The sequence below is a fragment of the Vulpes vulpes genome, chromosome 2, assembly GCF_048418805.1.
Source record: "Vulpes vulpes isolate BD-2025 chromosome 2, VulVul3, whole genome shotgun sequence".
NCBI lineage: Eukaryota > Metazoa > Chordata > Mammalia > Carnivora > Canidae > Vulpes > Vulpes vulpes.
This window is the reverse complement of record NC_132781.1, coordinates 37,543,186-37,614,491: the sequence shown is the minus strand read 5'-3', so window position 1 is coordinate 37,614,491 and position 71,306 is coordinate 37,543,186. Positions and strand designations below refer to the sequence as shown.

The 71,306-nt window shown below is 42.6% G+C and overlaps 3 protein-coding genes across 4 annotated transcripts; 1 reads left to right on the top strand and 2 right to left on the bottom strand.

Moving 5' to 3' along the window:
* Positions 1-8,671: 8,671 nt before the first annotated feature.
* LOC112918096 (C-C motif chemokine 23-like) lies at positions 8,672-13,252 on the bottom strand. 2 transcript variants are annotated; one of them, XM_025996255.2, is made up of 4 exons: positions 13,036-13,252; positions 10,781-10,828; positions 10,273-10,387; positions 8,672-9,891 (listed from the first exon to the last, which is right to left on the bottom strand). In XM_025996255.2, the coding sequence occupies exons 1-4, from the start codon at positions 13,106-13,108 to the stop codon at positions 9,771-9,773; spliced, it is 357 nt and encodes a 118-aa protein (XP_025852040.1). In that variant the 5' UTR covers positions 13,109-13,252; the 3' UTR covers positions 8,672-9,770. The 2 variants fall into 2 exon arrangements, with proteins under 2 accessions (XP_025852040.1, XP_025852041.1); XM_025996256.2 differs by having other exon boundaries at positions 10,273-10,384; positions 13,036-13,194.
* A 22,695-nt stretch (positions 13,253-35,947) lies between these two features.
* Positions 35,948-41,061, bottom strand: LOC112918094 (regakine-1-like). Its single transcript, XM_025996254.2, has 3 exons — positions 40,906-41,061; positions 36,725-36,845; positions 35,948-36,339 (listed from the first exon to the last, which is right to left on the bottom strand). The coding sequence occupies exons 1-3, from the start codon at positions 40,973-40,975 to the stop codon at positions 36,246-36,248; spliced, it is 285 nt and encodes a 94-aa protein (XP_025852039.1). The 5' UTR covers positions 40,976-41,061; the 3' UTR covers positions 35,948-36,245.
* A 24,192-nt stretch (positions 41,062-65,253) lies between these two features.
* On the top strand, positions 65,254-66,705 carry LOC112918093 (C-C motif chemokine 3-like). The gene is made up of 3 exons (XM_025996253.2): positions 65,254-65,361; positions 65,996-66,110; positions 66,496-66,705. Exons 1-3 carry the CDS (start codon positions 65,286-65,288, stop codon positions 66,584-66,586), a joined length of 282 nt encoding a protein of 93 aa, XP_025852038.1. The 5' UTR covers positions 65,254-65,285; the 3' UTR covers positions 66,587-66,705.
* Positions 66,706-71,306: the final 4,601 nt, after the last annotated feature.

Genomic DNA, 71,306 nt, shown 5'->3' with positions numbered 1-71,306 from the left:
CCGCTGCGCCACTGGGGCTGCCCAGGACCTCCAGTTTGAATTGCATCTCATTTAATTGATTTTTAATTTCGGCCTGATTAGATCTAAATTCTGCAGTCATGAAGTCTCTTGAATCCTTTATGCTTTTTTCTAGAGCCACCAGTAGCTTTATAATTGTGCTTCTGAATTGGCTTTCTGACATTGAATTGTAATCCAAATTTTGTAACTCTGTGGGAGAGAGGACTGTTTTTGATTCTTTCTTTTGTGGTGAGTTTTTCCTTCTAGTCATTTTGCTCAGTGCAGAGTGGCCAAAAACAAGTTGTACTGGAAAAAGGAGAAAATAGAGAAAAAAAAAAAAAAAAAAAAAAGGAAAAAAAAAAGGGGGGGAGGGGGAAACAAACAGAAAACAAAAAAGGGGGAGTATCCTCTGATTCTATATACTGTAAATCCCTCCACTTCCCCTGGAACTTTCCAGTGATGCTTGGTCAATAACTTGCTTTTCCCCTGTCCTTCTAGATGGTCTTCTGGGGGGAGGGGCCTGCTGTGCTGATTCTCAGGTGTGTGCACCTGGGGGAGCTGCCCAGCCCCCTGCCAGGTGCACGGCTCAGTGGGAGCTGTTTATCCTGTGAGGCCCCTGCTCAGTCCCAGGTACAAGGTGACACCAGGAGGAACAACAACAGTGGCGGCGGCCGGCTCTCCAGCTCTACAGTCAGCTCCCGCAGTAACTACTGCAGCTCTCAGTCCGCAGGGGCTTGGATGCTCCGGGGGCAGGGGCCGCCCTTCTGCACAGCTCGGGGCTGCCCAGCGGTAGGAGCGTCCTTGCTGTTCTGTGTCCCCCGGCGCCTGCACCGCTGGAATCACAGCCCCGGCCAGCGTAGCCCCCTCTGCACAGAGCTGCCATCTGAGCCGCCACCTGAGCTGCTCCCGGGCCCCGTGGGGCGCGTGCTGCAGCCCTTTAGGGAGCTCCGTCATGGTGTGTGGCGTGCTCTCCGCCCCCGCGGGGTGCAGGTCCTCTGTTAGTGCCCCTGGGAGCCTGAGGGCATCCCTGCCCCTCCTGGGATCCTGCCTGAGCTCCCTGCCAGCGCCTTTCCATCCAGGAAGACTGGTAAAGCTCCTGCTTCTCCGGGACTGGGCTTTCCTGTCCTGGGGGCACTCGCCACGCAGCCTTAGCCCGGCTCCTTGCTGGGGCCCCTCCCCCTTGGATGCTTTTTTATTTCTTTATCCCCCCCACCCCCGTCTTCCTACCTTGATAAAATTGCAAACTCTTTTCACTATAGCATTCCAGCTGTTCTCTCTTTATTTTTATTTTTTTTAAATTTTTATTTATTTATGATAGTCACACACACAGAGAGAGAGAGAGAGAGAGAGAGGCAGAGACTCAGGCAGAGGGAGAAGCAGGCTCCATGCACCGGGAGCCCGATGTGGGATTCGATTCCGGGTCTCCAGGATGGCGCCCTGGGCCAAAGGCAGGCGCCAAACCGCTGCGCCACCCAGGGATCCCCAGCTGTTCTCTCTTTAAATCTCAGACCGAATTCACTGGTTTTTAGGATGATTTGAAAGTTACCTAGGTAAGTTGATGGGGACAGGTGACTTGGGGACCCTACTCTTCCGTCATCTTGCCTGCCACCTACACCATACCTTCTTTATTCATTCATCGATTGATGGACACTTGGGCTGTTTCCATCATTTGGCTATTGTAGATAATGCTGCTGTAAAAATAGGGGTACATCTACCTCTTTGAATTTGTATTTTTACATTCTTAGGTATAAACCTAGTAGAATGATTGATAGGTCATAGGGTAGTTCTATTTTTTAACTTTTTGTGGAACTGCTATCCTGTTTTCCACAGTGGTCGCACAAATTTGCATTCCCACCAACAGTGCAGGAGGGCTCCCCTTTCTCCACATCCTTGCCAACACTTCTTCCTTGTGTTTTCATTTTAGCCATCTGCCAGGCATTAAGTGATATCTCATCGTAGCTTTGATTTGCTTTTCCCTGATGAGAAGTTAATTGAGCATCTTTCCATGTGTCTGGTAGCCATTTGATTGTCTTCGTTGGAAAAATATCTATTCATGTCTTCTGCCCATTTTTTAACTGGATTATTTGTTTTTTTGGGCATTGAGTTTGATAAGTTCCTTATAGATTTTATATAAGATATGTCATTTGCAAATTATTTTCTCCCATTCCATAGATTGTCTTTTTTTGGGGGGGGGGGAATATTTTCTTATTGGAGTTCAATTTGCCAACATGGAGTATAACACCCAGTGCTCATCCCATCAAGTGCCCCCCTCAGTGCCTGTCACCCAGTCACCCCATTTCCCCCCACCCGCCTCCCCTTCCACTACCCCTGTTTGTTTCCCAGTGTTAGGAGTCTCTCATGTTTTGTCATCCTCTGATTTTTCCTATCATTATCTCTCCTTTCCCCTATAATCCCTTTCACTATTTTTTTATATTCCCCATATGAATAAAGCCATATAATGATTGTCCTTCTTTGATTGACTTACTTCACTCAGCATAATATCCTCCAAAGCAAATGCTAGGTATTCATTGTTTCTAATGGCTAAATAATACACGTGTTTTAGAAGAAGCATGAATAAATGAGCTGGTCTAAGCATGCATATCTCACAGGAAACATGCTGCGGTGCCAAGATAGCTATTTATTAGACATATTCTATATTTGTTATCAATAACAATACTATTTAAACTCTTCAAATCAAGTAACAATTGCCATTAGGAAGAATATAATGAAATAAAATGTTTCTGGGGAGAATATGAGTTGGAAGGGAATGGTGTTTACTTTGTTTTTCTGGAGACTTAGCCTATCTACTAAGTTGTTGCTAGGAGCCTTATAAGAAATCCCTTTATTTTCCAAGAAATTATTAAGTTCCTATCTACATTAGTCTCTATATTGCTAATTGCTATGATAAACAACCCCTAAATCTCAGGATTAATTACATGAAGGTTTATTTCTTGCTCATGTCACAGTCCAATGTGTGAGAGCAGTGGGACGAGGGTATGTGTGTGTATTGGGGAGGGCTGTGCATGCACCTTTTCAGGGACTAAGGCTTCTATCTGTGATTCCTCCAGTTTCAACCCCAAACCACCAAGTTTGCTACAAAGGAGAGACAGAAGAGAACAGGGAGATTTTAAGTACCAGTCCTGGAAATGATATAAATGACTTTCAGTTAAACTCCATGTCCAGAATGAAGTCACCTGCTCCAATTTAATGATGGAAGTACAGAAAATATAGATCATCTGTGTGCCCAGGAGGAGAATGGAATGGGTTTAACAAATACATCACTTCTTGGCCACAATATCAAATGCCAGTTACTGGGCTATATTTGGAGGGTGGAAATGAAGATGACCCTGCTGTCAGAGGATTCCTAATTTAAAGAGGGACTCAAAAAAGTAAATTAAAGTTGCAATACAGTGGGATGGATGGAATTTGGTAGCAATTAGAAGAACTTAAATGTTCTGTTGCCTGCTGATAAGTATGCAGTGCAGCCACTCTGGAAAACTGTGTGGAGGTTCCTCAAAGAGTTAAAAATAGATCTGCCCTATGACCCAGCAATTGCACTGTTGGGGATTTACCCCAAAGATACAGATGCAATGAAACTCCGGGACACCTGCACCCTGATGTTTATAGCAGCAATGTCCACAAGAGCCAAACTGTGGAAGGAGCCTCGGTGTCCATCAAAAGATGAATGGATAAAGAAGATGTGGTCTATGTATACAATGGAATATTACTCAGCCATTAGGAACGACAAATACCCACCATTTGCTTCGACGTGGATGGAACTGGAGGGTAGTACGCTGAGTGAAATAAGTCAATCGGAGAAGGACAAACATTATATGGTCTCATTCATTTGGGGAATATAAAAAATAGTGAAAGGGAATAAAGGGGAAAGGAGAAAAATGTGTGGGAAATATCAGAAAGGGAGACAGAACATGAGAAACTCGTAACTCTGGGAAACGAACTGGGGGGGGGGTGGAAGGGGCGGTGGGCGGGGGGTGGGGGGTGGGGGTGACTGGGTGATGGGCACTGAGGGGGGCGCTGATGGGATGAACACTGGGTATTATTCTATATGTTGGCAAATTGAACACCAATAAAAAATAAATTTATATAAAAAATATTAGAGGGGATCCCTGGGTGGCTCAGCGGTTTAGTGCCTGCCTTTGGCCCAGGGCATGATCCTGGAGTCCTGGGATCGAGTCCCGTACCGGGCTCCCGGCATGGAGCCTGCTTCTCCCTCCTCCTGTGTCTCTGCCTCTCTCTCTCTCTATCATAAATAAATAAATAAATCTTAAGAAAAAAATATTAGAAATGTTTTCCAAAACAACACATACATATTTATTTTTAAAAATCAAATAATACAGAAGGAGTGTGTAGGACATACATTTTTCTGAGTTCCTGCTTGTCTGCAGAAGTCATTGCTCATCCCTCATACTTTTTTTTTCTGTTTTTTTTTTTAATTGGAGTTCAATTTGCCAACATATAGCATAACACCCAGTGCTCATCCCATCAAGTGCCCCCCTCAGTGCCTGTCACTCAGTCACCCCCCCCACTCACCTCCCTTTCCACCACCCCTTGTTCGTTTCCCAGAGTTAGGAGTCTCTTATGTTTTGTCTCCCTCTCTGATATTTCCCACTCATTTTTTCTCCTTTCCTCTTTATTCCCTTTCACTATTTTTTATATTCCCCATACGTTTTTTATTTTTTAAAAAATATTTTATTTATTTATTCATCAGATTCACAGAGAGAAAGAGAGAGGCAGAGACACAGGCAGAGGGAGAAGCAGGCTCCATGAAGGGAGCCTGATGTGGGACTCGATCCCGGGTCTCTAGGATCAGGCCCTGGGCTGAAGGCGGCACTGAACTGCTGAGCCACCCGAGGTGCCCTGTTTTATTTTTTAAAGATTTATTTATTTATTTTAGAGGGAGTGTGTGTATGTGTGAATGGGAGTGGGAGGGGCAGAGCGAGAGGGAGAGAGAATCTTAAGCAGACTCCCTGCCAAGCTAAGAGCCTAAGGCAGACTCAATCCCAGAACCCTGAGATTATAACCTAAGTGGAAATCAAGAGTTGGCAGCTTAACCGACTGAGACATCTAGTACCCCTGTTTTGTTTTAGAGCTTTAAAGCACCATTTTCTAGCTATTTTGCACAACTCTTAAGGTTTTTACTTAAAAATTTTTTTAAATTAAAAAAAGTTTTAAAGTGATCTCTACACCCGACATGAGGCTTGAACCCACAACCCCAAGATCAAGAGTTGTTCACTCTACTGACTGAGCCAGACAGGTGCCCTCCAGGATTTTTGCTTTCAAAAATTGAACATTGATTATCAGACTTATTTAGCCATGTTTAAACTTTCCCCAATTACATATTTTTTTATAGTTAAGTAGCTCTGATAAACTTCATCACAAAAAAATAAAATATCAACACAAGTCAAGAACTGGCCCATTTTGTTGGTTTTTCTTGAGAAGACCGTAGAGATTTATTTTTTCAATTCATTGAAATTGTTTTTTGGTTACGAAAGAAACATGTGCTTTTTATAAAAGTTGCAGACAATGCTGAAATTATGGAGTCAAAAGTGAGGGTGCCTCTTCAAATTTCCATTCTACTTGTAGCATTGACATTACCTGGGAACTTGTTAGAAACACTGATTTGGGGGCCCCACTCAATCCTACTGAATTAGAATTTCTGGGGATAGGATCCAGCAATCTGTGTTTTAACAAGCCCTCCAAATGATTCTTGTGCATGCTGAATTTTCACATCTATAGTATAGCTTCCTAACTGGTGTGCTTCAATATATGGTTGACCTTTGAACAACATGGGCTTGAACTGTCCAGGTCCACTTACGTGTGAATTTTTTTTCAATAAATATGGTAAATACTGTACGTGTATTTCTATGCCTTATGATTTTTAAAAAAGGTTTTATTTATTTATTAATGAGGGAGAGAGAAAGAGAGAGAGAGAGAGGCAGAGACACAGACAGGGATAAGCAGGCTCCATGCTGGGAGCTTGATGTGGGACTCGATTCCGGAACTCCAGGATCACGCCCTGGTCCGAAGGCAGGCGCTAAACCGCTGAGCCACCCAGGGATCCCCTGCCTTATGATTTTTAAAAATAATATTTTCTTTTCTCTAGCTTACTTTGTTATAAGAATACAGTATGTAATACATATAGCATACAAAATGTGTGAATCGACTCTATGTCGACTCTGTATCAGTGAGGTTTGGCAACAGTAGGCTATTGGTAGTTAAGTTTTTGGAGAGTTATACTTGGATTTTCAACTGCATAGAGGTCAGTGCCCCAAACCCTCTGTTGTTCAAAGGGTCAGCTTCAGCCTTTGGGTAGCCCACATGGGACCTGGAGTGGTGTGAGGCCCAGGCTGTTTGCCCCTCATGTAAACAACCTCATCATTTTAATCCAATGTTGCATAATAACTGGGAGATTTAGAGATGAATTATATATATGATTCTTACACACAGAAATCATATTTTATTCTTAGTTTCAATCTTCTCTATATACCGACTATCACAACATATAACATAAAATAGCCACTCAGTAATTGAGTGACAATAAATATCTGTTTCAGGATTCCAGAGAAAGGGAGGTGGGTGCTCTGGTTGGGATAGCAGGGGAAGGTATTATTGAGCATCTAAGTTGAACCTTGAGGGCTGGGTTGAGTTTTTTTGGGAAGAGTTGAGAGGAGGGGAATTTGTGGCAGAGGTGCCACAGAGTACAAACGAGAAAGCAAAAAAGAACATGTGGTTTTTGAAGAACTGTGAAAATAGAGTATGTATTATGTAATTGACCTAGACATAACAATCCATTGTCCGCTCCAAGACCTCAGAGGCCTTCTATGAGTGACCAGATGCTTGGTCAGAAAGGAACGTCTCAGTGTGCATCCCCCATTTCTGCTCAGCTGCCATTGTCATGACCCAAAGCCTTGATGAGGACACACCTGGTCCTCTGCTGTCCATCCTGTTCCAGTGGTTTATGCTCTCCATTTCATTCTATTGAGCTAACAACAACTTGGCCAGCCAGAGAAACCAATGAGACCACACATACTCCCCTTGGGTCTAGCACAGCTTCAACCGAACAACTTTTTGAGATTTTCACCAAGGCTCTAAAACAAAACCTCTACGGAGAAGTCAAAAGTTGTGTTTGCCATCACTCTGTTGTATATTCCAGGGCTCAGTGGGCTGGTGTTAACTCAGAGCTGCTGCATTCGACAGAATATAGTGAAGTGGATGAGAGCAACAGGAGAGATCATAAATGGGCCAAAATATAGGCCAGAACCCTGAGCATCTGTGTTTGCCTCTTTCACTTTCCCCAAATTCCATGGAAATGACAGGAAAAATATGAAAACAAAAATAAATTTGTAGTATCAGAGGGAATCAGAAAAGATGGCATCAGCTGACCGTAAGATGAGAAATTTCTGTTCTGTGTACAGGACATGGGTCAGCTTGATGGCAAAATAAAGAGGCTGAAAAACCTGTTTCCTCATGTAGATGAAGGAGATCATTGAAAAAAATATTTTCTCAGCAGCACACAAAGATCAGAGTCAGTGGTGTTGAGAAAAGAAGCTATGACCTTGTCAGTCCCCATTTCAGGGAAGGTGATTATGGGGTTTGCCCCAGGATAAAGCAACAAGCACAGTTCTCTAAGTAAAGAAGGATATTTGGTGTGGGAGTCCTCCACAGGGGATGATGGACCCAAGAGAGGGCTGGGCAGTGCCCAGGACAACTTCTGGTCAAAGACAAGAAAGAAGTACCACCTCCACACCCTAGAAACAAAGTTTTCTGACAATCTCAGTGAAAGCCTGACTAGTCCCACCTCTTCTTCCTCCTCACTCACTAGAACCAGGGCCCCTATCATCAGAATCTGTATTCATAACCAGGGAACTAGGGATATCCACTTCTGCTGAGAAAAAAGAGAGGCACCCCAAAAGGAGTGAAATTTACCAAGGTACAGTTCCATCAGTTAGCCTGCCTACCTTTTTTACCTGCCCTCCTAAAATGGTTATCTCCAAGTGAGGTCCTTCCTAAGACCACTTGCATAAGAATCACCTGGAGTGCTTGACTAAATTGTGTACATCTATGCCCTACCCAGTCCCAAATGATGGAGTGAAAGAATCTTTTCTATATTGCAAACCTCCAAAGATTAGTTTTAGTAGAGAGAATGAGACATAGTGTGAATGTATATTTAATCCCTTTAGAGTTATAATGATTCCCTGCTTTAATGATTGTCTTAGGTTTCTTCTACTAGTGTTTAATAGTATGAAGGATATTTGGTTACCAATCAGTTTTCCCCCTGTAACTCCTTATGGCAAATTACCCAAAAAGTAAGCATAGGTTTTAAACTTTAAAAAAAAAAAAGATTTTATATATTCATGAGAGAGAGACACACACACAGAGGCAGAGACATAGGCAGAGGGAGAAGCAAGCTCCATGCAGGGGAGCCCAGTGTGGGCTCGATCCCGGGACTCCAGGATCACGCCCTGAGCTGAAGGCAGATGCTTAACCACTGAGCCACCCAGGCATCCCTAAACTTTTTTGAATTAAGAAATATTTTGTTTAGAATTCAGTACTTTCTTAAGAATTTTGAGACAGTTGACTACAATTTACTAATTATAAATGGAAATGTATATGCTTGAATAGATATGAATGTAAAATTGATAATCACTCCAACTTTATTTTAAATATTTATTTATTTGAGAGAGAGAGAATGAAAGAAAGAGAGCACATGCACGTATTCAGGAGGGGAAGGGGAGGGGGAGAGGGAGAAACTTAAGCATACTCCCCACTGAGCATGGAGCTGCATGCAGGGCTCAATCTCACCACCCATATGCAGTCCAACTTTAAATGTTTTTCTTAAAACATTTAAGAAAATAACTTAATAAGAGGAAGTTATATCTGTTGAGAGAAAACATCCAAAATGTAGAAATAAGGCAGAAAGATGATTATAGGGAGATCCTCTGGTATTATTTGGAAGATTGTCCAAAATGCCCACTCCAGGGTTCCTGGGAATGTCCTCTTCAGTGGTGTTCTACTGACTACTGAGGGGCCCCTGACTTTGTGAAATTATGTTAACTTGCAAATTTTTATCTGACATAGATATAAATGATTTTTGTCCAGTAGAGAAGATAATCCTCAGAGCCCCAGTGTGGCTCAGTTGATCAAGCGTTTGACTATTGATTTCAACTCAGGTCAGGATCTCAGGGTCATGAAACAGCCTCATGTCAGGCTCTGCACTGGGCCTGAAGTCTGTTTAAGATTCTCTCCCTCTCCTTCTGCTCTTCCCACCAAAAAAAAGAAAAAAATAAAAACAAAATAAGAAAAAAAAAAAAAGATAATCCCCAGAATTACAGTTTTATTTCCTATAGGATACTAATCTATTTTTCTCTGACTTAACATTTCAGAATGCCATCCTCAATTAACTATGTAAATCTCTGTTCCTCAGGTGATCTTTGACTCAGTTTTATGGTTCCCTTGTTAAATGGGTTAAGTACATTTCAGTCTATGTTTGAATGAGTTTGAATGTTTTTAGCTTTTAAAAAGTCAGTTTCATTTAGAAAAAAACCCCACAGAATCCAAATTTCAGCAATATGTATAGTGTCTTTTTCCTCTTAAAGTTTAAGGAAAGTTATATCAGATACTCTTTATTAATGCATTGCTTTTATAACCAGAACAGAAAGAACAGTAATTGTTACTTTTTGAAAGATAATTCAGGCCAAGAAAATCTCAGGAGGTAGTTGAGACAAGAGAAGTGGAGGTGGGGTGACTGACACCTAGTATCTCCTCTCTTCAAGCAAGGCTTCTTTTCCTGACATCAGCAGAGACCTCATGCAGTTCTGAACTTCCAAATCATAGGGGTTAGCACAGACAAGCCGCCCCTTCTTGGTACGGAAGCTGGGGAGCAAGACAGAGAAAGATTACAAAGGAGCGTTCAGCAAATGGGGATGGAAAGCCCCATCCTCCCTAGCCCTGGTATCTCTCACTTGGACCAGACTGTTCTTTTTTGTCTCTGCTGCAGGGGCTTAGGGCACTTCTTCTCTGAGACCCTGCCTCAGCCACTGATGGGCATTTCCTTGGGCAGCCTTTCTTCTGCTCTCTTCATCTATTCCCCACTTCCCTTTTCACTGGGAGCATCTCCTATCTGATGCCCTGCAGGATCCTACTAAGGACACAAGCCTCCCATGACCTGGCAGGATCCAGAGGGTAGGACTTTTCTAAACATCCGTCCATCAGGTCTTCCCTCCCAAGACCATGGCTGATGAGCTTGGCACTTACATGACACCTGGCCGGGAGCACCCACTGCTTGTTTTGAAAAAATCTTGCATGTTTTCACATCGGATTTTTCGTGGGGTGAGATTGGGGCAGCAGTCAGCGGGACGGTGAATGCCTGCTGCAGGGGGAAAGAGCCATTTCAGGACTGGGAAGGAAGACTAGATCCTTTTCCTCCAAAGTCCTGGGGAGGGCGAGCTCTATGTCTGAGGACACCCGGGCAAGGCCATAACAGGACTATGACTGTTTCTGATAGAAGAGGAAGCATCTGATGCCTGCAGGAGGCATCAGTGAGCACCTCTGCCCCCAGTGAGCCAACTCTAGAGACAGCTGGGTGGAATAGAGGTCCCCTCTAACAGCCCATCCCGATCTCCTTTGGGACATTTACCACCTTCAGGACCCTCTCCACCTTCCCCCTACCCCTGCCCTATAAATGAGGTGTTTTGAAGCCTTTCAGCAGATCTGTGCAGTTGCTGCTTTTAAATATAGTCTATAATTTAGCATATACGTTTACCTTCCAGCTGTATTAAGGGTTCATGCTGTTGTTTCGCCACCATGGATTCTATTTGGGAGAAACAGACGAGGGGAGAGAAATCACTGAGGCAGCATTGACTCAGTATCTCTACCAGTCTCATGCCTCAGTCCCATTCCCTGCTAGGGAGGTGATGATGCTGGACCATTGGACACCTGTCTGGGTTCTAGGTCTGCTCCAGGCCTGTTTTCTCTCTTAGGGCCCTGAGATGTTTCAGGGAACCCTTGAAACTGTTTGAGATATGAAACCATCCTATTGGGTTTGAAATACAAAAAGCGAACTATAAATCTGATATGAATAAATCAGTTGAATAGGTACATAATGTGATACATCCTATAATACTTCCTATACATTTCTGGAATCCACAGGACTCAGGAAACAGAAGAATTTTTCGTTAACTGATTTGGTGGTACAGTGTCACCCAAAGTGAAATGAGGCTCTTCACAATCTTTATTTATCCCAGGAGTATGATTATTTGTGTTTGCTGCAGGAATACTACTGCAGCAAACACAAATGTATGATTGAAGTGCACTTCTTAGACTCTGCCAGCAATAGCAGGTATGTGTTATCTTTTAAAAAAATGTCATTTATTTTATTGAAAAGGTAAAAAATACACAACAATCACAATTTTAAGCATTTTTAAAAGTGTACAGTTCAGTAGCATTAAGCGTGTTCACATATTGCACAACCACCACCACAATCCATCCACAGAACGTTTTTCATCTTGCAAAACTGAAACTCTGTACCCATTAAGCAATAACTCCCATTTTGCCCTCCCCCAACCCCTGGGCCACCACCATTCTTCTTTCTGTCGCTGAATTTGATTACTTTAAGTGCTTCATATTCAGTATTTGTCCTTTTCTACTGGTTTCTCTCAACTAATATAATGTCTTCAACATTCATCATTTTCATAGCATATGTCAGAATTCCTTCCTTTTTAAGGCTGAACAATATATGTATATATCCCACTTAAAAAATCTTTTGGGGCACCTGGGTGCTCAGTTGGTTAAGTGTCTGCCTTCAGCTCAGGTCATGATCCTGGGGTCCTGGGATCGAGGCCTGCATTGGGCTCCTTGCTCAGTGGGGAGTCGGCTTTTCCCTCTGCCTGCTGCTCCCCTGGCTTGTGCTCTCTCTCTCTCTATCTGACAAGTCTTTGAAAATATTTTTAAAGTAACCTATTCATTTGTTGATGGACACTTGGGTTGTTCTCACCTTTTGGCTATTATGAATAATGCTGTGATTAGCATGGGTATACACATATCTCTTCATGTATCTGCTTTCCCTTCTTTTGGGTATATATCCTCAGTGGGACTGTTGGATCATATTATATTACCTTTTAAAAAAAACCTGAATGCTTCTGCATTCCAAAACATATCCAGCCCCAAAGTTTTGGATAAGGGAGTGTGGAACTGCATTATGCTAATTAGGAAAACACAACTTTTAGCTCATTTATTATATAGTTACACATGAATTCTATTTAAGGAGGCATGTGTGCATACTTGATATGCTTGCTATGTTGTGTGCAAGGCTTGCAAAATAAAATCTTAAGTGGCCTTGCCTTTCCATAGCAGCTTCCTAACCATCTCAAACCCTCATTCCACCACTTAATAGCTGTATAATCTCAAGCAAGTTGTCTAAAGCTTACTCATTTATAAAATGAGAATAATAATATAACATGCAGAACTATACAAGTTGTTGATAGTCTACCCCACAGGGTTGTTGGGAGGATCTAATGTATTAAGTCCATAAAACACTTAGAACAGTGCCTGTTTGGCCATAGGAAATACCAGGTATTTATCTGTTAAATAAATAGACAGTTAAATGGACTTGGGTGAGGCACTTTCCTGGCTTATGCCATTTCCTCTCTAAAGTGATAATTTTATACCAAAATTGTAAAATTCTATGCTTCTTTCTGCAAGTTTACAATTTTACTATAGTTCTTTTGATTTAGCACTTAACAGTTCTATGTCAGCTGCAGGAAGGTTGGTCAAATAATTCTGGTCATGAAAAGGGAGAGAGTTACTTCCCCAAGGAGGACCAGTCATTTGTACACAGTTTTCCCCAGGGACCAAAGAGAGAGGTCTATATCCTATTACTGCTTCTTTTCAAACAAGTGCCAAATTCACATTCATGTCTGGGACAGGGAACAATCTCAGGAGGACAGAGGTGTCCTTCTGCATCTCCTCTCCAGAGTTACCATGGACCTTGTCACCAGTGGGAAGGCTTGCTGAACTTACCATGAAGGTCCTGGATCTGGGACCCAAGGGCAGTAGCAAGAAGGAAGGAGAGGGCAGCTACGAAGATCTTCATCTTCCCCGTAGAAGGCAGAGCTGGTCTGAGGAGTCCTGGCTCTCAGCTCGCTGACTCTCTGGGATCCCAGTTCTGCCCTTGTATTTATAAGAGAGGAGGATCAGGAAGTTACAGGGCAGAGGTTCAGAATGCTGTCCTTTGGCTATACAATAGACAACATGCTATTTCTGAAAAAGGGAACAAGGCTGGGAATGCAACAGGAAGTAGAGGGCAAAGGAGACTTCATGCTTTCCCAACTGCCCAATGGATATAGGCAGAGAGAGAGAGAGAGAGAGAGAGTTTCATGAAGAACCCTTCCTCTAGGAGGTTAATTTCATCCTCTAAGTCAGAGTGTTTTCCTCCAGAGCTAAGCACCTTCAAAATGCAGGGATAGCCTGTAAACCAGTCATGTGATTCCTTACACAGACTTCTGATTCTTGACTCTTTGTTTCACACCCCACATCCGATCCATTAATAAATACTGTTGTCTCTACTTGCAAAAACATATCTAGAATCTCATTATTCCTCAGCTCCTCCCCGCTGGGAGTTTTTTTGAAGAGCCTTATGAATATATCTCAGAATATTTTGCCTGAGGGAGGAGATGGGAAGCATTTATCTCCTGGCTTTTATTCCCCGGGGGACTTTTAAAATATGGCAACAGATTTTTACACACTCCTCTCACCCAGGGTGTGTGTGTGGGGGGTCTCTGTTCTCTGCCCTTGAAATGGAGAGGGGCTTGTGGCTGGTTCAATCAATAGCATATGCCATGTGACCTCTGAGACTAGGTTGTAAAGAGCCATGAACTTCAACCCTGGTCACTGGAACACTCACTCTTGGAGTTGTGAGTCACCAGGTAAGAAGACTGACTAGTTTGAGGCACCTGTGCTTTGAGGAAGGCCAAACCACAGGCAGCATTCTGATAGATAACCCCAAATGAGCATAGCCCTCAATCATCCCGGCCTAGGTGCCAGACACAGGCATGAGAATGCCTCCAGATCTACACTGTTCAATGTAGCAGTTACTAGCCACATGTGGCTACTGAGCACTTTAAATGAGGCTACTCCAAATTGAGATGTTCTGAAAGTATAAATTATGTACCAGGTTTTAAAGAGCTAATTATGTACACCCCTCCCCATGTAAGATAGATGCATAAGTTTTTAGGTTGATTATATGTTGACATGAAAATATTTTGGCTATATTATGTCAAAGAAAATATATTAATTTCATCTGTTGCCTTTTGCTTTTTTTTGTTAACATGGCAACTAAAAAATTTAAGATTATGTATGTGACTCAGATGGTATTTCTATTGGATAGCACTGTTTTAGGATTCCCTAGCCATTTGAGTCCTTCCTTGCTTTCTGTGTCTTCTTAGCTGAGGCCTCGGACATCATGGAGCAGAGACAAACCATCCCTGCTCTGCCCTCTCTGAATTTCTGACCCATAGAATTTGTGAGTAGAACAAAATAGTTGTCATTTTATCCCATTAAACTTTGAGTGGTTTGTGACACAGCAATAGATTATGGGGACACCCTTCATCGGCCACCAGTGGATCACAGATGTTTCCTCATAGTCCTTGTTAGCTCTTGCATTGTGTGTTACGTTCTTGCAGAGGCTCCACACCTCAGGATCAGGGAAGCCCCTGGTCAGGAAGCTAGAGTTCTAGAATGCAGGCTGAGGTAAGACACCTGCAGGAAGCTTATCTAAATCTAAGAATAGTGAGAACTGAACAGTGGCTGAGATAAGCAGTGGGATAAAAGGACATGAAGTAGTATGTGATACAGTCCACCCTGTGCTTCCCTCCAATGTGTTTGTCTCTTTATTATGTTGAATCTGTCACAAAGCCTTCAAGATGGTTGTATTAGTTCTTTCAGGATCAGTGGAATCCATCCTATCTACATGTACTAATGCATCTCCTCTGCCTCCATCTATCCCAGGGTTCCTGTGAAGCCGAATCCAATCTAATCCAGCAGAGCTTGATGTTGCAGGGTGGGAACCACAAATAAACCACCAATCACTGTGAATCATGAAGAGAGAGGCTAATCCTACAACAACCCCTTGGTTTCTGTCTGTTCTAGGTGTTAGGGACATAGCATCATCTATAGGCCTTTGGTTCAGTGGATATACTGCATTCTGGAGAGTCTCAACCCTGAGTTTGTTGTCTCCTTAGCAAAATTATTAACTCCTCACCATTCTCTTGGTCTGGCTTCTTCTGCATGATTAAATGTATGCTACTGCCTGTGGATCTTCTATGCCCACTGACTCACATTATTTGCTACAAAATGAGTTCCCTTGGCCTGAGACAATGTTGTATAAACACCCTCTCATCAGGCATTCTGTAAGTCTTTGGATGTCTAAGGCAGGTTGGGTCTGAGGACCCAGAGAGGACCTGCAGGATCAGCAAGAGCATCCTTGGCTTTGCATAGGATAGAAACCAAATGCAAGCCAAGAGGAAGTGAGAGCAGAGTTTATTGAAGACATAGAGAGAGCAGATACAGACAGAGTGTCTGGGAGATTCAGAAAGGAAAGATGAATAGTCTCATTCATCTTGGTGTCTGGGGTTTTTACTCAGTATGGATGGTCTGGTGTATGTGTCCTCTCAGGCATTCAGGAGTTGGTCAACACAAAGAAGAGTGCACAGGTATCCCCATAAGTCCTTAACTCCTTATTTTTTTTCCTTAACTCCTTATACCTTGGAGCCAGGGGTCTTGGTGTCAAGGTGTCTGGAGTCTTGGAAAACACACATGATGACCTTTCCCAGTAATTCTTAGATGTTATCTATCATGCGGAGAGACTCCAAAAAAATCATTAACTCCTTGACCTTTACAAGGACAACATATATTATTTGAACTATAAGGCATGTGTAAAGGGTGGGGGTGTACATCCTAGCAAAAACAGAAGCAGGAAAAGGAGCAAAAAAAGCAGTCATTTATGGGGTTCCTTGTTTCCCTGTTTCAATTGCGCTGGCAAAAGCATTACTGGTACAGAAAGAAAATCCCTATGTGGAATGAGTGACAGTTCTGCTAAGGGTGGATTGTTCTGTCTTGCAGGATGGCAAGGGTCCAAGATAATCAATAGGTTACCAAATGGCTCTATTTTCTCTTTGAGGGTAGATGCTGTGTTGAAACTTGGTATCTAGATGTCAGCAGGATGGTCATGCTGGTCGTGAGGGACTGGTACTCACTGTTGAAGCTCTTCTTGCTCTGTCCTTTGTCCATGTGAGTAATGCATTGTTCCATCTGGTGCTGTGTAAATAGTGTTTTTCATGGCAACCCTGACATCTACAAACCATGTAGTACACATTCTGAAATTACTGCTCCTTGTGGTAAGACGGCAGGTATCACTTGCTAAACACATCTCAGCTTTCAAAGCTCCAAGAGAGGCACTACTTTTTAAGACCCAGGCAGGAGAGGACTTTGCCCTAGATCCCATGCTTTTGAGGACTCCTCATTCACAGATGCACACATAAAACAAATTTGTCAGAGAACACAAAGTTCTCTGTCTCTTGAGAGGTGGTGCTTAGGGCCGGCTCAACATGAGCTGCAACTCTCAACATCCATTCTTGTGACACACACACACACACACACACACTTCATGCCTTAAGGTTAAATGATTCTCTACCTCTCTTTTCCTATGTCCTTTAAATGGGACACACCCAAGTTTCAAGGCTATGAAGGCTTGTGGGTGGTGCCACTGCCAGCCAAGGACGTAGACATTCCTTTAGATCATGGGAAGATTTGAACTGTAGGAGCTGTAAGGTCAGAAGAAAGATAAACCAATTCGCTTGTCAAAATCTTTCCTCTCAGAAGCAATGCCATATTCTTGCATTCCTGGGTTGCTCCCATATAATACTTGGTGTTCGTTTTCTTGCATCTTTTTGTGTTCCAATTTGGCAGATAAACTACCAGATTAGGGCTGTACCTGTAATAATTTCACAAGGTTGCAATATTAAGCAGTTCATTTTACTTTTAAATTTGTTAGCTCATTTATAATATTTAATATTGGCATAGCTGATGTGGGGACCTCCTTATGGATTCTTGCCTTGGGCCCTACAAATGTTAGGGGCAGTCCTGACCAGGACCCACAGGGGCATGGTGGCTGGTGAGAACACTCTCCGGGCTACCCACCTTCCTCACATCTTTACTATAAATTTCTGCAATTGGAAAGAATCTCTGGATGCCTCTTCCTTGTGTACAGTCTCAAACATTCTCACTATTGCATCGGAAAATCTTTCTCCTTAAGTAATAAGGAGAATAACTGATCTTACCAACTTATTTTCTTTCTCCTTTGTTTGTAAGTCTGAACCCAGGCTCTCCTTAGGGAAATAAAAATGTAAACAATATTCCCTTAAAGAACATAGCGAAAGTCTATTCTATGTTGAAAAATTGAAACTGCTCCATCATCATTATTAAGTGGTTTGGTGTCTCTGAGATAGGTATCTTCTGACCATTTCCTATATGCCTTGGTGATATCAAGTCAAGTAAAGAGATTTCAATTGGGGACCAAGCACTTCTATGAACTCTAGCTCAGAGATTAGGTCTTGGTTTAAAAATTTGACTTATTCTTTCTTTAGTAGATTATTTATAAAAATAGCTGTAATAATTCCTCCCACCCAATATGCTTGCACTTGGAGAGTTTCTTCCTATACTGACTCTGATCTTGGCTATGTGACTCATTTTGATAAATGGAATAATAGAAAACGTGATGCAGAGACTTGAAAAGAAGCCAGTCTGAAAAGGCCAGTTTCCTTTCTGAGGGATTGCCCCTTCCCTAGGACCCTAGACAGTGTCTTCCTTAGTGATTCACGTGTCCCTCAACCAGCTCCCCTCTTCATCTTTTCCCTCCTGGACTCAGACCCTCTCTACACACTGGGATAGATACCTCCTGCCCCCATCTCCCTGTGGGTCCAGCCCAGGCCACAAGACCCCAGCTTCTCCTTGTGTTTGTGCAACTGACAGGTGTTCAGAAGTCTACACTTCCCCTGGAAAGTACCTACTTGAGTCTCCCCTTACCAGACCTTGCTGGCTTCTTACCCCACCACTGGAGGTTAACTGCTTCAGGGAAGAAAGGACAGGTCGTTTTTTTCTTTTTTCAAAGTTTTTATTTATTTATTCATGAGAGACACACAGAGAGAGGCAGAAACATAGGCAGAAGGAGAAGCAGGCTCCCTGCGGGAGCCTGAGGCAGGACTCGATCCCAGGACCCCAGGATCATGCCATGAGCTGAAGGCAGATGCTCAACCACTGAGCCACACAGGTGTCCCAAGAAAGGACAGATCTTAAAAGAACTTGTCACAAACCATGTGGGATTTTCTAAGAGACAGAAGAGAGACCATATGGTCTCTGTTTATTAATTCCTTACTATGGGCCGGGCTGGAACTAGGGTATGGTGAGTGAAGCATAGATTTTGGGCACAAAATTTAAGAGGGCACCAAAATTTGATAAGTTGAGATAAATCATATTTTAATAAAATATTTTGAAAATCAAAATTAATACTGGGGCACGTGCGTGGCATAATCAGTTGGGTTTCCAACTCTTGGTTTCAGCTCAGGTTGTGAGATCTGGGGTCATGAGATCGAGCCCTGTGTTGGGCTCCATGCTCAGTGCAGTCTGCTTGAGACTCTTTCCCTATTCTTTTGGCCTCCTTCCCTCCTTGTTCTCTTTCTCTCTGATAAATAAATAAATCTAAAAAAAAAAGAAAGAAAAGTTAATGCCAAAAAATCTACAGTGAATAAAAAAAATAAAAATTTTAAATAAAGACAGGATTAGCAACAATGCTATGCTACACCATACTGGAACCTGAGGCAAAAAGAAAAATTAGTGGGAGCTTCCTGTTAGAGTATTCACCCACCCATCGATCAATCGATCCATCCACTCATCCATCTGTTCATCTTTATAATACATATTAACTAAGTGCCTACAATGTGTCCAGCCTTCTGCTTGCCACCAAGAATACCATGGAGAGCCAAAAGATCATGTCCCTGCTCTGGAGACCAACATTAAATAATCACACAAATAAATGTATACTTACACATTGTAATAAGCAACACATTGGAAAGGGATATATTGTTTCTCTGAGAAGAGAACATCTGAACTGAGAACTATAAAATGAGCAATGTTAACTAGGTTGAAAAGCAAGGAAAAGAGAAATACAGGTAAGAAAAATAGCTTATGCAAAAATCTTGAGGCACAAAATCCTAGCACATGTCAGGAACTGAATTGGCTGGAGTCCTGAGAGCAGGAGAAAGGAGTACTTCATAGGGCTGGAGAAGGATACAGGAGTTAGATTACACAGGGCACACACAGGCCATCTTGTGGATATGAGGTTTAATCTGAGGCCAGTAGGAAGGCTTTGGTGTGTTTTAGGCAGGGAAAGCATCATCAATTTTACACTTTGGTGAGATCACTCTGATGGTCTGTGAAGAATGGATTCAGGGAGCCCAGGGTAAAGAAACCAGTGACAAGACCACCACTGTTCCAGTCCTCCAGTTGGAAATGATCAGGGCTGGGCTCAGTTGTATCCATGGGAATAAAGAGGAGACATTCTCCTAATGATGGGGGGAGAATTGCTGGGACCCCCGCTCATTTGCCAAAGTGGGGTGGGGGTTGGGGACCAGGGGCTTCTCATGCAGTGAGGGGCCCTGGAGGAGGAGCAATCTTACATTCCCAGAGAGGCAAGACCCATGTCTCAGTTCCCTCAGAGCTTATCACGCAGATACCAGATGGGAACAGCCACACCCAGCTATGGCTTTGTGCTAAATCAGGCAGCCCATCCTCTTAGAGCATGTCCAATAAGTCCCATGACTTCAGTGACAGCCTCACTGAGTCTGGATGTCCCCATCCATAAGTGGGATTGGTAAACCTCCACCACAGGATTGTGGAGGGCATCAAATGAGATGTCTGAAGACTACCTTGTACAATTCCTAGCACATAGTAGGTACTCCACAAATCTATGTGCCTTTTATCCCTCCTGTGATCACCCTGTCCCTCCTCCCTGGTGAGCTAGGTGGCAATGGGCTGTCAGTGGGATTACAAGTCTCAGGTTTCTGTTAGCACCCTTGAATGTCTGCCTCCCTTTTCAAGCCATATTACCTGTTTAGCCCTGCAACATCACACCTTTACTGTGCCCCATTCTCTCCTGTCCTCCCTTCCATCCTTCCTGGAAGGTGTGAGTGACCCCAAATCTTGGAAGCCACCAGCTATTCCCTACCTCATGTCTGATTCCTGATTTCTGGTTTTGGCCTTTCAAAACCTGTTAAAGCCTTGGTTAGTCATTCACACTTTAGTATGAAAAGAGACTCAGCTGATTTGAGGATGGCACCCGAGGAGTATATAATTGAGGACACTGAGAAACTAAGGACTGGGGCTGTGGGGATGCCTAAAGAGGCCTAAATAGGGAAGCTGAGGGACACGGAGATAGATTCTACTGATTTCCTAATTTTGCCCTTTACCAGATTGGCAACTGCCCTCCTCTTCCAAAAGACATGAAAAAAGGTGGTAAATACCACTCATCTGGGCATGATGCCATCTTGATGCAGATTCACAAACAAGGTTCACTGTAATTTTTAACCTTTGAACCCACATTGAAAGTATCAAAGGTAGGAGGGAGTGGGAGATTAGGGAAGAAGGTTTCAGAGAAGTTGTAGTAATGCTGAAAATTTTACTTCTCATAGGGAAGGCTGGAGATGTTTTTTTTTTTTTAAATTGGAGTTCAATTTGCCACACCCAGTGTGTTTTTTTCTCTCTATCTAATGTTGGAAAGAGGGGCTTCAACCAGATGACTCGGGAGTTTGGGGGATGCAGTGGACAGCTGTCTGACTCCAGTCCAGAAAATCTGTAGGAAGGGAGATGGTTTAGCCGGCTGCTTTGAAGGTAGCACAAGGGAGAGTTGTTGCATTGGATGGCTCGTTTGGGGCAAAGAGTATGTGTTTCCCTTGGGCCAGGCATAAGCCTTCAGCCAGAGGAAGTGCCAGTGTCAGAGGACCACTTGGAAGGAAGAATAGGCCTCTGCAAAGTGAAGGGATTAACATGATATTTTTCAGGGCCGAGAAGGAAAAGCATCCAGCCCAGACAAAGAAGCACTTGACTGGTCAAGGGAGCGGCAGGTGACAGGTCCCAGAGGGAGGTAGGTGGATGGTGGGCATTGTCAGAGAAAGGGTCTGCTTCAAATTCTTATCAAGTCCAGTGCATCAAGGCTAGAGGTCCAGGGCAGACCAGTCAAATAGGAACTTCCTAGTTCCTCTCACCTTTTATTTCTATAGAAATAAAATTCACATACCCTAAAATTCATCCTTTTAAATCCAGTGGTTTTTTTTTTTTTTTTTTTTGTATATTCACAGGATTGTACAACCATCGCCATTATCTAGTTCTTGGACATTTCATTCACCCCTGTTGGGAGTAAAATCTTTTCCTCTACCAATTTATGTCGGTGATCAGGAGCCTGTGGATTAATTGACAAAAGACAGATTAACAGGAAAAATGTATTATGCCTAGGGGAGTACTTTATATGTAGAGAAGCTCCCCCACATAGCTAGGGGTAAAAGTTAATATACCAGCTTAAGGGGTGGGGAGAGGCTAGAGATTCAAGGGATGGAAAGATTTAAAGAGGGTCATTTACACAGGTTGTTTTGTTTTGTTTGTTTTGCTTTTTAATGTGCCTCTGGAGGTGGGATTTGTGGCAGCTGACGCTGATAAAGCTCTGCTTTAGTCAGACACAGACTTTCAGATAAGATTTCTTTCTGCATCTGTTGTAGCTCAGATGTTTTCATTTTGAAATAATCTTTTTTTCAGGAGAGATCACCACCAATACCAAGGAAATACAAACGATTTTAAAAACTTATTATGAGCAGCTATACGCCAATAAATTAGGCAATCTAGAAGAAATGGACAATTTCTGGAAAACCACAAACTACCAAAACTGGAACAAGAAGAAATAGAAAACCTGAACCAGGGAGGAAATTGAAGCAGTCATCAAAAACCTCCCAAGACACAAAAGTCCAGGGCCAGATGGCTTCCCAGGGGAATTCTATCAAACGTTTAAAGAAGAAACCATACCTATTCTACTAAAGCTGTTCAGAAAGATAGAAAGGGATGGAATACTTCCAAACTCGTTCTATGAGGCCAGCATCACCTTAATTCCAAAACCAGACAAAGACCCCACCTAAAAGGAGAATTATAGACCAATATCCCTGATGAACACAGATGCAAAAATTCTCAACAAGATACTAGCCAATAGGATCCAACAATACATTAAGAAGATTATTCACCATGACTAAGTGGAATTTATCCCCGGGATGCAAGGCTGGTTCAACACTCATAATGTTGATCTATCAATGTGATAGATGATATCAACAAGAGAAAAAACAAGAACCATAGGATCCTCTCAAGAGATGTAGAGAAAGCATTTGACAAAATACAGCATCCATTCCTGATCAAAACTCTTCAGAGTATAGGGATAGAGCATTTTAAAAGCCATCTATTAAAAGCCCACAGCAAATATCATTCTCAATGGGGAAACACTGGGAGCCTTTCCCCTAAGATCAGCAACACGACAGGGATGTCCACGCTCACCATTGCTATTCAACATAGTACTAGAAGTCCTAGCCTCAGCAATCAGAGAACAAAAAGAAATAAAAAGGCATCCGAATTTGCAAAGAAGAAGTAAAACTCTCCCTCTTTGCAGATGACATGATACTGTACGTAGAAAACCCAAAAGCCTCCATCCCAAGATTGCTAGAACTCATACAGCAATTTGGCAGTGTGGCAGGATACAAAATCAATGCCCAGAAATCAGTGGCATGTCTATACACTAACAATGAGACTGAAGAAAGAGAAATTAAGGAGTGAAATCCATTTACAATTGCACCCAAAAGCATAAGATACCTAGGAATAAACCTAACCAAAGAAGTAAAGAATCTATACCCTAAACACTACAGAACACTTCTGAAAGAAATTGGGGAAGACACAAAGAGATGGAAAAATATTTCATGCTCATGGATTGGAAGAATTAATATTGTGAAAATGTCAATGCTACCCAGGGCAATTTACACATTTAACGCAATCCCTATCAAAATACTATGGACTTTCTTCAGAGAGTTGGAACAAATCAACTTAAGATTTGTGTGGAATCAGAAAAGACCCCGAATAGCCAGGGGAATATTAAAAAAGAAAACCATAGCTGGGGGCGTCACAATGCCAGATTTCAGGTGGTGCTACAAAGCTGTGGTCATCAAGACAATGTGGTACTAGCACAAAAACAGACACATAGATCACTGGAACAGAATAGAGAATCTGGACCCTCAACTTTATAGTCAACTAATGTTCGACAAAGCAGGAAAAACTACCCACTGGAAAAAAGACGGTCTCTTCAATAAATGGTGCTGGGAAAATTGGACAGCCACATGCAGAAGAATGAAACTAGACCATTCTCTTACACCATACACAAAGATAAACTCAAAACGGATGAAAGATCTAAATGTGAGACAAGAATCCATCAGAATCCTAGAGGAGAACACAGGCAACACCCTTTTTGAACTTGGCCACAGCAACTTCTGGCAAGATACATCCATGAAGGCAAGAGAAACAAAAGCAAAAATGAATTATTGGGACTTCATCAAGATAAGAAGCTTCTGCACAGCAAAAGAAACAGTCAACAAAAGTAAAAGACAACCTGCGGAATGGGAGAAGATATTTGCCAATGACCTATCAGATAAAGGGCTAGTATCCATGATCTATAAAGAACTTATTAAACTCAATAGCAAAGAAACAAACAATCCAATCATGAAATGGGCAAAACACATGAACAGAAATCTCACAGAGGAAGACATAGACATGGCCAACAAACACATGAGAAAATGCTCTGCATCACTGGGCATCAGGGAAATACAAATCAAAACCACAATAAGATACCACCTCACACCAGTAAGAATGGTGAAAATTAACAAGACAGGAAACAACAAATGTTGGAGAGGATGTGGAGAAAGGGGAACCCTCTTGCACTGTTGGTGGCGATGTGAACTGGTGCAGCCACTGGAAAACTGTGTGGAGGTTCCTCAAAGGGTTAAAAATAGAGCTGCCCTATGATATCAGTGAGGGTGACAAATCATGATAGACACCTAACTCTGGGAAATGAAGAAGGTGTAGTGGAAGGGGAGGTGGGCGGGGGGTCGGGGTGACTGGGTGACGGGCACTGAGGGGGGCACTTGGCGGGATGAGCACTGAGTGTTATACGTTGACAAATCGAACTCCAATAAAAAATAAATTAGAAAAAGAATCTTTTTTCTTTAAAGATTGACTTTATTTATTTAGGCAATAGTTAAGCAAAACTTAGCAGAAATCCCCTGTGATCCCACAATCACATTTTTAAAAAAAGATTTCATTTATTTATTCGTGAGAGACACACAGAGAGAGGCAGAGACACAGGCAGAGGGAGAAGCAGGCTCCCTGTGGGGAGCAGGATGTGAGACTCGATCCTACGACCCTGGGATCACGACCTGAGCCGAAGGCAGACATTCAACCACTGAGCCACCCAGGCTCACAATTTTTTTTCCACAATTTTTAAAAAAGCTGTATTTATTTAGTTTTAGAGAGAGAGAGAGAGGGAGAGAGAGAGGGAGAGCACATGCATGAGCCAGGGCAGGGGCAAAGAGAGAGGGAGAGGGAGAAGCCCAAGAAGACTCCCCACTGAGTGCAGATCCCCTTACAGGACTTGATCCAGGACCCCAAGATCATAACTGGAGCCAAAATTAAAAGTCAGATGCCCAACTGACTGAGCCACCCAGGTCCCCCTAAAGTAATCTTTCTTGAAAGAATCAGAAATGCAAGGACAGGGGATGTCTAAGGACTGGGTGGGAAAGCCCTTTGTCCCTGACTACAAGCTTTCCACCTGCAAGGGGCCGAAGGGTGTTATTAAGGCAAGATGGAAGTGAAACTTTCATATGGGATTCTAAATTGTAGTCATTTATTTGTTACTATGTTTCGGGACTTAAGTGACTGAAGAATGGTTCGTATTATTTGAGAGGAACTAGGAAAATCATGGAGACTGTCATTTTATCCAGGAGCAGAGGACAAACCGGCCCCTAGAGTTCAAGACTGAGCAGGAGACTGCTGGGTGATTTGCTCCCCAAAGATGTCCCCATTCAAGGTATCCATGACACACAGGGGCTCTGATCTGTGGGTATCCTGGGAGTGCTCAGCAGGTGCCTCCTCGAAGGCTGCTCCTGGGCATGTGCTGGACACAGAAGCCCCTTCAAAGTTCCCTGAGACCCTTTCTTGGGGCTTACAGAACCTCAGGCAGACCTGTTCTCCTCCTACCAAACTTTTCCTAACTGCTCCCTCCCTTCCCCCAACATTTGCCACAGTGCTTCCTGTCTTTGGACCTCTGGAGGCTCAAGGAGGAACAGAGCCAAGTCCCTGACTCATCCAGCTTCATCCCTGCCCAGGAACTGGGTTTTCTCTGACCTTTTGATAATCATGCCTTTTCAGCTAAAAGTAACCAACTTCTTGACACATAGTTGGATTATTGCTTCTGATTTTTTGCAAAGCTGTAGAGTAAAACAGGGTGTAGAGAGGAGGCATGAAGCTGGATTTTATGATCTGGGCCTTTTCCCTTGGCAGCCAAGCAGGATTCAGGGAGAAGGACCCTGCTCTATAATAGCCGCCCTACCTGCAGCTGGAAGGAGTATGGTGACTGGACACATAGAGAAGAGTACTGCACAGTTCCTGTGCCTGGTTTAATGTTAGTTGGGGCTGGAGTTTACAAAATGTCCTCAAGTCTCTGCCATATCAACAGGGAGGGAGAGAGGACATCATTACAACCCTTTGAGTTAGGTACGGTCACATTTTATAGGGAAGAAGACTTCAACCTTGGGAGATTAACTTGTTCTTGATCCAGAAAGGAAAAAAAAAAAAAGAGTAAGTGGCATAGTTAAAACAAGCCAGGATGTCTGGCTCCTCAGCTGGTTATTTGAATTTCTTCATTGACATTACTAGCTGGGTGGCATCAGGCAAGTCACTTAACCTCTCCGAATCTCAGTTTCCATGCTTATAAGTGGGATGATGATTCCTATTTTGGCAAATTGTTGAGATGATCAAAGTAAAGTAGCTTGCGCAGTGTCTTAATATGGTACATATTCACTGGAGGCTTTCTTAATACCATTACCTGGTGCATTCTCCTAAGGGCCCCACTGTGTGGTTTCCAGCAGATAGAGGAGCCTGATGTCATGGTCTCTTCTCTGGCTTTTCCCCAGTCCTTCTTGAGCGTATTCCTTTTCTCCTTGGCATAGACTCAGGGCACCATCCTTCATTCCCTATTTATCATTCCGCTCTATGTGACAGCAGGAAACATTCCTGGCCAAGTCATTTGCCCCCTCACCAGCTTGCCCCTCTGCAGCCCTCCCTGGACCCCTGGGCTGGGAGGAATGTGAAGACTAGTACCTGAGGAGCTTTTTCCTTAGAAGTTACTAGAGGCAGGCAGGCAGGTGCTCTCCTACCACCACTGCTTTGGAGACATTAAAGCAGCTGAGGTCAGAGCACTAATAAGAAAAGTAGATACTCACTTTCTTACTTTCTCCCTCCTACCCTCCCTCCCTTCTTCTTTTCCCTCCTTGCCTCTGTTAACATCAGACGTTAACCTGAGGGACACCTGGGTGGCTCAGCGGTTGAGCGTCTGCCTTTGGCTCAGGTCATGATCCTGGGGTCCTGGGATCAAGTCCTGCATCAGGCTCCCTGCAGGGAGCCTGCTTCTCCTTCTGCCTGTGTCTCTGCATCTCTCTCTGTGTCTCTCATGAATAAATAAATAAAATCTTAAAAAAAAAAAGTTAATATGGAGTTAATCCTGCCCCTCAGTTCATGACCCCTCACCAGCATCAGCTGATCCAGGTGACTATAGAATTTTTTTTTCTTCTTTTATCTGATAAGTCTGTGTCTACTCCCCTTCCCCTATGGGATCTCACACTGATGTATTCAACATGTACCTTTGTTTAGATGCGTATTCTTGGGATCCCTGGGTGGCTCAGCGGTTTGGCACCTGCCTTTGGTCCAGGGCACAATCCTGGAGTTCCAGGATCGAGTCCTGCGTCAGGCTCCTGGCATGGAGCCTGCTTCTTCCTCTACCTGTGTCTCTGCCCCTCTCTCTGTCTCTCATGAATAAATAAATAAAATCCTTTTAAAAAAAGATGTGTATTCTTGAACACTAAATAATAATGCTTTGTGTGTGTGATTTTACTGTACATAGATGATAAAGTGTGGTAAATTGCAATCCCTGTGTCCCCTTTTAAACAACTCAGCAAAAAAAAAATAAATAAATAAAAATAAACAACTCAGCAGCAGCTAGATTGAAATTTAGTGCATTGATTTTTACTGCTGCCTACTTTCCTTTGGATGTGTACATTCTTCTGTTCTCCTGTGTTGTTTCTAATTTCTTACCACCTCAAATTGCATTTGATGGCCATCCTGTTACAAGTGTGCCATGGGACCTTTGGAAGAGTTTCTCAGAGGTTTAGATACAGAAATGGTCTTCTGGCCCATCTAAATCTATTAAGTGCCAATATAATTTCCAAAGTTTTCTTTTGTCCACTTTGATATTTTGTTTCAAAACTTCTCTATAGGCTGATAAAATTTCAATAAAAATATGGGAAAAATCAGCTCCCCTTTCCTACTTAATATTAAGATATCAAAAAAGTCAAGGAAAATATACCAAGCATTGCTTTATCCATGTAATTCAAGTGGATCTATTTCTAGAGGCCAAGAACATTAGTGTAAGGTCCAAACAGAAATCCCATTTGTTCAGATGATTGTCTCTGGTGATATTGTACTGGGGATGATGAGGCATCATCCACTGACCGATTTATTGAATCACTGATTTGTGTACTCTTAACCATTCAGACCTTTAACAGGTAGGTACTGTGAGCCTATGATGCTGTTGATACAGTGCCCAGCAATGTGGGCTGGGGGCAGGAAAGTTGGGGATGTTTGAAATATGTAAAAATCTTCTCCTAGATGCTTGCCTGTTTTAATACCCAAAAAGGGCCTGGTAGGACCAAGTCTCAAGGACCTGGAATTCATTCTTTTGACATGTGACCATCAAGGAAGACAACACCCTTATATCCCAGTCTCTGTGGGACAATAGGAACCTAACTTTAATAGGTGCCAATTAGCCAACACAGATGGCCTAATCACAGAAAAGCACCTTTACAAATTCAGGAATAATTTGATGTGCTGGTCACATCCCATAGAGCTACCTCCCTCTGAGATCCTTTAAGATTTTTCTTAGCTCATCCCAGCCCTTAAGAATCTTCCTGCCTTTTGTTTCAGTGGGGAGTGGGGGAGAGTTAAGCTCATTCTCTCTTCCCGACTGCAACAGTCTTGAATGAAGTCTTGTCTGCTTGTTTGATTTTGTCTAGGGCCAGTTTTTGCTTTGACACTGCAAATCCCAGTGATGGGGATGGGTAGGACAAAGGCATCTGCTGATAGTTGCTTGCTGATGCATCTTCAGAACTCCCACCCATATCTCACTCCTGCTTTCCCCACCTGTCACTAAGAGCCTCCACTGCTGTTTCCTCCTGGGTGTGTCCTGGGTTCTGGCTTCTTCTGCTATTTGATCTGTTTATAGCACTCGGTTCATTTTCCATCTTCCAGAAATTCAATGAAAACTCTAGACTATTGGTCTTCCTGCCATGAACCCCTCTTTGTTTCCTTCAAAATTATTATTTCAGTGGGGTTTGGACAGGAGGAATTCTAAAGTTAGGAGTTCTATCTGCCACTTTGAGCTAAACATGCCATTAATTTCCATCCTGGCTCCAAGTGTTCTTTCTCTTTGTAAAGAGATCTTTGAGTCCAAATTCCTGCCCAGCTAACAAGAACCTATAAAAACCATCAGAAAAAGCAAACAATTACCTATCTCTCCAAGTAATGAGATAAACTAATAGCAAAAGAAAATGACAATGGGAAATTCAGTTTGCAATGCTTTTCTCAAAAAAAAAAAAAATCCAATGTATTAACCTCCATAAAGCAAAAAGTAGTCCAAACCCTCAATGTGATCCCAATTTGTCCTCATTTGATGAGTCACTGGTGAAGTACTAGAGCCACCTGCAGGTCATTTACCCACTTACTCATTTCTTCTTTCCTTAGTAGTTGTTGAGTAAGAGGGTGGGAAGACATTGTATAGCAAGAGACTTATGGAGGAAAAACTTATAGCAGTCCCCTAAACCCTCCTTGTCCCATGGAGAAGCATTATTGGACCAGTCACCATTGGGTGCAACATGGGGAGTGCTCCTGGAGAGATATTCTGCTGAGTTGTTTCACCTAATATAGGGAAGTTAGAAGGGGGCAGAAAGAACCAACTGGTCATGCATAGTGGGAGCCTGAACTGGTTTTGCAGGGGAGAAGAACATCTGGAGCTTAGATGCCAGTTGTTCAGGGACATTTGCATACTGGCATAGGTATTTTATCCTAGAAAATAAATATTTATCCTAGAAAGTAAATATTTTGAATGTTGTGGGCCACACAAAGCCTCTGTCACATCTGTCCAGCTCTGTACTTGTACAGCAAAAGCAGCCATGAACAATATGTAAATACATGGGCATGACTGTGTTCCAATAGAACTTCATTTGCAAAAACAGGCGGCAGGCTGGATTTGGCTCCTAACCCGTAACCTAGAATTCTGGTATAATCCAGCTAATTCTTTAGAGTAAAGCTGAGGGTGGAGAGATGCTTCCTAGGCCATCAGCAAAGGGTTTGCCACTCCTAATTCACCTATCCAATACTACTTGGTCTCATGGAACCAACAGTCTTGTGATGGAGAGAAACATTAAGGAAATAATCATGTATAATAAATATATAATTAATAAGTATGACAAGAGGGACGCCTGGGTGGCTCAACGATTGAGCAACTGCCTTTGACTTAGGGCTTGATCCTGGGGTCCAGGATTGAGTCCCATATTGGGTTCCCACAGAGAGCCTGCATCTCTGCCTCCTTCTCTCTCTCTCATGAATGAATAAATAAAATCTTTTAAAAAAGAGTATGATAAGAGCTGTGAAGGGTTAGTTATAGGGTTTTATGAAACAGTATCATTGGAGACCAAACTTATACTCCAGGTTAATGCAAGTCCACTCTAAGGAAAGATTGGTTAACTGAGACCTAAAGGATGAGTGGGAGCTGGCCAGCTAAGGGTGGGTGGAATGAAAACCTTAGGAGAGGGAATGAATAACATATGCAAAATCCCTGGGACAAAAATGAGGATAGAGCATTTGAGATAACAAAAGAAAATCAGTGTAGCTGGAGCACTGAGACAAGGTAGAAAGTGGCTTAGGGGCAGCCCAGGTGGCTCAGCGGTTTAGCGCTGCCTTCAGCCCAGGGCCTGATCTTGGAGACCCGGGATTGAGTCCACGTTAGGCTCCCTGCATGAGCCTGCTTCTCCCTCTGCCTGTGTCTCTGCTTCTCATTCTCTCTCTCTCTGTCTCTCATGAATAAATAAATAAAATATTTTTTAAAAATATAGTGGCTCAGGATGGGTCTCAGGAGAAAGGCAGGGGCCCTATTATGGGGACACCTGGCAGGACATGTAAGGATATTGCATTTTATTCTAGTTATAATGGGAAGCTCTTAGAGGGTTTTCAGGTGGCTGCAGTGGAGAATGGAGAGGATGGGGGAAGAATGGAAGTGGGGAGTCCAAGGGGAGCATATTGTGGTCATCAGGGCAAGAGATAAGGATGACTTCTGTTGGTGTGAGTCTGTTCATGTCTGCAGGTGGAGTTCTGTGTTGGAAGCTGTTTGAGGTTCCTTTGATATTTATGTGTTTATTTTTAAGTTTATTTTAGAGCATGCATGATTGTGAGTGGGGCAAGGGGCAGGGGGAGTGAGAGAAGGAGAGAATCTCTAGTAGACTCCATGCTGAGCTCAGAGCCTCACCCAGGGCTTGATCCTGCAATCTTGATATCATGACCTGAGCCAAAATCAAGAGTCAGAGTCACCAACTGAGCTACTTAGGAGCCCCTCCTTTGATTTTTAAATAGATATTAGTTCAGTAGAGCAACAAATTAAAAAATTAGTTTCCCATCAGCCATTTGCTAAAAAGTTAGCCATTTGCTAACTTATAAAGTTAGCAAAATTTAAGAGGCCCTTGCATAATGCTTAATGAAGTGGAATAGACTGCCCTTAAACAATCGATCTCATTTACCATCTTCGTTGATGAAATATTTGTAGACAATTTAAGCTGCTCTTAATATATTGAACTTTTTAAAGTACTCTACATGCCTGATCTAATACTCAGAACCTTCTGAAGTACTTCACTCCTGTAAAAATAACAAATTAAGCCTGTAGATAAGGAAAATAAAGGTGTGTTAAACATTCCAATATTCTCCACTAAGGCAAATTCTCTTTTATCTCTCAACTCAGAATCACAAGTACAAAATAAATGATTTAATTACACACTTTATTTTGCAGTCACAAGGATAATCTGTCATGGACTCTAATTCACTCTATTCAAAATATAAACACTTGAATTTCCATATAACATAGGTGATTCGAATGATTACAAACACATTCCTAATCTTTGTAGTATTGAGTTTACAGCTTCCTATCTATGTTTGATTTTAACCATTCTGTGGCTTACCCACTAGGGTACAGTGTTATTATCTTAAACATATTGAGATTAATAGACCAGTTTTTTTATGGTATTCACCAAAATCACCATCCCAGCAGCGGGGAGTTTGCTTATTGGCCAAAAAGGACTTGAGACCTGGGCCTGCACACTATAAGGATGATTCCACTCCACCATGACTGGGTATGCAGAACTCTATGACAATAGGAGGGTTGGAGTCCACTTCCTTTATTTTTTTTTAAACTATTTATTTATTTGTTTGAGAGAGAAAGGGCACAGAAGGATAGGGAGAAACAGACTCCCGCCGAGCAGAGAGACCAAGGCAGGACTCCATTCCAGGACCCTGACATCAAGAACTGAGCCAAAGGCAGATGCTTCACGACTCAGCCATTCAGGTTCCCCTGAGATTCAGACATTCTTGAATATATGAAGGATAAGTATACTTGAGGAGGATCCATAAATCACTGCTCAAATGTGAATGGTGAAAATTTTCTTGCTAGCTTCCCTTAAAGTGTCCTGAGGCCTCTTGAAAGAGTAACTTTGCTTTGGGGAAAGGGAAATATTCATATGCAGGAACACTACTGAACTGAATTATAGGTTCGATGCAATCAAAATTTGCCTCTCAAAAAGTCCACTTCCTTTAAAATGGATTGGTGGCTTCTAGGTTCTAATTTTATCCTCAAATGATTCTTTTGTGTTACTTGTGTAGACAGAAGCCAGCACCTTTACTGAGAGTATAGCAAACATTCCTCATGGCCAAGCTAGATTTTGTAATTTCTTTCATTCGTTAGGACATTTATGACCATCCTCTCTGGCTCTGAAGATGCTTCAAAGCCTGTGATCTGTGTGGATAGAATTTTGTATCCTTGTATCCCCTGCTAAGGTTATGGCTGACTTTCTTCAGCAACTTTATAGTTGAATTCTGAATTTTCTTTCTTTCTTTTTTTTAATTCTGAATTTTCATGATCATCCTGACCAGGCACCATTCTCAGATGCGTGATTGGATTCTATATACCTGCCAAATCCTCATCTGCTTCTGAGACACATCATGAGGTCTTGTGGATAAGTGCTTGGATTAGGGTGGTGGTGGAGGAGCTAAAGTAGATGGATTTGAGAGGGATTTTGGCAGAATGAAGGAATTTATTAATGGATTGGATGGGGGCAGGTATGAGGGTGAGTTGTTTTAAGGATGACTTCCTGTTTTCAGCTTGAGTAGTTTGGAGAATGGAGATTCTATTTCCTGAGGAGGGAAGCTTGAAGAAGAAGCACATCCCATGGCAGTTATAGTTCCAATTCACAGGACACTCAGTATCCATCTCAGCTCCCTGCAGGGGCAAGCATCCCAGATAACTAAGGAGAATGGCATCTGAATGGCAGAATGAATTGCCATTGTTCTCTACTTTCTGGAACCTCTTCTATGAAGGTCATCAGTGGTTATCCTCCAGCTGGGAAGAAGCTCTTCAAGATGGGGAAGTTCCAAAAATTCCCTCCTGGAAGCCGTATCCTCTTTAGGCTTGTTTATGAGCCTAAATGACCCCATCCATCCATCCATCCATCCACCCACCCATCATTGCATCCATTCAACAGTGCCTACGCTTACCAGGTCCTCTCTAGGCACTGAGAGTAGAGCAGTGAATAAATATTTAAAAAATTCTGCCTTCATGAAGCTTACGTTCTAATTATAAGAAAACAGATAAACAACAACAAAAAACCCAAACAAAATAAACAAACAAAAGTATATAGTATAATTCAAGCTGGTAAGTACTATGGAAGTAGTGACAAGTGGGGAAGGAGGATAAGGAATTGTGTGTGTGTGTAGAAATATTATAGGATGTTCAAGGAAGGCTTTCCTGATAAGGTGGTATTTGAGCATGACCTAAAGGAAGCTTACCAGATGGAGGAGAAGGATGCTAGCAGAGGAAAAGGCATTAAACCCTGGAGCTGGATCCTGCCTGTTGTGTTTGGGGAACCACATGAAAGGTGTTGAAGTGGAGTGGAGGAAGCTAGGAAAAAGTAGGAGCTGAGGTCAGGTGGTGTGGGGGCTGGTGGGTAAATCATGCAGGATCTTTTAGGTATTGTAAAGACTTTGACTCTGGGGTGGGAAACCATGGGGGGTGGTTTGAGCAGGAGAATGGAGTGATCTGACATATGTTTGAAAGGATCATTGAGTGTTCTGTTGAGATTACAAGCATGGAGACTCTTAAGAGGCTACTCTGGTCATCTTGGTGAAAGACAGTGAGTGGTGGAGTAACAGCAGAGATGGCAGCAAGTGCTCAGGTTTTGGATGTATGAAGAACAAGATACATGAGGTAGGAAAGAAAGAGCAGAATCACAGATGACCACTGGATTTTGTTCAGAACCATTGGAAGGATCTTGCTACCATTTACTGAGGATGGGGATGGAAAGACAAAGAAGGAGCAGATTTGGGGACATTCAGGAGTTCAGTTTGGAGGACCTAATTTTGAGAAGCTATTAGACTCCTAAGTGGAGATGCCTGGGCTAGAGGAGTATAAATTTGGAACCTGTCAGCATACTGGGGAGTATGGAAGTTATAAGTCTGGCTGAGATCACCTAGAGAGACTGATGGATCAAGAAGAATTAGGAGGGATCCCTGGGTGGCGCAGCGGTTTGGTGCCTGCCTTTGGCCCAGGGCGTGATCCTGGAGACCCGGGATCGAATCCCACGTCAGGCTCCCGGTGCATGGAGCCTGCTTCTCCCTCCGCCTGTGTTTCTGCCTCTCTCTCTCTCTCTGTGACTATCATAAAAAAAAAAAAAAAAAAAATTAAAAAAAAAAAAAAGAAGAATTAGGAAGACTGTGCTCGAAATGGACTTTATAGTAAAACAGGAGTAATGAGCTTGACACCACAGGGAAGTGGGGATGGTTAAATGATGTTGTGTATGTAGAACACTTTGTACAGTTCTTGACACATAGTAGGTGCTTCCCTAAGCTCCTTCCTTCCCTCCTGTAGGCATATAGGTTCATTTTGCTGGGGGGTCAGATGGCTGTGCTCACCTATAGGGCTATGAGTCCCATACCTTTGCATCTCCGCTGCTCAACCTCCATCTGCAGCCTATTTGACTGATGTGGTCCTCCAACATCAGGGCATCACTGGCCCTCTACCCCTGCACTCCTTCCCAACCTTCCCAAAGACCCCAGGCCCTCTGTATCTCCTCACCGATTTTTGTCCCTTTGACTTTGAGATTTGAACTCCCTCAAAGTTTTGACCACATTTTAGTGTGAATGGAGGTGTGAAGAACTGTTTTCCAGATGGGATTTGAGTAAGAGTAAGCCCAGGCACATTAGGGCTCTAGGGATTGGAATTTGGAAGAGCGAGGAGCAGTAAAGTGAGGAAATGGGACTTGATGGGGAAATGTGAAGACACATAAGATAGACTGTTGATTTCCTAACTTCGCCCCTGACAGTAGATGGCCCTCCATACCCTACCACCAAACCCACAGATGTACAGAGATCGCTGACCTATGGTGTCAAATAGGATCCTTCTTTCACAGGAGTTTAGGATTGAGGCAGCAAGCTGTAGTATGTCTTCCCCAAGACTTGAGTTTTGGGGCATGGGTTGAACAACATCAGTGTCCCTGAGCCCCTTCTCTGGTTGGTGTCTGGTGAAGCATGGCCAGATTGGCATCACCCTCAGCATCCCCCAGAGCAGAGCTGAGTACCTCCCACCCTACCTCCTGTTTCCTCCTTGTGCCCCACGGAGGACTGGCTCTGTCTTTAACTGGGGTGGTGGCGGGGACATGCTCAAATGTCCAAAGTCACTTCCACACCAGGCATCAGGGATGAGGGTCAAGGGAGCACTGAAGAGACTGCAGACCTCAGGGTTTGGGCTGAGTGAGTTTGAGTACAGAGAACAGGTGTTACTTAAACTAGGTATTGAGGGGATAGAGAAGTAAATGTTTAGATGACAGAGGTTTGGAGAAGAGCTTTCAAGGAAGGATGAACTGCATCTTTCCCAGCCTGGGTGATGGGAATGATGAGGTGTGTTAGGTGTGCACCTCAACTCTGTACTTTATAAGCAAACAAACTGTTTGTCTATATTTTTATGTATGTAAGGCCCCGAACTAGGGATCACTTGTCATCAGTACTCCTGATTCTAACTCTGCTCCCATCATCCCATTATTTAAATTATTTCGTTCATATGGAAGAGTCTAGAACAGCACCTGATACATAGTAAATATTGTAGAAGTGTCTGTAAAATAAAAGAAATAACCAGCTATCTGCGAGAGAACCAATTCAAACCACCAGGTTTCCTTTCTGTGGCATGACTTTATTTCAACAACTGGCTGCCTGCAAAGGGAAGACAGATGCGGTCTGGGAGCCACAGACACCTGAGTGTCCTCAGGTCCCAGAGGGAAGTGTCAAAGCAAAGCTTCAGGAAAGGGCAAAATTCATCAGAGAATGGGAGCACAGAAAACATGAAAGAGCTTCAGGTTGGGGCAGGATAACTCCCAGAGACTTTCTGGGGCTGAGAGAGTTGAGGAGGAAAGGGGCTCTGTGGCCTCTTCTCAAGCTCCCTCAGCCATGCTGGCCCCATTGCTTCCAGATCACTTTGGCAGAGAGTCTAGGTGTCTGATGTACTCCTGCACCCAGGCGACATTGGGGTTGGCACAGATCTGTCTGCCCTTGTGGGTAAGGAAACTGTGGATCAAGAAGGAGAAAGGAGAAACTGAGTCAGCAGGCAGAGAGGAGCCCATTTTCTACCCAGCTTGAGCTTTCCCACCTCCCTCTCTGCTGGATGTTGGCCGCTCACAGAAAGAAGGACACTCCCACTCTCTGTTGCCACCCCCCCCCCCAAGCCTCCCAGCCCAGGGACTCAGTGAAGACCCCACTACCAGCTCTCATGTCCCCCCTGGCGGCCAAGCTTAGGCTGGATAGTCCCCAGGCTGCAGCTCAGCTGTTTCTTCCTCTGTTCCTCCCACTTCCTACATACTCCCATCCCTATTTCTCTCCCTATTTCTCTCTCCCAGGCCCTACTGGTTCTCACATTTGCACCCCTTTCCACCCTCAGCGTGGCCCAACTTACATGATCCCTGGGGTGAGGCAATGGTCACCGGTTCTCTGATAACCTTTCACAAACCGGAGTGGGACTCGCCGTGAGATGAAGGCCAAACAGCATGGACTGATTGTTAATTCATTAACTAGTTCTGCAAGGAAGAGGGCCATGTGATGCTGAAAGCTTCTCCACAAGGAAGCATAGACCTGTATCTCTATCAGCCAGAGTATCAGAGGAGGAAACCAGAGAACCTTGGAAGGAGTAAGGCCTGGCCTCTCCCTGGCAGCAATTCCTCCTCCCCCTTTTAAATTCTCCTCCTCTAGGGGTGCCTGGCTGGCTTGGTCAGTAGGGCATGTGACTCTTGATCTCAGGGTAGTGAATTAGGGCCCCATGTTGGGTGTAGAGATTACTTAAAAAAAAAAAATAAATAAAACCTCTCTTCCTTCCTCACTGCTGGCTCCTCCTGACTTCTCTCTGACCCTTCCCCCAGGGTGGGATGTGACTCTGGTTGAAGTGTTTCAAATTTCTGACAGTCTTCAGGATTTGGGAATAAGAAATCAGAATTCCTGGCAATTCTTAACTCATAAATTATTCAAGTTTTCTTTCTTTTAAAATCGAGATATAATTGACAATATAATATTGTATTTGTCTTAGGTGTACTGTATATTTTCTATAACGTTTTCATGTTTCTAAAAATGCATGACCATATTCTAAGCAATGAATCACTTTTCTGTGATTCTGAAAGTTTTATAGGTTTTCTGTAAGTTTTATAGGTTTTCTGTAAAAAAAAAAAAAAAGGTAATGAATGGTGTCTCTAAGGGCTATGACAAGATTATATGTTCAGAGACGCCTGGGTAGCTCAGTGGTTGAGCATCTGCCTTTGGCTCAGGGTATGATCCCAGGATTCCGGGATCCAGGATGGAGTCCCACTTCAGCCTCCTCCTGGGGAGCCTATTTCTCCCTCTACCTAGGTCTCTGGCTCTCTCTCTGTGTCTCTTACGAATAAATATGTAAAATCTTAAAAAAAGATTATATATTCAATAACATGTGGAACGTTCTCTGGCAGATACAGCCAATAACAGAAAATATGGCAAAAGGGAAATGACACAAAATAAATGGCCAAGAAAAATTATTTAAAAACTGAAAAAATACTATAGATGTTTAATATTTAAGATATTTAAAAGTGATCAAAAATGAATTTTTAAAACACAGAAAACATTAATTACCCATTTGTAGTCTTTTTTTTAAATTTTTATTTATTTATGATAGTCACACACACAGAGAGAGAGAGAGAGGCAGAGACACAGGCGGAGGGAGAAGCAGGCTCCATGCACCGGAAGCCTGATGTGGGATTCGATCCCGGGTCTCCAGGATCGCGCCCTGGGCCAAAGGCAGGCGCCAAACCGCTGCGCTACCCAGGGATCCCCCATTTGTAGTCTTTGTCATTGTGTTATAACAAATATTGCAAATGTAGAAATATTGTTTTCCATTTTGCATTCTGTTGGTCAAATTGTTCAAAATATGTCCAAGTTCATCTTTAAGTTGGGTGTTAGAGTCTATAATCCTTCATACAAGCTCATTTTCTTTTTTAACAATGGGCATATCTTGTCTTCTTGTACTGACTTGGTTTTTTTAATTCAAGTTAATAATGCTTTTGCCAATTTAGATTTTATGTACAAATTAGCAAATGTTTCTGGTTCCACATCCCAGCAGCCAATGACATGTACATGTCTGACATTTACATGTTCTTCTGCCAAAGCATTTATAAGGAACTAGAACCTGTAACAATTATTCAAACATTGGGTAATGTCAATGAGTATTATTGTTCAAATAACAGAATATTCACATCTCCTAGCAGGAATCACAGTTGAAATTGCCCATTTAAGGATATATTTTGCTTTTAAAACTTATTTCTTGAACCACTGCTCATATGATTTGTGTTAAGTGTACTTGCAACATGGCTATAACTCTGAGCTGTCAAGGTGTCTCCGAGCATGTCTCCCCACATGCTTCTGTCCTGGTTTTCCAAAATACTGATCTTACCTTTAAATTCCAACTGTCCTGTGTTTCCTGCCTTTGCTCTATGTGTCAGTGGATTCCTTTATTTATTTTTTTGAAGATTTTATTTATTCATGAGAGACACAGAGAGAGAGAGAGAGAAAGAAAGAGAGAGACAGAGACAGAGAGAGACAGAGACAGAAGCAGGCTCCATGCAGAGTGCCCGATGTGGGACTCTATCCTGGGACTCCAGGATCGTGCCCTGGGCTGAAGGCAGACGCTAAACCAATGAGCCACCTAGGGATCCCCAATGTGGATTCCTTTAAATCAGTAACACCTCCATATTGATTGTTAAGCTTTAATTCTTGCAAGAGAATTCTACTTTTCCACATTTTCTCAATTTTTCAAATGAGTTTTCTTAGGGCTTGGGCTTTGGAAAAATATAATTTCATGCTTCTCAGACATGCTGAGAAGGAGTTGCCATGTGGAATTGCCAATGGATGCCCAGGATGGGCTACAGGAGGGCAGGACTGGTCCACTTCATAGGAGAGGGTCCTCCTTCAAGGTCTTGTGATGCTATAAGGAACAGAGCCTTGACTATATTCAGGAAAGCTACATTTGTCCTTGTTTCTGTTCCTGAAAGCTATGTGACTACAGATAGGACACCCACCCTTTCTGAACCTGTGTCCTTAAAACAGCAAATATCAAGGGGGCAAGTACTGTGTATTGATTTATACATTGATGATTGTTAAAATCAGGGCCTCACTGCCCATGCGTAACAGATAAAGAGCCTGAGGTTCAGGAGGTCTGAAAGAGACAAGGAAGGTTCACAAACTGCCTGGTGTTATAGAGCTTCTAGACTGAGGCTCCCTGGGAGCAGAGACAGCATCTGTAGTCCAGCACATTTACAGAAAGGGTGGCAAGAGTAGGCTTTTAGAATATTTTTGTTGAATGAATGAATGAACGAATGAATTCAACTTAGATCTACATCTCCTTGATTGTAAAGCCAGCTATTTCTCCATTTTGTGTCGCTGCTCTCTGAAGAATTAAAAAGAAGTGCTATTCACTGAGTCTCGGCCATAGGCCTGATGTGTGGCTTAGTTCTAGATGTGGCTTATCTTCATTCCTCACAACAACCTTTTTGAGAAAGTATCACTCATCCCATCTGTAGATGAGAAGGCCTACGATGATAACGGGAATTACAGGAAAGCATTACAGAGCTCTAGAGCTAGATGCTGTCAAAATTCCTGAAAAACTGGCCATCATTTCTAGGGCTATCAGGGATGCAAATCAGAGTCCTAAGACTGAATGTATCTCTGTCTTTGAGTTTGGTTAACTTAATCTCCAGAGAGCAGTTTCCTGGGGAATCTCCCCCCAGGGTCCCGCTGTTCCATCTTCTCCCCTGCAGAAAGGCAACCATGCCTGTTTAGGGTGGAAAATGCAGTGAGCTGGACACCTGGAGTCTAGCTGTGCCTTTTTCAATCACTTGGTGCTACTGATCAGAGTATTGCACAAATATTTATTAAGAGCTTACTATATGCCAGGAGCAGCTCTATGCCATAGACACACTAGACAAATTTTAAAGGAAGAGGGGGAAGCTGATATGGGAGTCTCAGGCTCAACCCCAAAGGCCAGGCAGACAGCAGGTGCACATGGCGCTGTCAGTGGGGGCTTCTAAGACCTGGAAGTGCACCCCTGTCTAAAGGGATGGCACCCACCACATCAGTCCCAGTGAAAGCTTGTGGAAACTCAGGCTCATGTCTGCTTGGTCTTCCATATTTGCGAAAGAAACAAATACAGATTTTTAAATGTTGGTGACCAATCAGCATGTTGTAAAACCCTATCTAAGCCATGAAGACAGTTTGATCCTTTCCAGGTTCCTCTGTCCCAGCCTACGCTTATGCGTGGGCTCCCGTGTATCTGCAATAGGGAGTTTCTGCTTATGCGTGGGCTCCCGTGTATCTGCAATAGGGAGCTTCTTTCTGCTGAATCCCCAGGGCCAGGGGGGCTGTATTCAGAGGTAGGTTTTCCTTTCCCCAGAGGAGGCAGAAACGAGTCCCAACCAGGAATGGGGAGAGGCCCTTGGTAAAGATACTGTTTTGCAGGGACCCGCAGGTAGCCTATTCTGGACCACCCCTATCTCCTTCCCATAGCCCCCTGCCTCCAGTCACTGTGCTATCTCTATTCAGAGGAATAAGAGTAACAGGTCTCACCTTCATTGGCCTCAGAGTGGAGGGCAGCAAGAATGAGGAGGAAGACCAGGGCAATGAGGCTGACCTTCATCCTTCTGGGGGCTGACCGGCTGCAGGAGCAGGATGGGGCTGAAGACTCCTGGGTTCTCTGACTCTTTGAAATCTGGGCTCTGACCCCTTCTTTATAAGAGATTGCTGGTGAGGAAGTCACGAGATAGAACAATCCAAGATTGCATGAGAGTTTTGTTTCTTTGGAATTATGACTGATGATATATCTAAAATATGAGAACTGAGTCAATGTATTCAAAGAGAAGTAGAAAGTAGTGAATGATCCCAGAATTCACATTTGGCTTGCATTTTAAGGGTAGTGGTGGGGGAGGCCCAGAGGCAAAGGGATTTGGGGTAGAAACTGCCCTCTTTTTCTGCTCCTTTGTAGGGAGCCTAGTGAAGCCTCCTTGATGGTGAGCCCTGTGGACCATGAGTTCAGGGGCCCAGGTGACTGTCAGGGATCCCTGAGGCTTAGGGATTCCAGGACCCATCAAGATAAAGGTGTGGGGGCCCTGTGGTGTGTCCATCTCCAGCACCAGGCTTGGACTCACGTCTGATGGGGACAGAGAGTGGGGAGCTGAGTTTGGAGGGGACCCTGAGGTGGCTGGGTCTCACTAGCCAGGGTTAGACTGGAATCCCTCACTTAGGGTGAGCTGGGGGCCCTGTCCTCTGCCCAGCACAGTGAGCTTGAGTCGATCCTTAGCAACCAAGGAAGGTGTACATGGCTTTCTGCTCAGCCAGGGCTGCATCCAGGACTGAGGCTGAGGGATATGTTCCTTCTGGGTCAAACTGGGGGAGCCAGGGGCAGGGCAATGTATTCTACATTATACAGTCATATCTTGTTACCCTTGAGTTTGTGCTGCATGGTCTTTGCACAGGGGCATCACAGTGGTTTGTATGGTATTGGGAAGTAGGGTGGCCAACCATCCCGGTTTGCCTGGGACTAAGGGTGTTCCTGGGATGTGCTAACCCAGGGATGAGCTGGTCACTCTACTGGGAGTTCAGGAAAATGTGGCTCTCCCTTACCTCCACTCCTACCAAAATCAGATTAAGCATCTGTGGATTTTTTTCAAAATTTTTTTATTATGGTAAAACGTATATAACATAATATTTGCCATTGTGAACAGTTTTAAGTATGTTGTTCATAGTAAGTACATTCATATATTGTGCAATAATTACCACCATCCAACCACAGAACTCTTTTTTTTTATCTTGCAAAACTGAAGCTCTACACCCATCAAACAATAACTCCCCTCTCCTTCTCCCCAGCCACTGGCAATCGCCATTTTACTCTCTGTCTCCATGATTTTGACTACTCTAGGTACCTCATGTATTAGTGGAATCATACAGTATTTCTTTTTGGTGACTGGCTTATTTCACCTAGCATAATGTCCTCAAGGATTATCCATTTTGTTGCACATGCCATAATTTCCTTTCTAAGGCTGAATAACCTTCCATTGTGTGGATATACCACATTTTGCTTTTCCATTCATCTGTTGATGGACATTTGGGCTGCTTCCACCTTTTAGCTATTGTGAATAATGTTGCTGTGAAACAGTGTGTACACATGTCTCTTTGAGACGCTGTTTTCAATTCTTTGGGGCATATACCCAGAAGTGGAATGGCTGGATCATATAGTAAATCTATTTTTAATGTTTTGAGGAAATCCATTCTATTTTCCACAGCCTTTGTACCATTTTATATTCTTATCATCAACACACAAGACTTCCAGTTTCTCTATATCTTTGCCAACATTTGTTATTTTCTCTCTCTGTGTGTGTGTGTGTGTGTGTGTGTGTGTGTTTTATGGTAGCCATACTAATGGATGTGGGGTGGTATCTCACTGTGGTTTTGATTTAAGCATCTGTGTTTTTTTATCAGTTTTATACAAGGGGGTTTCAGGTAAGTGCTTGCAAAGAAAATGTTCCCCTTCTAAAAAGAAAAATTTAAATCCTTGTTCCAATGGAAAGAATAGGAGTTTTTGATCTAATGAGAAACATTGTTTTTAGTTTCTGGAATCTACCACTTTCAAGTTAGGAAACTTTCAAGTAATTTTCTTTAGCTTTTAAGGCTTCACATAGTTACTGAAAGGAATATGTAACATGGATAATCTAAGTGAGTGAGATCTTCCTTATGTGTCCATATTGAGACCTTTCTCAGGGCCAATGATCATTTATTCAGTAGGTGTTAATTGAACTTTCATTTTGTGCCAGGCACTTTCTAGGCTTACGGGATATGAGGCAAACAAGAAAGGCAAGTCCCTTGCTCTTCAGGTCCTCAAATGCTGGGATGGAGCAGGGGCAGTCAGACAAAGCAGTAGGAGATGGAGGAAAATAGCAAAGAAAGTAAAGCAGAGTGAGGTGATGGAAGAGGGTTGGGTGCTGGTAGTTTGGTAAGCAGGCCTGGGAACCTGGTATTCAGAGGCTATGTCATTTCAGCTGGGACCTGCTTGTTGAGAAGGAGCCAGACTTGCACCGATCAGGAGCAAGAACATCCTGGGGAGAGGGAACAGCAAGGGCCAAAGACCTGAGATGGGAATGGGCTTGGTGCATTGGGAAGACAGGCAGAAGAGCAGGTGACAAGGATGAAGGAGTGAGGGTGAGTGATGGAGATGAAGTCCATTGTCCAGGTCCTTTGGGTCCTGTGTCTTGGCAGTTTGCATCCTATTTCACTTCTGTCCCATCCATGTGGGCACTGCAGGTAATGAGAGATCAAGCCAGCATGGCTCATATTCCCACGAGCCCTTGGTCGCTATATCCTGAAGAGCACATGAGTGTGTTCAACAAGAACACGTGAAGACTTTAATCTCTCTCCTTTAGGTGGGTGCAAAGGGTCCCAGCTGCCTGCTTTCTCCCAACAAATCAAGAGCATTAGTAGGGAGCAGTAATCTCCTTATTTCTTGTAAGTTCAGAGAGGGGAGACATCCAGATGGATACCTCCAATGGCTGTCTCTCCTCCCTGTGCTCTACTGCATGTGCACAGGAGAGGGGCAGGTGACAGGCAGTGGCCCTTGGTTAGCACATCAGATGGTGGTGGTGAGGGGATGTAGGGGATACACATGGGCAGGGGGATGGAAGAAGCTGACTCATACAATTTCTTGGATCTCTATCCCAATTCTTGGGCTTCTGAAACTAAGTTACTGGTGACACTGAGTCATCTGCCTCCTCTGCTTTGGTAAGCAATGTACACCCTTCTCCTGCTTGACTGCTTCCCCTATTCAAAGGATCAGGGCTAGATTAGGGGAGAGGGACTTGGGGAGGATTAAGGCTCCAAGGTTTTTCTCTTTTTGATAAAGTTGTTTTTGTTTTACACATTGGAACGTACAACAATGGTGTAACTCGCGATAGACTGTACATAATAAGTTTCCTGAATTTTACTGTTTTCCCAGCTATTCCCAGGGCACTTTTGTCAAATGCTGAAAATCAGAGCCTTTTGCCTACAGCTCTTTTCAGCCACACTTTTCTGAGATGTTCATTGCTACCAGAGAAGGAAGTGAGGCAGGTCCAGCTGGACTTGCCCTAGCTACACCCATGCTGACTTGCAGTGAGCATTTCCTTTTTAAAGTGCCAACAAAGGTTTTTTTTCCTTTTTCCAAGAACTGCATAGGGATAGAATCTTGCCCAGAACAGAAATGGTTGATCACTCTTAACTACATCCATCTTCCCCTCCCCCCGCTTTTTGGGAAAGTCGGCTGTTGTTTGTTTGCTTGTCTTCAATATTCTACAAGCTCTCTGCCTCCTAAGAATCCACAACATCTACTGTATGTTCTCAGCTGCTAGAAAGGACTTCATGCAAGCCAAGGATGAAACTTCATACAATCTACCTACCCATCTTGGGCTTTGACATTTTCTTATTAATGGAAATTATGCCCTTTCTAGACTGTAATGGGAAGAGAAGGGACAAATAAAAACCAGAGACCAAGAGTTCTGCTTTATCTCTTCCACCTGTTCAGTTAACACTCTGTTCATTTATTAATTCGTGTACTAATTCATGTATTCTGTAAAATAATTCTTGAATGCATACTATGAGCTGAGCACTCTCCAGGAACTAGAGATTTAGCCATGAACAAGTCACACAGAGTCTTCTGCAAATGTAAGCAAGCAATAGGCCATTGGCACTTTTTTCCTTAAAACAAAGCAAAATAGAGGCGCCTGGGTGGCTCACTGGGTTGAGGGTCCAACTCTTGATTTTAGCTCAGGGTCATGAGATTGAGCCCCCTGTCAGGCTCTTTCCTCAGCATAGTGCCTGCTTGAGATTGTCTCTGTCTCTCCCTCTGCCCCTCCACCTGCTCTTTTGCTCTCTCTCTCTCAAATAAATAAATAAATCTTTAAAAACAAAAGTTTTCATCATGATTCATCATTAAAAAAACAACAATATAAAGACATTTAGAAAACAGTTAAGAAAAACTAAGTAGGCAGAAATCTCCTGTGTTCCCACAATTTAATTTTAAGGAAAGATTTATTTGTTTTTACAGAGACAGAGTGTCTAGTGGGCGGGGGGTGGGGGAGAGGTGGGTAGCGTAAGATTATTCCCAAGGAGACTCCCCACCGAGCACAGAGCCAAATGTGGGACTTGATCCCACAACCCTGAAATTACAACCCTAGTAGAAATCAAGAGTCAGCCACTTAATGGACTGAGCCACCCCATCACAGTCACATTTTTAGTTGTCTCGTCTTTTTCTTCTGCATGCTTTCTCCCTAGCTGAGATCATATCAAACAAACTAATTTCATAACCCATGCTTTGCCATATCATGAAAAATTTCATGATATGAAATTTTTATACAATTTTATACAATTTTATACAAATTTTATACAATTCTGTGTGTAGCTTAAAATAATGTTTAACAAAAATGGTGCATGCTTTTGATAGAATTTTGAAGCAAATAAAAGAGAAAAAACCTTCAGTTTATCACTGTTACTATTTTAATGTGTAACCTTCCAGTCCTTTTTCTATACATAATCATTATATATATAATATACAATGAAAAAAATGGAGTCATACCTAAGTACTCTTTTCTATAATCTGATTTTTAAATTTGTTTAAAGATTTTATTTATTTATTCATGAAAGACACAGAGGAGAGAGAGAAGCAGAGACACAGGCAGAGGAAGAAGCAGGCTCCCATGCAGGGAGCCCGACGTGGGACTCGATCCCAGGACTCCAGGATCACGCCGTGGGCTGAAGGCAGGCGCTAAACCGCTGAGCCACCCAGGGATTCCCCGTATAATCTGATTTTTAAAGTTTTATAATTATTTTTACTTATTGAGTTGTATAAAATATGGAGCGAGAATAAAGAGACACAATACAGGGACACCTGGATGGCTCAGTCAGTTAAGTGTCTGCCTTCAGCTCAGGTCATGATCACAGGGTCCTGGGATCGAGACCCTCAGTTGAGCAGCCTGCTTATTCCTCTCCCTTTGCCCCTCTCCCTGCTCATGTTTGCGAGGGTGCTCTCTCTCTCTCTTTCAAATAAACTCTTTAAAAAAGAGAGAGACACACAATACAACAAACATCACTGCACTTGGCATCCTGAGGGCCCCTCTGCAATTCCATCCTCTGCCTTTCTTCCTCTGAGTGATCTCTCTTCCAAATATTGTTTATACTGCACTCTGGCTTTTCTTATTGTTTCACCATGCATATTTGAATTTTAAACAATGTATTTTTAGTTTTGTCTGTTTTTGAACTTTATGTGAATAGGATCATTATATGCATTCTTGCACAGTTTTTTCTCTCCACAGGATGCTTCTGACATTCCCATGCTGCTCTGGGGAGGTGTCATACATTTACTTTCACTCCGGGTACATTTCAGTGAATGGGTATACACAGTGTTAATATGTTTTCATGTGGCTCCTTTTATGTTTGCTAATGCCACCAGGGCTGCCACATTTCCTGGCATACTTGTGCAAGGGTATTTGTGGAAGGTATCCAGGAGTGGGGTGCTGAGTCTTTGGCTATGTACACTTTTACTGTATGAGATGACAACAGTACTTTTCAGAATGATAGGACCAGTTCACAGCAGTGTTCCAAATAGCCTCCCCAAAATTGATACTTCTAAAATTTAACGTTTATTTTTTTAAGATTTTATTTATTTACTCATGAGAGACACACACAGAGAGAGGGAGAGACATAGGCAGAAGGAGAAGCAGGCTCCCTGTGGGGAACCCAATGCAGGACTTGATTCCAAGACCTGGGACTCGATCATAACCTAAGCCAAAGGCAGATACTCAACCACTGAACCACCCAGGTGCCCCTGGGCATTTTCTATATATCTTATTGCTGTAGGTTTCTAATTAAATTCCGCTATGCTCAGAGAATATATTTCCACTTCTGTAAGCAAATTTCAGGGCTTTTTTTTTTTTTTAAATTGGTTTCAGGGGTAGAATTTAGTGATTCATTGGTTGCATATAACACCCAGTGCTCATTCCATCAAGTGCCCTCTTTAGGGCCCATCACCCAGTTATCCCTTCTCCCCACCTACCTCCCCTCCTACAACCTTCACTTTGTTTCCTAGAGTTCTGCGTCTCTTATGGTTTGCCTGCCTCTCTATTTTTGTCTTATTTTATTTTTCCTTCCCTTCCCCTACGTTCATTTGTTTTGTTTCTGAAATTCCACATATGAGTGAAACTGCATAGTATTTGTCTTTGACTAAATTATTTCACTTAGCATAGTACCCTCTGGTTCCATCCGTGTCATTGCAAATGGCAATATTTCATTCTTTTTGATGGCTGAGTAGTATTCCACTATATATATATATATATATATATATATATATATATATATATACCACATCTTCTTTATCCATTCATTTGTTGATGGACATTTGGGCTTTTCAGCTATAGTTCAGCTATTGCGGACATTGCTGCTATATACTAGGGGGTGCATGTGTCCCTTTGAATCACTATGTGTATATCCTTTGGGTAAATGCCCAGTAAGCAATTGCTAGGTCATAGGACAGCTCTAATATTAAATTTTGAGGATCCTCCATACTGTTTTCCAGAGTGGCTGTACCAGCTTGCATTCCCACCAACAGTGTGAAAAGGTTCCTCTTTCTCCTCACTCTTGCCAATATCTGTTGTTTGCTGATTTGCTAATTTTAGCCATTCTGATAGGTGTGACGTGATATCTCCTTGTGGCTTTGATTTGTATTTCCCTGATTCAGGCCTTTTTCAAAGTAAAGTGCCATATGTATTGTATTTATATTAACTAACGTGTATCAAACTGTGGTAACTTTTAGTACATTCTTATTTCCTTTTTGTGTGTCACGGATAAGGTATTTCAGTATTGTGCCTCAACTCCATCTTCCCCAAGTCCTGTGGTTTTTATTGCATGATTTTGCAGAGTGCAGTGGTTTTTGAGAATGCATACATCATGGTCTTGCAGAACTGACTGTACCACAATTTGTTCATCCACTTACCGTTTGATGGACATTTGTGTTCTATTTTGAATAAAGTTTGAGAGGATATATATATTTTTAAGTTGGCTCCATGCTCAACAAGGGGCTTGAACTCAGAACTCTGGGATCAAGAATCACATGTTCTATCAACTAAGCCATTCAGGTGTCCCTGTTTGGGGATATTTTAAATAAAACTGTTATAAATATTTGTGTACAAGTCTTTGGATATAGATATGAATACTGTGAAAAACCAGAGGGAGCAAATGTAAAGATCCTGAATCTTGTGGATAAAGCCTTGACCATGCCTTCATATAGGAGAAGTTGGTGAGAAGCTCACTCTTCATTTGCACTCCAAGTTCCCCTGGCTCCCTATTGTATTCAGTGCCACCAGGACCCCCTCTGGATGGACATTTATATTTAATTCTAATATAATTGTCAGGAAGGATAATGGAGAAAAAGAAAACTTTAATTTCTTTTAGAAGCAAAATTATAGAGTTCAATACACTTAGGTATGTAATATGTCTGCTATTTTCTTACCACTTTTTTCTTTATATATGAAGAATATTAATCCTTATATAAAGTGTGTGTACCTTTTCTAAAATTGAAGAAACAGAGGCGCTTGGGTGGTTCAGTTGGTTAAGTGTCTGACTCTTGATTTCAGCTCAGGTCATGATCTCAAGGTCATGAGATTGAGCCCCGTGTCAGGCTCTGCACTCAGCTGAGAGTCTGCTGGAAGATCCTCTCCCTATCCCTCCACCCTTCACCCTGCCTGCATGAGGGCATTCTTTTGCTCTCTAAAATAAATAAATCTTTAAAAAATAAATAGATAAAATTGAAGAAGTAGTAATGGATTCCCTATGTAAGTTGTAGACTTCTGGTGTAATCCTATGAGTAATGATCCTCCTTTATTTTTCCAGCATTAGGCGGTGTCACTGCTCTGTGTTGTCTTGGAATTTTCTGTGTCATTTAACAAGGTGTCAGCTGCAATTTATCCTGCTGCAAAGTTGTTGTCTCATTCAAAAAAGACCATGCCATAAGCCCCCTCCAGCCAAGATAACTCCTGATTATGGTAGGACTAGCCCTCTACCTCTCCCCTCTCCCCATCACTCTGTTCTATTGAGGCAGGAGATTGAAGAGAAGGGACAGGAGAGATCATTGCCCAAAGCAGGGAGTATTATAATTTTACTACTCCCCTAAAAGTGGATGAGAAGATTCCAAAGGAAATACTTGTAGAAATTGGGGGTGCCATCAAGGAAAGAGAGAGTCTTCTCACTATTTAGTTAGAGTCTACCTAGATAGTATATTTGTGGCTGTGCTCTGAGTATATCTGAGTAAGGAAAGGGAGACAGGTGGCAAGCAGAGACTGCCTGTACTCTGACTTTTGGCTTGATAAGCATTAAGCAAAGTGAAGGTGCAGTAACAGGTAAAGGGACTTGAATCATCTTGCTTTTGCACACTCACGACGATGATCTCCTGGTTAGCTGGACCCAGAGTGCCCATATCACAGAACAGGGAATTCTGGGTTAGGTCTGTTCCAGGCACAATAACCTCGAGAGACAGGGGTCTGATGGTTAAGAACACAGGACATGAATATCCCAACACAGCTAACTGATGGCCATGGAGGAGTTAACCTAACCTCCCTGAACTTTTGTTTTCGTATCTATCAATTGACACAATAACAGAATAGGAATCACAGTAGTATTCTGAGGACAAATGAGCCAGTGCATGGAAGTTCTTAACTAATATTAAATTCAATAAATGTAAGTTATCCTTAAGAAACCTTGATTTATTTAAAAAATGCAGAGATGCACATAAAAGAATGTCCTCTTCTTTTGTTTATGTCAAGCTCTGATTTTATTTCAGAGAATATATTTCTGATTTTGTTTTTAGAGAATGTAGTTTATAGTTTCGTCTAAACATATATTTCAGCTCTGACTTTTCTGATTGATAATCTCCGTTGTAAGGTGAGGTGTCCTTACAGATTAAGTGGCATGTTTTCTTTTTCCGTCTTTTCTCACTTCTTCAATTTTCTTAAACTTCCCCTTTCATCTCTCCCAATTGATATTAGGGATGTTCTAGAAAACAAGCAACATGATGGTTAGAAGGTGTAGGCATTCTTTTAAACAAATGAAATCATCTTTGCTATTCACAAGGTTAAAAAGATGCAAAGACCAAATATTTGTTGAGAAATGAGGATATAGGGGTGCCTGGGTGGCTCCGTCGGTTAAGCATCTGCCTTCAGCTCAGGCCATGATCTCTCCATCATGGGACTGAGCCCATAAGCTCCTTGCTTAGTGGGGAGTATGCTCCTGCCTCTGTCCCTCCCCTCCCCTCTGCTTGTGCTCTCTGTCTCTCTTTCAAATAAATAAATAAATAAATAAATATCTTTTAAAAATGAGTATTTAAAAATTCTTATTTGTTGATGGATTTGGTCAAATATCTAAAGACAAAATTTAGTACAATCATGTAACATCACCTTGAACGACCATGGACTATGTGATTTCTTAGAATATTCAATAGAAAACACAATTCAAAATAAAAAAAAAGAAGAAATAATTAAAATAAATTAAAATTTAAGTATGGAAAGCTCTAGAGTTTGGTTAGTGGAAGGTGGTGTTTAGACCCATAAAAGGGATAGCTCCTGGGGTCCTAAGTGCTGTTCTTCTGGCTTAGTCCCTGCTCCTCAACCTACTGATTGATTTGGCTCTTTCTTTTTAGAACCCTCAGATTTGGCTCCAAGTTCATGATGGACCCAGGCATCACTGGAGTTGGCATAGACCAGTTGTTCTCTTTTAGTTTAGAAGCTGAATGGATAGAGAAGACAGAAGGATTAAGGAGGACATAACCAGCAGGAAAACTTCTGGGCCCAGAGTGGCCTTTCCATTCCTCTTTCTGACTTGACATCTTAGGGTCTGTCACTTTCTTTCTTTCTTTTTTTTTTTAAGATTTTATTTATTTATTCATGAGAGACACACAGAGAGAGGCAGAGACACAGGCAGAGGGAGAAGCAGGCTCCATGCAGGGAGCCCAACGTGGGACTCCATCTCAGGACCCCAGGACCACACCGTGAGCCAAAGGTAGATGCTCAATGGGTCTGTCACTTTCTCAGCAATCAACTCTCATACTTGAGGACATCCATTTTCCTTGACTATCTCATGGGGATCTCCCTCTATAGCTTCCCTCCTGCTGTCACTTCTTCCCCTCTCTTCTGCACTTGGCCAACTTCACCTGGCTCCTTGCTGGCCACTGACTGGTTCAGAAAACAGCTGAGGGTCTCTTCTGTACTTGTGATGGGCCAGAGATCTGGGTATTCTCAGGATGGTGCCCAGTCTACCACCCTATACCAATGGAGGCTGCTCTTTCCCCCAGGGCCTCCCCAGTTTCTCATCAGGAGTGAGCAGGATTGCCCTTACTTGTCACTGGGTTCAGAGCACCAGCTGTCAGTTTCCTAAAAGTCAGAGGTAAAATCTTGAGGGATCCTCTAATGGGTGTAAGAGGAGCAGCAGGAGGCTGGGGAGTTGACATCAACTGTAGGAGAAGGCACAGCAAGAGACTGAGTCATTTAAAAGCCAAAGAAGATAAACTTCCCCAAAATAAGTCAAAAGGAACTAGAAAGTTATAGCATTTCTAATGTTGAGGAACTCAAATGAACTGGGACATTGTGCTTTTTTCCTAGAAATCTCTGTCTCTCTCTTTCTCAATTTTGGTTTTTATTCTATAAGGAACTTGAAATGTCTTATCTGGCCTTCTGCCTTTTTAAAAAATATTTTGTTTATTTAGTCACAAGAAACACAGAGAGAGGCAGAGACACAGACAGAGGGAGAAGCAGGCTCCCTGAAGGGAGCCTGAGTCAGGACTCGACTCCAGGACCCCAGGATCACAACCTGAGCTAAAGGCAGATGCTCAACCACTGAGCCACCTAGGTGCCCCTGGCCTCCTGCCTTTTTTAGAAGGGTAATTCATCTAGCCTGGCTTGTCATAATAGAACAGAGATCAAACTGGAATATCTCTTATGTCACCAAAACAACTGGGCGTTTGAGAATAGCTGACATGAATCTAGACTTATCTGCACCAATGGGAAGTAAATAGACCTGGAGCATGACTCTTGCTAACTTATTCAGTGAATTTGGCCTCAATTAGTTTTAGTTTATCTATAAAGTAGAACTTACCTCATTTGCACTCTCTCTCTCTCTCTCTCTCTCTCTGAACTACTTGGTAGAATATGATAGACTGGACCCTTTTCAAAGAGAGACTAAAGTCATTCAAATCCCCATGTTGAGTGCTCTAGTTTCACTTGGGTGATCTTTGGCATCAGGACATTTTTGATGTAGTCTCACTTGGGACTGGAGAGGGTAACATCTGGAAAAGGCAGAAGGGATGATAGACTGACATGGTATTGAGAAGATCTGGGAACAAAGGGTCATGGTGAGTCTTCAATGCCTCCATGATGCTGGGGAGGCAGGAGATTCTGAGATCAAGCACTGGCAGAGCTAAGACAAGACTTAGGTACTTGCAGCTGTCACCGGGTTCAACCCATTACCCCTTCTCTTTAGAGAAATCCCCATGTTATTGCAAGATGGAAACAAGGGAGTGACGGGAGAGGAAAATTTTCATGAGAGTGTTGGTGTTGTGCTGTGAGTTGCGCAACTCAGGGTTTGCAATGACCTTTATTTAATACAGGGGTTCATCTCTTCAAAGAGAGCTCAATTTCTCCATCAGGAAACTGTTTGCTAGTTCATTGAAATTGTTCTGAAAAAATTATTTCTGTAGTTAGTGGGTGGCCAGGAGTTGGTATTATCACGGGCCTGCTTGCAAAGACAGATGTAAACTGTGGGCTGTTTCTCTCCCATAGAGCAGAAGGTGCTGATGCCATTTCACAAGTGCTCTGACCACACAGATGTGGTATGTTATGATGCCACAAGCAGTCGTAATAATCTAGCCCTAATCACCTCTGTGCTGGAAGGTCCATTTCTAGGATGACTTCCTCAGTCACATGTCTGGCACCTGGGCTGATTGAAAGATAGGGTCAGCTTGGACAGGGGCTGTCTATATGTGGTCCTTCCAGGATGGCCGTTCCAAGATGACTTCCTGGTGAACAAGGTGGAAACTGCATGGCCCTCTACAACCTAGCCACAGAAGAAGTCATATTACATCTTCTACACTGTAATGGAAGCAATCGCAAGTCTGTCCAGACTCAACAAGAAAGGACTTATATCCCACCTCTCATGAGAGGAATGTCAGAGAAATTGTGGCTACATTTAAAAACCTCTATGATATCATTTTATCTGTAAATATTTGTATTAGCTTCTTATTGCTGCTATTATAAATTACCACAAACTCATTTAAAACAACACATTTATTTTTGTATAGTTCCAGAGGTCAGAGTCCCGAAATGGGTCCCAAGGTGTATGTAGGGCTGTATTCCTTTTTGGGGGGGTCTATGGGAGAATCCATTTTCTTGTCTTTTTTTGGCTTCTAGAAGCTGCCCACATTCCTTGAATGTAGCCAACAATGGCTGCTCAAGTCTTTCTCATGTTGTGTCACTCTGACACTGACCTTCTTGCCCCCCTTATAAGAATCCCTGGAATTATATAATCAGATAATCTAGGGTAATCTCCCCATCTCAGAGTTAGTGGATAGCAAGCAATCTTGATTTCTCCAGGCTGTATATCATAACATGTTCACAGGTTTCAGGGACTAAGATGTGGACATCTTTGTGGGCGTGGGAGAAAGATGACACTATTTTACCTACTTCACTATTTTAGTCTAAATCTTTAAAAATAAGGATTAAAAACCCCCACAGTCAACAATACCATGGTCCATTTGCTGTCTGTCTATTCTCTTTACTGAAATGTTCCTTATGCTTTTCACTCATTTTTAAATTGGATTGTTTGTTTATTTACTGTTGAGTTTTGAGAGTTCTTTACATATTCCAAATACAAGTCCTTTGACAAATCCCTGCTTTACAGATATTTTCTCTCATTCTGTAACTGTCTTTCACCTTGTTGACAGGGTCTTTGGAACAGCAAAACTATAAAATTTAGAGGAAGTCCAATTTATCAAAATTTCCTTTTATGTGTTATAATTTTGGTGTAAAATCTAAAAACTCTTTGCCTAGTCTTAGGTCCTGAAGATTTTCTCCTATTTTTTTTTCCTAAAAGATTTATAGGTTTATGTTTTATGTTTAGGTCCATGATTCATTTTGAGTTAATTTTTGTGTAAGGTGTTAGGTTGAGGTCAAGGTCATGTTTTTTGGTTTATGGATGTTCAGTTGCTCCAGTACCACTTGTTAAAAGGCTATACTTCCTCCGTTATTTCTTCCATAAATGTTTGACAGAACTTGCTTATGGAACCAGCAAGGTATGAAGATTTTTTCCCCCAAAGGATTTTAATTATTGATTTAATTCATTAATAGAAATAGGACCATTCATATTTTTCATATCTTCTTGTTACATAGTCTTCTTGTATCAATAAATTATATTTCTGAGAAGAGATAAAAGGGATTATATTCCAAAGGAATAGCAAAATTTAGCAAGCATGCCCCAGCCTGACCTAAGGAAGTGCCTTGGGTTTGGATTTTGAGAGTTCTTTTGAGGGAGCTGGAACACAAGACTGGATAAGCAGAGCTTATTGATTTGGGAATATTCTTTCTGGGTACAGGTTGTAACTACCTGGCAAGGATCCCAGGGGTTGGTAAAAATTTGCTGCCAGGAAAGCTCCAGAAGCCTGGAAAAAGCAATGGATCTTTCTGGGTGAAGTTAAAATATCTGACTTGCCATGACAGATGGAGGAGAAAGGGATGAAGAGGCTCATGGAAGTGAGCATGCTGGAATGGATATATTGTGTGAGACTGGAAGACACACCAGATTATGTTCCATGGGAAATCCCAGAGAACACACTATTTACCAAAGCCATCAGGATTCACTGGTGAGAGGAGCACCAGCATCTCTAAAAAGATCAGTGGTATCTCTTCTCTGTAGGCTAGGGCTGATGGTAGGAGTGGCTGACATTAAACTTGGCCCATTGATAGCATAAGGGTGATGTCTTCCCTCTTTGAATCTTCAAAACCATACCTTTCATCAGTTTTGTAAAAATTTTGGCCATTTATAACTTCAGATATATCTCCTGTCTTTTCTCTTTTCTCTCACTTTGGGATTCCAGATAACCAGACAGCAGACACCTTTTCATATTCTCTTTTGTGTTTTCTATGCTTCTATTTTTCCTTGCTTCATTTTGATACGTTTTAACTTTACCAACATTTCTTCTGTTGTGTGTAATCTACTCTGAATTTTTATTTCAGTTATTGCATTTTTCAGTTCTGGAATTTATTTTTGACTTCTACAAATTTGCAGTGATACTCATTACAGTTTTTAGTGCCTTGCTAAAAAGTTCAAGCTTTGTTTGTCAAGCATTTGTCGCATAACAGCTGGGATCTTTTTTTTTTTTTAATTTCAGAGTTTGAGATTTTCTAGGCCATTGCAGGTGTCCCAAGCTGACCCCCTGTCTGTTGAGGAACTGTATCACTTGTAATTTACTCTTACTTCTAAGGCATCAGCCCAGACAGAGGATGGTTTCCTAAGTTCCTTTCCCTGGGACAGCCCTGGATTCTCCGTTTTTCTCTAGCCCATCCAGGCCGTGAAATGTTCAGATTACCTCCCCAGCAACTTCTTCCAAATTGCAAACACCTTTAGTCTAAAGAGGTCTCTAATGTCAGGCTCACATCCATGAATTTCTGTCTTTTCTGGGATCTTAGACCAACAATTCCTTACTTCTTGTTTGCCTAGTATAGGATGCTCTCGTATCAGGGAATTGTGCATTCCTGGTAAATCTTTTTCGGGGAGAACATGGCACATTGAGAGACTATTTCCTAGAGGCTAATTAAGAGTGTGGGACTTGCTCTGGTCTGCAGGTTTGATTGTAACATTACTAGCTGTGTGACCTTGGGCAAGTTTCTTAACTGTACCAAGACTCTGTTTCCTCATATGTCAAAGGGAGATAAACAGTATATGCAACACAATGATATTTTGAAGACTAGACAATGTATGTAAATTCCTTGGTACAGACTGTGGTTCGTAGTGAATCCTCAAAAACTGTTAGTCTTTATTCTTAAGAAAGGTGAACTTATGAAAATGCATAAATGTGCACGATAGAATGTCTTGCTTTGTTGTTCATTTAAGCGGTGGATTTCCCTGATGCATATAAATTTGCATTTCTTTTGAATGCTTTGCTTATTCTTCAGCCCAATAAGGATTGTACCACCAGCATAAAGCCTGGCATCATTAGAATGACATTCATTCTTCCCTTCCTACTCAAATGCTCCTAATCATTCCCTTCCATTCTTTCCAACCAATGAAACTGATTTGTCAGAGAAACCAAACCAAATCAAAGAATAGACAAAACTCCAAGATTTACTTAAGAGAACAAAAAGAGTCTTTATTATTCTGATATATGTAACAGAATGAAGAGCTCATAAAAACTCAATATGCATCTATTGATGAATTTGTCCCAGTTTCTACTCAGAGACAGGAGCATGGTCATTCATTATCACCCTGAAAATGGCAATCACTGTATGATTGACTGGGAAGGGACTAGAGGATAAGAGGGTGTCATATGATTGTTCAGAGAAAAATACCAAATAATAAAACAATTTATAATATTTAAATCGCTTTACTAAAGTTTCCAGAATGTGATTAGAAGAAGAGAAAGGGAATTTCTGGGGCTGTAGAGACAGTTCTCTGGTTCAGGTCCCTGCTGCTCAATGTACCCATACCTCTAATGGGACCACTTGGATTCTCCTCCAGGTCCCTGATATATTCCTGGACCCAGGCACTGCTGGGGTTGACATAGAAATACTGGCCCTGTTTAGTGACAAAGCTGTGGAGAAGGCAGAAGTACTGTATGGAGAATGAGTAAGGATATTCTTGACCACCTGTGCCTTTTCATCTTCATCCCTGTGGGCAGCTTAGGGCTGGTCCACCTTATCAAGGCATCATTTCCCAAGCCTCCAGGACTTCTGGTTCTTCCCTGAGTGATTTATTGAGGTAACCTCAGGCTGCTTCCTTTTGCTGTCTCTTTCTTACTTCTCTTCCCTCTACTTCTGGGCCTTCATCCTCCTTGGCTCCCTGCAGGCCCCGTCCCATGTCAGGAAACAGCTCAGTGCTCTCTCTCTGCATACACAAAAGGCCCCTAGAGAGCCAGGCCTTCTCAGGACAACTCCTTATCTACCAGCTGGAGCATCCCTGATCTGATTCCTGTGGACACTCCCAACTCCCAAGTCCTGTGTCTCCCTAGGGGTAGGCAGGAGGAATGACACATGACACCATATTTGGGGCACTAGCTGCTGCTTAAAATAGGCAACAACAAAGTTGTGGGGGATCTGCTGAGACATGTAGGCAGAGCAGCAGGGGGAATATGGTGTGAACCCTATTATTGAGGGAACAGAAGCAGCAGAAGTTGCTCAGGAGCACAGGCAAACCCGAAAGAACGTGGAAGAAGTGGAGAGAGAGAGAGCATGGCTCAGAGTTCAGGCTTGAGAGGAAAAGAAACCGGAAATAATTTGATTTTTTTTGTTTATTTGTTTGTTTCTCATTAATTTCCCTCGTCTTGTCTCTGGTTTTGTCTATTTTGGGCTCCATCTTACTCTACTGGGAACCAGCCTATAGAGAGTCTACTCCCTCCTCCTAACTTCCTTTGGGGAAAATATTTTTTTGAATCCATCAAATTATACAGAGACAGAGTGAAAGTAGGAACAGTTTTTATAACTCTTGGGAATTGCTGAAGTGATTCTAAAACTTAACCAGCAGTAATAGGATCTAAATAGACCTAGCTTCTACCGCATGTTAATAACCCAATAAACTAAGCTTTAGTGATCTCATCTGAAAAATGAGGTCCTCACTCCCACTCTGCAGCCCAGAACAATAAACCCCTTTTGAATCTTCTTGAAAAAAACAACCATGTCATTCTGAAAGCCCACTTGAGGCTAATTTCACATTGGGGTTCTCAGGCCACAGTGCTAGGAAGGTGGGGACTGACTTCTGGCCAGAGAGTATGGAACATCTGTTGAAGGCAAGTGGACAACAGAGTCACCTTGTGCATAGGAGCAGAGGGCCATGGTGCAGAAGAGGGCAAAGATGGTAGCCACAAGAACCCTTAGGATGCTGGACAGGTGGACAAGTGTGGGCAGAGCTGAGATGGGGCTTGGGAACTCAATATTGCTGGATTCCTTCTGGGATCTGAACTGTCTCTCTTCCTTTCTCTATGGATCCCTGAGCCATGGGAACATAGAGATTAGAGGTGCCTAAGCAAGAAATTTAAGTATGGTGTCATCATAGGAGTTGTACAACCCAGGGTTGCCTGTACTTGTAAGAGAAGTTTAGGGTGCACACCAGAATGTTTGAATTGCTAATTTGATTGGGGTGCTTGAGAGGAAGTCATTTCTCCAGATGGATGAAAGCCTCCTTCCATAAAGCAGAGTGTTCTGATGGACTTCCACAGTAATTCTGACTGTATGAAGGTGACAGGGATAAGAATGACATTCAGTCTCAAGCAGTATAAGCCAACCTTGGCTTATACTATGTATATACACATGCATTTTTATGCCTATACATATATTGTATATATACATATGCATATATACAATTACATCCTAAGAAAATAACAGAATTGGAAAGCTTAGAGGCACAAGATGGTAAAAATAAGGATTAGCTTTCCAGTAATTGGTCTATTTATCAAATATTCATCATAGACCTACAGTGAAGTCCGGATTTAATACTGGATGAAGGTCAGCAGCCTTACAAATGTTCATACTCTTTCAACCAGGAGTGACTTCTCTGAATCTATCCTATGGAACTGAACTCATAAATGGGAAAATTTTTAGGGACAATGTTATTTGGTGTCGCTTCTCTATAATCAAATAATTGATGCCAAATGACATACTCTACAGTGTTAGAATAATAAAGTTAATCCACTGACGGATTAACATAGAATGACATGAAAATACTTGACTTTTACTATTAAATATTAAAAGGACAGATGCAAAATGCCATATGTAATTTTATTCCAAACATCCTGTGAAGAAAAAAAAAACTAGAAAGAAAGAAAACCCTCTGCCTCTGTCTGTCTGCCCCTCAGTCCATGTCCCATGGGTTGTCTCTCTTCCACATGACCTGCTTCTCTCTGGGAAAGAGGAATGATTCTTTTTTTTTTTAATTGGAGTTCAATTTGCCAACATATAGCATATCACCCAGTGCTCATCCCGTCAAGTGCCCCGCTCAGTGCCCGTCACCCAGGCACCCCAACCCCCCGCCCACTTCCCTTTCCACCACCCCTTGTTCATTTCCCAGAGTTAGGAGTCTCTCATATTCTATCACCCTCACTGACATTTTCACTCATTTTCTCTCCTTTCCCCTTTATTCCCTTTCACTATTTTTTATATTCCCCAGATGAATGAGACCATATGTTTGTCTTTCTCTGATTGACTTATTTCACTCAGTGTGATACAGAAGGAATGACTCTGACATTACACGGGGAGGGGAATGCTGGTGGTCAGTGTCATCATGATTATCAACAAATCTGGGACAGATCTGGAGGGAAAGAAGAGAAAAAGCAGTTAACAATGTGGTGTCCAACCTCAGCATGAGGTAGCAGCAATCAAGTGTCTGAGAAAAGCCAGGTCAACTTCTTCCACCTCTGAGGGGCCCACTGGGAGGTTGATGGATGTGTCATTGCTCAGAGCTTCAGAATAAGGCACAAAAGGAATGAAGTGAACTATTTCTCATTTATCTCAAATTGTTGTTTTGAATCTCTGTCTTATTCTCAGTCTCTAGCTCCCTCTTGAGGAAGTATCACTGTGGATCCTGAGCGGGTTGTATGTTCTAAAGGAGGAGGACTGTTCCCTGAGACGGGATCTTTGTCTCTACAGGAGGAACAGTGACCTTGCTTCTGACTGGTCTTTACTGTGTATGTGTGTGTGGAGGGGGGCTGTTTTTTTTTTTTTTCAAGATTTATTTATTCATCTATTCATGAGAGACACACAGAGAGAAGCAGAGACACAGGCAGAGGGAGAAGCAGGCTCCCTGTAAGGACCCCGAGGCGGGACTCTATCCTAGGATCCCGGGATCACACCCTGAGCTAAAGGCAGATCCTCAACCGCTGAGCCACCCAGGAACCCCTTTACTGTGTGTTTTAAAATGATAATAACACACAAAACTTTTGACCTGTAACTTAAAGATGATAAATGTTAGGCAATAATATTTTCTCTGTAAGCTTTTAAAATTATTTTTGCAGATCATAGCTTGTTTTATTTTGCTATAAACTTAACAGTATCTTTTAAAAATATTTTATTTATTTATTTGGGCTATGTATAGAGAGAGCACAAGCAGGAGCTGGGGGAGTGGGAAAAGGAGAAGCAGACTCTCTGATAGGCACGGAACCTGAGGCAGAGCTTGATCCCAGAATCCTGGGATCATGACCCCAGCTGAAGGCAGATGCTTAACCAACTGAGCCACCCAGGATCCCCTAAAATTAACAGTATTAAATGACTTATATTCTTGGGGGGGGGGAGGAAGTATGGTTATTGGGCCCATGGGCCCTTGTTTCACCTCTTTTGGGGAAATTTCATCTGGTCTACAGAGTTTTTTTCCTGAAGACCTCATCTTCTGTAAGTCACCCAAAGAGTGGAGCTCCTTGGGAGAATGGAGGGAAACCTGCCATTTGGCTCATCCTAGGAACCAAATAGACCTGGATCTGCATCTTGTTAAAGACAGAGTCAGGCCTCAATTTTCCCAGCTACAAGTGGATGTTACTTAGCCTTCCTCTGCCTCTCAGATCCAGAGATTAGGACAGATAAAACTTCTTGGGAGACAACCTAGAACATTCTGAAACCTTCTGTGAAGTTCTTCGCTTTCATTTAGAGACTCTCTAGCTATTGGACAGAGGTGATATAGTTTAGGCATCTGTCCAGAGCATAGTTTAGGCATCTGTCCAGAGCATTGAGACACATCTCTAACAAGATGTGGAATAAGAAAGGATAAGTGTTGAGAGTCTTGTGGTATGGACAAGACCATGAACTGAGGGACATGTGAGGAGATGGTTGACAAGGGCAGCTGCAGAGACCTTAATAATGTTGGGTGTGGAGGAGTGTGGGCAAAGCCAAGGTAGGACTGGGCATTCACTGCTGTCTATATCCTTCTGGGGTCTGAACCACTCCTTGTCCCTTTATAGGCAACTCTGGAGCATGGGGAGCCAGAGGCTAGGATGGCCAGAGGAGAAGCTGTTGCATGGTGTCATGTTATGAGTCACATATGACACCTATGAGTCTCATATGCTGGGGTGCCTTGGGTCACACATGAAGGTTCGGTGTACACAAGAATAGCTCAGTTGCTTACTTGTTGGGACAGATTGTGTGGGAACGTTTTGGACAGTGACAGGAGGTGAGATGATGTTTCTGTTGGAGCTCTAAGTGCATGGAGAAATCTGCAGATTAATGAATCCTCCCACAGAGCAGATCTGATGCTCTGCTACAGCTCTTCTAACCACATAGGCTGACACCTGTGGTGATGCTTTAGCATCCTGGGCACACGAGTCACACTTAAACCACACCCTGGGTGAAAAGGACCACGAGATCATGTTGATCAGAATGCTTCTAAAGAAATGATTAACTAGTAAGGGGGAAACCAGGAGTTGTTACCAGGGGACCAGACGTAGCTGGTTCCTTCTACCAAAACAGATCTGACTATGAACTACACCATTCTCTTTCCCATCCACAAAGCAGACACATCGAATGTTCTTCACTGGTGTTTTTACTGTACAGATGTGATGTACATAATGATGCCACCAAGTCCTGAGTAGCCCAATCTATATCTGATCTGGACCCAGGTGGATAGGATGGAATTGGGGAACATACAGCAAGAGTGACAAAATCTGCTTTTTAGTCACTGTTTCATTCACCAAATCTTCACATGTCTCTATCACATGCCACCACTGAGTTTCACAATAGGGAATAAAAATGAACACATATTGGGTATGGGGTATCTATATAGATCGGGAGCCTTAAGTATCCTTACTTTTGGGCCCTGAAAGCCAATAGCTGGGAAAATATCCTATAGAAATAATCTCACTTATGAAAGTTTTATGGATGTAGATGTTTGGCACAGTTTTTCTATAAAATAATTGAAAACTAAATTAAAACTAGAACTGGTCCAAATGTGCTATAATAGTGCATGATCATGTCGATGGACCAGGACCATGGTTGAATAAATTAGGCAGCTCTTAAAAATACTGGAACTATCTGGAAAAGTCTTCCAATGTTAAGTGTAAACAATAGAAATACGAAATTACATTCATATCCTGTTTACAGTAATGCCCCTCCACCCCCAGACATACAGTAAAAAGAAGTAAGAAAGCAAGTAAGGAAATAGAACTATCATAAGACTAGAAAAAGATGCGCTTGAAAGAAATAAACCAAAATGTTAATAGTGGTTAGGTTTTTGGGTAGCAACATTTTTCCTACCTTCCAGGAAAGAATTTTTACTCAAATTATGCTTCAGAATTCACATATGCCACAATGAGACAGGAAGAATGTAGAAGCAAACCACTCACATCCTTACTGGCATTTCTCCTGCTGCTTACCTAGTTTTCATAAATAAAGTAAGTTTTAATCTTTTCTATTTTATGTATTTTTAAAATTAGCTTTTGCAGGGATGCCTGGCTGGCTCAGGTGGAAGAGCATGCAACTCTTGATCTTGGGGGTGTGAGTTTGAACTCCACATTAGGTGTAGAGATTACTTAAATAAAAGTAGCTTTTGGGCACCTGGGTGGCTCAGTGGCTGAGCATCTGCCTTTGGCTCAGGTCCTGATCCTGGGGTCCTGGAATGGAGTTCTACATCGGGCTCCTCGAAGGGAGCCTGCATCTCCCTCTGCCTCTCTCTCTGTGTCTCTCATGAATGAATCGATAAAATCTTTAAAAACAAATAAAAATAAAACAAACGTAGCTTTTGCTACTTTTGGGGGTGATCTATAGTTCACATTACAAGTCAAATTAAAAAAAAAACAATTTGAATTGAAAACACTAGTAATGTTGCTTTTTCTCTATTATGGGACTCTCTTCTGTGCCTGTGGAGAAGACTTTGTAAAGACTTGATGCCTGAGCAGCAGCAGCCATTTTGTAACCATGAAGTGACAAATCCCCTAAAGAAAAGCCAACAACATGTTGGGGGATGGGGAAACAGTTTAAGAAAAGAGTCCTTGATGATGTCATTGAGTTACCAGTCAAACCCTGGAAATGCCATCTTGACTTTGTAATAAGGAAACAGGAAATGTTCTAGGATTTGAGGAACAAGGACTTCCTTTGAAAATTTCTTCACCTTCTCAGTTTTTAAGGGCTAACTATTGTTACAAGAGGTAAACATACCATAATTGATTTAATTGTATTAATTTTAATAAATTTTACTTTTGTTTTTTCACTTTTTTTTTCACTTTTTTAAAAAAATACTCATTTCTTTTGTAGGTCTTTTTTTTTTTTTTTTTTTTTTAAGCAGGCTCCATGCCTAGCATGGGGCCCAACATAGGGCTGGAACTCATGACCCTGAGATCAGGACCTGAGTGAGATCAAGTCCAATGCTCAACCGACCAAGCCACCCAGGTATCCTGTAGGTCCTTTTAAAATTGTTACAAGTAAGCTGTGACAAACACCATCATGCATACAACTTTTTTCATCTTTCTCATTCTACCCATAGGATAGACCCCTGGCAGAGTACTTTGTTGGTCAAAGGGTAACAACCGTTTAAAGGTCATCATTGACATTAGCCTCCAGTTAGCCCGACTAACCCAGGAACCAGCTGTTTTGTGTGGGTCTCAGCCTTTTGATAGTGATTCTGTGAAACGCCCAGGGTAGGCACTGCTTGTGGTAAGCCCCCCAGACATTTCCCGGACTGGAGCCAATGTTGTGACCCCACTGGCCTTTGTGGTTCTTATTATGATTGTGAGGCTTGCACCTCAGCAGCAACTGTCAGGGAAATTTTAAAATACAAGGGGTACACGGCATGCCTGAGAGAGCCACCCAGTGAGGTCACCGGTAGTGAGAAAGGGAGAGCATAGACCTGGCGTTCTGCCTTTACTGGGGTGAAGTGTAGGGTGCCTGGGGCTTTGTGAGTTTACTGTTGGTAAATGTTAAACATATGAACAGAAATTAGAAGGCAGAAAGGAAAAGCAGAGTCGCTCAAGCAGCCAGTTGTATAGGTTACTCAGGCCTTTCTCAAAGGGGAAATTTATGGGTGAGGCAGCCTGGCTCTTTATCTAGCAGTATCGCTGGCAATATGTCTTTGAAATGGATGCAAAATATCCATCAGCAATCAAAAGCTGACATGACCATCAAAAGAGCTCATTGCCAGGCATGGACACTGCACAGCATACAGCAGGGATTCGTGTTTGATGATGGAGCTGAAGTCTGAAAAGCCCATCTCAGTCTCGCCCCTTGAGTAGCTGGGGTGCTTTCCCAATTCTGCTGTCTGCACTTGGGGTGTGTGTTAGCTTGGGGTATGCTCCTCAAGACTCCATGGCATTATCATCTGTGTCACCTCGATGCCATTTGAACAGCTGGGGAGCATATCAGAAATGCTTGGTCTCAGATCTGCTCTTGTGAGAAGGCACCAGCTAACCGGGTCACACCGGCATCTCACCTCCTCTCACTGTAGAAACCAGTTCCCCCTCAAATAGGCAACTGAGCCATTGTTGCAAATAGCCTGAACTTTTGCGGCGACCCCAAGCTCGCCTGCCTTATGTAACTCACAGCATGACACTAACACCAGTGATTTTAAATATCCCTCCTTGGTTTCCTCAACTTTCTGAGGCTGCCTGTAAAGAGAGGACATGGCTTAGACCCCAGAAGGAGGTAGCAGCCTCACGTCCCCAGTTCTAGCTCCACTTGGGCCACCTCTTGAGCTCACTTCTGTTGCTCAGCACCATGGAGGTCTCCACGGCTGCCCTAGCTGTCCTGCTTCTCATCGCTGTGCTCTGTTCCCCGACCTGCTCTTCCACTTGTGAGTCTGTTCTCCCTTCTTTCTTTTGCCTTGTGTTCTCCTCTCTGGCCATGGCTTGGACCACAATGCCAAAAAGCCTTGTGCCTGAGCCCCTCCAAGTAGAGAACTTCAGAGAGCTTTCAGAGACTATTTCCTGAGGACGGTTTTCTCTCCCATGGTGTTTAGCCATTCTGTCGTTCAGCTCTGGGAGAGAGTGGGAGGAAGGCCCATTGTAAGGATGGAAAAATGGATGCTCAACTGGGATTTTGACAAGAGGTAGAATCTGTGTCCAACTGGCTCCCAGGAGCGTGGCCTTTGCTCTCCTCATGAATTCCAGATGGAACTGCCCAGTGGGAGGGAGTAGTTACTCCAGAAAGGGAATAGTTCGTCCAGAAAGCTAAATTCCCAGTGGGGAGACATGGAGACCCCTCCAAACTAAGACAGACAGAAAAGGACAAACTCTGAAAGAGAGACACAGAAATAAAAACGTCGAGGAAAAGAAGAAATGCCAGCTTCCTTCAGGATTGCTGTGTCTCCACATCCCCACCTCTGTGCAGGGCTCTCTCCTCCCAGTTCTTCCTGACCCTCAGGGAGTGGCTGGCTTGCCCTTTCTTCTGAATAGTGACTTAGGATCTTTCTGTCCTGTTTCCCTCAGTTGGTGCTGACACTCCGACCTCCTGCTGCTTCTCCTATATCTCCCGGCAGATTCCTCGAAAATTTGTGGTGGACTATTATGAGACCAGCAGCCAGTGCTCCAAGCCCGGTGTCATGTAAGGCCCAATCTTCCTGGGGAAGGAGATGGGAGGGCTGGGGTGAGGCATCTCCTTTGGAGGACTCAGCCTTCTGAGACCCATCCGAGCACAGGATGCCAGGCGAGGGCACTGCCATGTTTTTTGACCTGCTCTGATGCCTGTGGGGAGTCCATCCTGGAGGAACTGCTTCTGCTGTGGAGGGGAGAGCAGGAAGTTGGCTTTCTGAGTGGAGCCTCATATGAGACACAGAGAAGGTTATGAACCCCAACATTGAAGGTACATCTTATGAACATGTGGACATACCCTAAGAGGTCTGAGGCAGAGAAGGATGGAGGGGTCACAGTGGGCCCAGGATTCCCCTGCCGGATTCCTCAGTGTGTGACCCTTCCACGCCTCTCCACAGCTTCCAAACCAAAAGAGGCCAGCAGATCTGTGCTGACCCCGGGAAGGCCTGGGTCCAGAAGTATATCACCAACTTGGAGCTGAATGCCTGAGCGGCCTGGAAGCTATGAGGAAGGTGTTACATCCATGTACAGCTGGGGAGCAGGCACCTGAGCCAGCGTGATGACCTTGGAAGTCCAGAGGGCACCTCTTCTATGGGCCCCACCTCCACCCTCATCCCAGCCGTACTTTGCAGACCTCTTTAGCTTTCATTTTTGTTTACGCATCTTATTTAACTTTTGTAATTTATTTCCATTGTTGAATTGTGTGATGTAATAAATACCTTCTCTGGCTTCTCATAGCATCCTCTTTACCTGCCCCTCCTTTAGGTCTCCTCACACTCAATATGTGGGTCTATCAGCAGGATTAGCTCTCTCTTCCAACAGTTATCATGTATATCAAATAACAAGTGCTCATGGAACGGTTTTGCCCATCACTACCTTTCAAAATACTGAAGGCACTTAGATTTAGATGGAAGGTAAACCAGCCTTTTCCTTGTGATGACTCCACTGATTTTGTTTTGCCAATTAATCAGAACCATAGGCTGAGAGAATACTGGGAGAAGAGTAGAGACATCTGAAGAGGGTCAGAAAGCAGAAGAAAGGGACAGAGAGCTATCACAGTGGTGCTAGACACTTGCTGGATATCCTTTCCTGGAAAGTTGCAACTGACACACTTTTATCAGCAAGTCACAATTCATACGATCTAGGAAATTTTTCTACTTAAATGAATGCAGATGATGCATACTGTGATGCAAATTTATACACACAAGTTCATTTTCATAAGTGAAGCTTTCCTCAGAATGATGACTAACATTTTTTGAGGGTTTAGCAAACTCTGAATGCTTGGATGCTTATGTTAGTGACAGTCTAGCAAACCTGCCTGCAGTCTGGCAAGGACCCCATGTCTGCCACTTGGCTGAGAGCCCCGAACAGCTTCTCAGGTATTCTGTGTGCTGCTTTCTGGGAGAATATTCTCCATAGCTATATCTGAGGTGAGGCTTGGAGGCTACAGAGTTAGCAAATAAAGATACAGAATAAGTGATTTTTTTAGTATAAGTATGTCCCATGCAATATTTGGGATATACTTCTAAAAATCCTTTGTTGTGTGTCTGAAATTCAAATTTAAGTGGGAATCCTGTATTTTATTTGAGAATCCCACTGAGGGTGAATACTTTTATAGAGGCTGGCTATTTCTTGTTGGAGTTGGGTGCCGAAGGATTGGCTTAAGGGCAGAGCAGTGCTTTTCAACCTTGAACTCACATTAGGTCATTTGGGAAAGTCTTAAACACTCCAGTGCCAGGACATCACCTCCAAAGTTATGATTTTCAGTTCAGGTTTAGTTAGGCGGGGACTGGGCATCAGTAATTTTGAAACCCCCAAGGTGATGTAATGCACAGTCAGTTTGAGAATCACTGTTGGGTTTAGTCATAGGCTGTTTTGGCCAGTCTTAAGATGTCAGAGGCAATACAGCTGCTTTCTAATTTTCAAGGCTTCTGATCCAGTTTTGGTCACTTCTATTGAATGGTTAATTAGAAGCAGAAAATCTGTCAGCTAATGTCACTTCTAGAAGCTGGTTTGGAAGGCCTGTCTCATAGCACAGCGCTGCTTCGCTGGTCACGGTCACACTGGGCACCCGTTTAACGGCCACGCCCCCTCTCCCAGGCCACTGACTGCTGTCCCCACAGTGCCCTCTGTTGCTGAAATGATGCCACGGACACAGGGGTCACTGCAATCAGCTCCCTGCCTCTGGCTGCATCTCAGCTGTGTCTTCTCCAAGAACTTGATTGCTCATTTTGTCCACAAGATAACTATTTAAAAGGGGGGAGGGTCTGCAGAGAGGGTGGATCCAGCTGTTTCTGGACCCTACTTTTACATTTCTCCTAGTCTTCCTTCTTAGCATTTCTGGTCATGCTAACATTACCTTGCCGTGGAGAATTCTGCTTTTCCAGTTTGCAGGCTCCAGGTCATTGGTGTGCAAATCAGCTTGGAATGCAGGCAGCAAGCAAAAAAGGGCTTTTATTAAGAAAACTATTTTTCCCCCTCTCTATCAGACAAGCCAATTTCAAAGTGAGCTCATCTCTTTCTTAGTGGGCCTTACTGATTTATGCAAGAATTAGTCTTCAACATCCTGAATTTTCCTTTTTGATGCAACCTTGCTAGGCAGATGGCCTTACTAAGAATACATAACAGGCCATGGAGGTAACCAGCTGTTAGACTAGGTGGAGGTGTCCTCACTGGCTTTGCCCTCAGCCAATTACACTTTGTGGGGTGTGCTATTTACAACACTGTAGTCTGTATCAGTTAGGGATACTTTGAGTTATTGTACCAGGAAAAACTGATTCAAGCTGACTTAAGGGATAAAGGAAACATGATAGCTCATGTAACTGAAGCTTCAAGAAGTAGATTAGCTTCAAGCAAAGCTTGACCCAAAGTTTTGGAGATTTGGTCCTCAAGTATGATGATAAACCATGTTTCTTTCTGAATTTCTGATTTCCCTTCAATCTGAGAGCTTCATCCTAGGACATCCCACTGTAAAATGAGTCACTTTGCTTGTAGGCACTACAGGCTTTATGAGTTACCCCCTTGAGACCCCTTCATTTTACAAGTTACCCCTCAAGACCCTTTCACTGGGCTTCAAGAGGATGAGAGATAATGACTTTACCTCCACAAAGGTGGAGCCCACTAGGCTGGCCTCTCTCCTTCCTCTCTCTCTCTCTTTCTCTTTCACTACCCCCTGAGAATTAGCAAATAATATGGTTCATCAGGGAACTATGTAGACATAGGACCTGAGAGAGACAGACAGTGAAAAAGACAGAGAGATGCTCTGAGAGAGAGAGAGAGAGAGAGAGAGATAGAGAGAGAGGGAGAAGGAGAAGAAGAGGAAGAGAGGAGTGTTGGAGCTGTGTTCCCACTACAATGGACTGAGTTTTCCAGTTTTCCATTGGATTCCTAGAAATAAGACAGCTGGACTGAAGAATATGTACTTTAAAAAATTTGATAGGAACTATGTTATTTCTCTTTAAAAACCCAATCAAAATTCCACTTTTTGACACTAAAAAAAAATAGTTTAAAACAAAATGAAGTAAGTACACCTTATCAAAAAATTAATATACATTTGCATTTCTATAAGTATGTTGAATTCCTCCCTCTTGAATTTTACAACAGACACCCTGGCTTAGTCTACCTTTCTTAAAAACATGACCTAGGGCGGAAGTCAGCAAATTTTTCTATAAAAGGTCAGATAGTGAATGTTTTTGACTTTGTAGGCATACAGTCTCAGTTGAAACTATCAATTCTGCCACAATGGTGGGAAAGCAGCCACAGACACTATGTAATAGAATGAAACTTTATTTACAGAACCTGGCATCATAGTGGATTTGTTTTGAGGACTATAGTTTTCTAACCCTGATCTAGGCAATTAGTCTGATAAATAATTTGGCATTCACGATAGGAGTATTGTTGAATATATTGGCTGATTATTTTTCCCCTCTCTAATGTCAGCCACTGCTTTTGTGGAGCATGGATTCTAGGAAATGGATATCTAGGTAACATGTCTCTTGATACATGCACCTTACTAAGAAATGAGTGGTAAATCCTTATTGACGAGTTCACTGGTTTTTGGTCTTCTGTCTGCATGTAAATCACTTGAGGGTTTGGTAAAAGTCTAGGTCTCCAGATCTAAACTCAAGAAATTCTATTGTCAGCATTTTAAACAACCATCCCTGGTGGTTCCAGGATGCTCTGAGAAATGCTATCATAGGTTTTATTTATTAGATGGTTGACCATGGGCGAGTTGTTTTAACTCTCTGAGCCAAAATTCCCTCTTCTGTCAAATGGAAACCTTGGTGAAATTGTTAGGATTTAAAGGACAATGCATAATTCTTTTTTTTTTTTTTAGATTTTATTTATTTACTCATGAGAGACACACACACACAGAGAGACAGACACAGGCAGAGGGAGAAGCAGGCTCCATGCAGGCAGCCCGACGTGGGACTTGATCCTGGGTCTCCAGGATCATGACCTGGGCCAAAGGCAGACACTCAACTGCTGAGCCACTGAGATGTCCCAACAATGCATAATTCTTAAGAAAGCTTGATGCATTAGAAAAAAACTTAAATGCTTAGTGTATATGAAGAATGAATATGCCTAGTACATATACGTTATATGCTAGGTACATAATATTTTATAATCATTGCTTTCTAAAATGTTTTATTTTTAACTTTCAAGAATATGTAGATACAAATATTACTGTCATTTCCTTTCTTCTGACTTCACCTCTTCAGATCCTCTTACTCTCTGCCCCTAATCATTTTTCTAACCAGAACTTTGTCACAAAACAAAACCAATTGAATCACCCCAAGGACTGGTTTGCTTTTAAGAAATTCCATTATTTCATGCAGCTGAACATAGAAGTGGTAAATAGCATTCTATAAATATTTGTTGGTTGATGGTTTTGAAACAATTTCCCCTAGAAAAAACTAAACATAAGCACTCACCTACACACTTAAGTATGTGTCAACCGCTGAGTGATTGGAGGGGCGCTGGGGCGTGGTGAAGAGAGTTGCAGGATCTCTCCCTGCAGTCAGTCAAGAATGCATGGAAATATATTACAAACATGAGTATAAATAAATTTAAATTTACATCAAGAAGAAGCCCAGAGTGTAACTGTTTGACAATCAGCACATAGCATAGATAGCTTCAGGAGTGGAAGAAGTATTCCCTGGGCTCAGGTCCCTGCTCCCTAATCTGCCCACAGATGTAATTGGTTTCT

Coding starts and splice junctions, on each gene's coding strand:
- LOC112918093 (XM_025996253.2), top strand. CDS start 65,286: ATGGAGGTCTCCACGGCTGCCCTAGCTGTCCTGCTTCTCATCGCTGTG. Junction 65,362..65,995: donor CCCGACCTGCTCTTCCACTT/GTGAGTCTGTTC, acceptor TGTTTCCCTCAG/TTGGTGCTGACACTCCGACC. Junction 66,111..66,495: donor TGCTCCAAGCCCGGTGTCAT/GTAAGGCCCAAT, acceptor GCCTCTCCACAG/CTTCCAAACCAAAAGAGGCC.
- LOC112918094 (XM_025996254.2), bottom strand. CDS start 40,975: ATGAAGGTCAGCCTCATTGCCCTGGTCTTCCTCCTCATTCTTGCTGCC. Junction 36,846..40,905: donor CCACTCTGAGGCCAATGAAG/GTGAGACCTGTT, acceptor TCTTCCTTGCAG/AACTAGTTAATGAATTAACA. Junction 36,340..36,724: donor TGCCTCACCCCAGGGATCAT/GTAAGTTGGGCC, acceptor CTTGATCCACAG/TTTCCTTACCCACAAGGGCA.
- LOC112918096 (XM_025996255.2), bottom strand. CDS start 13,108: ATGAAGATCTTCGTAGCTGCCCTCTCCTTCCTTCTTGCTACTGCCCTT. Junction 10,388..10,780: donor ACCCTTAATACAGCTGGAAG/GTAAACGTATAT, acceptor TTCCCCCTGCAG/CAGGCATTCACCGTCCCGCT. Junction 9,892..10,272: donor TGCTCCCGGCCAGGTGTCAT/GTAAGTGCCAAG, acceptor CTTGCTCCCCAG/CTTCCGTACCAAGAAGGGGC.